General features: G+C 43.7%; 2 protein-coding genes across 4 annotated transcripts; one reads left to right on the top strand and one right to left on the bottom strand.

Annotated features, from left to right (window-relative positions):
- The first annotated feature begins 30,731 nt into the window (after positions 1 to 30,731).
- gtpbp1 (GTP binding protein 1) lies at positions 30,732 to 41,538 on the top strand. Its single transcript, XM_084145581.1, has 13 exons — positions 30,732 to 31,208; positions 33,779 to 33,890; positions 34,046 to 34,226; positions 34,601 to 34,784; positions 34,994 to 35,158; positions 35,388 to 35,511; positions 35,830 to 35,944; positions 36,061 to 36,205; positions 36,322 to 36,504; positions 36,726 to 36,861; positions 36,936 to 37,114; positions 37,386 to 37,550; positions 39,930 to 41,538. Exons 1-13 carry the CDS (start codon positions 31,011 to 31,013, stop codon positions 40,038 to 40,040), a joined length of 1,998 nt encoding a protein of 665 aa, XP_084001707.1. The 5' UTR covers positions 30,732 to 31,010; the 3' UTR covers positions 40,041 to 41,538.
- Positions 41,539 to 41,887: 349 nt separating this feature from the next.
- Positions 41,888 to 66,764, bottom strand: sgsm3 (small G protein signaling modulator 3). Of its 3 annotated transcripts, none has more exons than XM_084145577.1 (21): positions 66,604 to 66,764; positions 52,966 to 53,061; positions 52,473 to 52,558; positions 51,964 to 52,027; positions 50,583 to 50,782; positions 50,306 to 50,413; positions 50,011 to 50,154; positions 49,458 to 49,653; positions 48,891 to 49,036; positions 48,170 to 48,433; positions 47,927 to 48,109; positions 47,574 to 47,729; positions 47,194 to 47,248; positions 46,764 to 46,813; positions 46,326 to 46,478; positions 46,179 to 46,249; positions 44,863 to 44,911; positions 44,372 to 44,457; positions 44,164 to 44,286; positions 43,801 to 43,861; positions 41,888 to 43,314 (listed from the first exon to the last, which is right to left on the bottom strand). In XM_084145577.1, exons 2-21 carry the CDS (start codon positions 52,970 to 52,972, stop codon positions 43,231 to 43,233), a joined length of 2,286 nt encoding a protein of 761 aa, XP_084001703.1. In that variant the 5' UTR covers positions 52,973 to 53,061; positions 66,604 to 66,764; the 3' UTR covers positions 41,888 to 43,230. The 3 variants fall into 3 exon arrangements, with proteins under 3 accessions (XP_084001703.1, XP_084001705.1, XP_084001704.1); XM_084145579.1 differs by having other exon boundaries at positions 48,170 to 48,403; XM_084145578.1 differs by having other exon boundaries at positions 48,170 to 48,403; positions 50,291 to 50,413; positions 66,604 to 66,738.
- Between the last annotated feature and the right edge of the window lie 5,325 nt (positions 66,765 to 72,089).

The raw sequence follows: 72,089 nt of genomic DNA, 5'->3' as shown, positions 1-72,089 counted from the left end.
GTGTTAAACAAATCAAAATATATTTCAAATATCCACCCTTTGCCTTGATGACAGCTTTGCACACTCTTGGCATTCTCAACCAGCTTCACCTGGAATGCTTTTCCAACAGTCTTGAAGGAGTTCCCACATATGCTGAGCACTTGTTTGCTGTTTTTCCTTCACTCTGCGGTCCAACTCATCCCAAACCATCTCAATTTGTTTGAGGTCGGGTGATTGTGGAGGCCAGGTCATCTGATACAACTCCATCACTCTCCTTCTTGGAGGTATGTTGGGTCATTGTCCTGTTGAAAAACAAATGATAGTCCCACTAAGCCCAAACCAGATGGGATATCGCTGCAGAATGCTGTGGTAGCCATGCTGGTTAAGTGTGCCTTGAATTCTAAATACATTTGTTTAACACTTTTTGGGTTACTGTCACGTTGTATATTGATAGAAGACAGGCACAGGAATACGTAATATGGTTTTTATTTCTCTACCCAACATAAGGTAAGTAATACAAAAATTACGGGACGAAGCCCAAAACATGTATATATACACACACAGCTGTGGAAAAAAATTAAGAGACCACTGCAAATTTCTTAAAATCAGCATCTCTACATGTATGACAGCCATTCCATTCCAGTGTCTGTTGAATTCCAACACAGGCACACCTCATTCTACTGAATTAGGTACTGATTAGGTGATCACATAAACCAAATCTTATTTAACGAGGAAAAGTATAAAAACAACTGCTGTGGTCATCACTATCCTCTTGCAATAGGACTAGCTGGATGGCAAAAACAGTGCTAATAGTACCTCAAAAGTAATATTAATCAAAAAATAACTATTGACCATGCCAAAAGAATGCCATGCCAAAAGTTGAAAAGGAAAGTTGAGTGAGGAAAAGAAGGGTTCAATTCTGGCTTTACTGGCAGAGGGATACAGTGAGCATCAGGTTGCTTCCATCCTTAAAATGTCAAAGTCGGCGGTTCATAAGAACAAGGTCAAGCAGCAGACATTGGAGACAACAAAGCTACAGACCGGCAGAGGGCGAAAACGACTACTGACCGGGATGACCGCCAACTCATTCGAATGTCACGCAACAACCGTAGGATGACATCAAGTGACCTACAAAAATAATGGCAAATGGCAGCTGGGGTGAAGTGCACGGCGAGGAAGGTTCGAAACAGGCTCCTAGGGGCAGGGCTGAAGTCGTGCAAAGCTAGAAAAAAGCCCTTCATCAATGAGAAGCAAAGAAGAGCCAGGCTGAGGTTTGCAAAAGACCATAAGGATTGGACTGTAGAGGACTGGAGTAAGGTCATCTTCTCTGATGAGTCCAATTTTCAGCTTTGCCCAACACCTGGTCGTCTAATGGTTAGAGGGAGACATGGAGAGGCCTACAAGCCACTGTGAAATTTGGTGGAGGATTGGTGATTATCTGGGGGTGCTTCAGCAAGGCTGGAGTTGGGCAGATTTGTCTTTGTGAAGGACACATGAATCAAGCCACGTACAAGTTTGTCCTGGAAGAAAACTTGCTTCCTTTTGCTCTGACATTGTTCCCCAACTCGGAGGATTGTTTTTTTCAGCAGGACAATGCGCCATGCCACACAGCCAGGTCAATCAAGGTGTGGATGGAGGACCACCAGATCAAGACCCTGTCATGGCCAGCCCAATCTCCAGACCTGAACCCCATTGAAAACTTCTGGAATGTGATCAAGAGGAAGATGGATGGTCACAAGCCATCAAACAAAGCCGAGCTGCTTGAATTTTTGCGCCAGGGGTGGCATAAAGTCACCCAACATCAATGTGAAAGACTGGTGGAGAGCATGCCAAGACGCATGAAAGCTGTGATTGAAAATCAGGGTTATTCCACCAAATATTTATTTCTGAACTCTTCCTAAGTTAAAACATTAGTATTGTGTTGTTTAAAAATGAACATGAACTTATTTTCTTTCCATTATTCGAGGTCTGACAACCCTGCATCTTTTTTGTTATTTTGACCAGTTGTCATTTTCTGCAAATAAATGCTCCAAATGACAATATTCTTATTTGGAATTTGGGAGAAATGTTGTCAGTAGTTTATAGAATAAAACAAAAATGTTATTTTTACCCAAACACATACCTATAAATAGTCAAACCAGAGAAACTGATATTATTTTCCACAGCTATATATATATATACAGTGGGGAAAAAAAGTATTTAGTCAGCCACCAATTGTGCAAGTTCTCCCACTTAAAAAGATGAGAGAGGCCTGTAATTTTCATCATAGGTACACGTCAACTATGACAGACAAAATGAGAAAAAAAAATCCAGAAAATCACATTGTACGATTTTTAATGAATTGATTTGCAAATTATGGTGGAAAATAAGTATTTGGTCAATAAAAAAAGTTTCTCAATACTTTGTTATATACCCTTTGTTGGCAATGACACAGGTCAAACGTTTTCTGTAAGTCTTCACAAGGTTTTCACACACTGTTGCTGGTATTTGGCCTATTCCTCCATGCAGATCTCCTCTAGAGCAGTGATGTTTTGGGGCTGTCGCTGGGCAACACGGACTTTCAACTCCCTCCAAAGATTTTCTATGGGGTTGAGATCTGGAGACTGGCTAGGCCACTCCAGGACCTTGAAATGCTTCTTACGAAGCCACTCCTTCGTTGCCCGGGCGGTGTGTTTGGGATCATTGTCATGCTGAAAGACCCAGCCACGTTTCGTCTTCAATGCCCTTGTTGATGGAAGGAGGTTTTCACTCAAAATCTCACGATACATGGCCCCATTCATTCTTTCCTTTACACGGATCAGTCATCCTGGTCCCTTTGCAGAAAAACAGCCCCAAAGCATGATGTTTCCACCCCCATGCTTCACAGTAGTTATGGTGTTCTTTGGATGCAACTCAGCATTCTTTGTCCTCCAAACACGACGAGTTGAGTTTTTCCAAAAAGTTCTATTTTGGTTTCATCTGACCATATGACATTCTCCCAATCCTCTTCTGGATCATCCAAATGCACTCTAGCAAACTTCAGACGGGCCTGGACATGTACTGGCTTAAGCAGGGGGACACGTCTGTCACTGCAGGATTTGAGTCCCTGGCGGCGTAGTGTGTTACTGATGGTAGGCTTTGTTACTTTGGTCCCAGCTCTCTGCAGGTCATTCACTAGGTCCCCCCGTGTGGTTCTGGGATTTTTGCTCACCGTTCTTGTGATAATTTTGACCCCACAGTGTGAGATCTTGCGTGGAGCCCCAGATCGAGGGAGATTATCAGTGGTCTTGTATGTCTTCCATTTCCTAATAATTGCTCCCACAGTTGATTTCTTCAAACCAAGCTGCTTACCTATTGCAGATTCAGTCTTCCCAGCCTGGTGCAGGTCTACAATTTTGTTTCTGGTGTCCTTTGACAGCTCTTTGGTCTTGGCCATAGCGGAGTTTGGAGTGTGACTGTTTGAGGTTGTGGACAGGTGTCTTTTATACTGATAACAAGTTCAAACAGGTGCCATTAATACAGGTAACGAGTGGAGGACAGAGGAGCCTCTTAAAGAAGAAGTTACAGGTCTGTGAGAGCCAGAAATCTTGCTTGTTTGTAGGTGACCAAATACTTATTTTCCACCATAATTTGCAAATAAATTCATTAAAAATCCTACAATGTGATTTTCTGGATTTTTTTTTCTCAATTTGTCTGTCATAGTTGACGTGTACCTATGATGAAAATTACAGGTCTCTCTCATCTTTTTAAGTGGGAGAACTTGCACAATTGGTGGCTGACTAAATACTTTTCCCCCCCACTGTATATATAAATAAAACACAGGGATGTAACCTAAACAAAAGAGAGAGGTGTAAACACTAAATAATACACGGGACGAGACCTGTAATAACAAGTGCACAATGACACGGTATGTAAACCGTAATACAATGTACAGTAACACGAAAGCCGATACAACAGAGCAGAGGTACTCACGAGACCAACGGACATGGGACAATAATCGACAAGGACAATGGGGAACAGAGGGCACATATATACACATACTAATCAGGGGGAATGGGAACCAGGTGTACGTAATGAGACAAGACAGTCCGGGGTTGGTGGTAATGATCCAGGTCAGTGACGCCTAGAAGCCCGGTGATGTAGACCACCGGAGCTGGTGAACGGAATGAGCAGCATTACCGGGGGGATCCGTGACAGTTACTACAAGATTCCATATGTGTTATTTCATCGTTTTTATGTCTTCACTATTATTCTACAATGTAGAAATAGTAAACATAAAGAAAAAGCCTTGAATGAGTAGGTGTTCTAAAACTTTTGACCGGTAGTGTATATATTGTTTTGGGGGGGTTGCATGTTTTGTATGTTATTTTGGCATTAATACGTGTCACATATCAGGTTGCAAACAATGTAAAAAAATATACAGTGAGGGAAAAAAGTATTTGATCCCCTGCTGATTTTGTACGTTTGCCCACTGACAAAGAAATGATCAGTCTATAATTTTAATGGTAGGTTTATTTGAACCGTGAGAGACAGAATAACAACCAAAAAATCCAGAAAGACGCATGTCAAAAATGTTATAAATTGATTTGCATTTTAATTAGGGAAATAAGTATTTGACCCCTCCGCAAAACATGACTTAGTACTTGGTGGCAAAACCCTTGTTGGCAATCACAGAGGTCAGACGTTTCTTGTAGTTGGCCACCAGGTTTGCACACATCTCAGGAGGGATTTTGTCTCACTTCTCTTTGCAGATCTTCTCCAAGTCATTAAGATTTTGAGGCTGATGTTTGGCAACTCGAACCTTCAGCTCCCTCCACATATTTTCTATGGGATTAAGGTCTGGAGATTGGCTAGGCCACTCCAGGACCTTAATGTGCTTCTTCTTGAGCCACTCCTTTGTTGCCTTGGCCGTACGTTTTGGGTCATGCTGGAATACCCATCCACGACCCATTTCCAATGCCCTCGCTGAGGGAAGAAGGTTCTCACCCAAGATTTGACGGTACAAGGCCCCGTCCATCGTCCCTTTGATGCGGTGAAGTTGTCCTGTCCACTTAGCAGAAAAACACCCACAAAGCATAATGTTTCCACCTCCTTGTTTGACGGTGGGGATGGTGTTCTTGGGGTCATAGGCAGCAATCCTCCTCCTCCAAACACGGCGAGTTGAGTTGATGCCAAAGAGCTCGATTTTGGTCTCATCTGACCACAACACTTTCACCAAGTTCTCCTCTGAATCATTCGGATGTTCATTGGCAAACTTCAGACGGGCATGTATATGTGCTTTCTTGAGCAGGGGAACCTTGCGGGCGCTGCAGGATTTCAGTCCTTCACGGCATAGTGTGTTACCAATTGTTTTCTTGGTGACTATGGTCCCAGCTGCCTTGAGATCATTGACAAGATCCTCCCATGTAGTTCTAGGCTGATTCCTCACCGTTCTCATGATCATTGCAACTCCACGAGGTGAGATCTTGCATGGAGCCCCAGGCCGAGGGAGATTGACAGTTCTTTTGTGTTTCTTCCATTTGCGAATAATCGCACCAACTGTTGTCACCTTCTCACCAAGCTGCTTGGCGATGGTCTTGTAGCCCATTCCAGCCTTGTGTAGGTCTACAATCTTGTCCCTGACATCCTTGTAGAGCTTTTTGGTCTTGGCCATGGTGGAGAGTTCGGAATCTGATTTATTGATTGCTTCTGTGGACAGGTGTCACGTTCGTTTAAGGACGGGTCAGACCAAGGCGCAGCGTGAAATGCGTACATGTTTATTTAAATGATAAACACACGACAAAACAACAAACCAACGAAACGTGAAGTCCTAAGGCTACACACAAAACAAGCCTACTCACGGAACAAGATCCCACAACTAACGAGTGCCAATAGGCTGCCTAAGTATGATCCCCAATCAGAGACAACGAGCGACAGCTGCCTCTGATTGGGAACCACACCGGCCAACATAGATCTACACATACTAGATCATTCACATAGATATACACAACATAGAATATTCACACCCTGACTCAACATATAAGAGTCCCCTGAGTCAGGGCGTGACAACAGGTGTCTTTTATACAGGTAACAAACTGAGATTAGGAGCACTCCCTTTAAGAGTGTGCTCCTAATCTCAGCTCGTTACCTGTATAAAAGACACCTGGGAGCCAGAAATCTTTCTGAATGAGAGGGGGTCAAATACTTATTTCCCTCATTAAAATGCAAATCAATTTATAACATTTTTGAAATGCGTTTTTCTGGATTTTGTTGTTGTTATTCTGTCTCTCACTGTTCAAATAAACCTACCATTAAAATTATAGACTGATCATTTCTTTGTCAGTGGGCAAACTTACAAAATCAGCAGGGGATCAAATACTTTTTCCCCTCACTGTATATATATCATTGAGTTAATAAATCTGCATACAAACATGGTCTCTTTTTTGTTTTCTTGAGTAAGGCAGCTCCAAAATGCAGGTTTTTCAGCCTAGCTCAGTGCTTTCTGTGGTGGTGGGGCAGCCAGCTGAAAATACGGAGCATTGAGTCGTGATTGGCTCAGTGTTCTGTCACTCATGGGCACACTACTTCACCGCCAAGTCTAAGGGTAGAGCTCGAAAATTCAAGCCCCTTGGGTGCTGCCCTTGAGTTACATTAGAAGTGTAAGAAGTGTGCTGAGCTCAAATCAACTGTTAACTCAGAACTGCGGAATCTAACTTCAAGACAACTGGGAACTCCGGAAAAAACGAGCTATGACTGGGAAAAAATGTTTTGAATGGTCATCCAACTCGGAATTGTAAATCTGGAACTCGGGCCTCTTTCTAGAACTACGACCTGAAGATCACTTACGTCATCATGATTCAACCTTGTTTTTTTCCGAGTTCCCAGTTGTCTTGAAAGCACCATAAATCCAGAGGACCGCCGTGCCACCTTCCTGTTCAAGTGAGCACAGCACAACAAGGTGAGTCCAAAATGCATTGTATGCTGCTGCATAAATAATGTAATATGCCAGGGAGATATGTGTACTGTAGCTAAGAAAGTAATACTAAGTGTATGTTGTGTAGTAAGCTGTTAGTAGCCCATGTGCCTCACCCTAATAATGTGGTCTATTTTCACCTCTTAATTTCACATACTGTTCTGACTTGGGGGTGCACAAGTAGGGTAGCCTATTACCTGTTTTAGAGAAAATGTAATCATCGAATATTATAAGAGCTTTCATTGTCTGCTTATATGCCCCCTTTATTTATCCTAGGGTTCTGACTTGGTGTACAGGGAGAACACTGTAAGAATGGCCCATGTTCTGAATTCTGTCGCTGTACATTTCAGAAGTGCTGAACAAATAGTTATATTGACTATGTCCGTCCTAGCTCGCTCATTGTCTTAATCGAAATTACAGATTGCCTCTTATCCGCTTGTCGTCCCCTTATGCCATAGTTTGTACATCTCAATTGTCAGTAGAAACCACATTTGTTTAAGCAAGTCAGCCATATCAGCTATGTTTTTTTTAAAGGCAGTAAATGAGGCTGAATGAACTGTTTCGCTGCCAGACAAGGCTGCGCTGATAGCCAGGTGTTGCAGTGGTAAGGTGTTGGGACTGCTGTTGGGACTCTGCTGTTGGGACAGCTTTATGTAGGCCCTAACAGTTTGTGGGCACCATTTGTCACCGTTATAGTGCAATAAATGTATTGTTTAGTGTTGTCTAGTGGCTTTGCTGGCATGCATCCCACAATTATAATTTTTTGCCCCACCAATATTTACATGCTAAAATCGCCACTGCACACCACACCAAACCTTCAGAAACATTTCGAAACTTTATTAGGGTAATATCAAAACTAAGTCAGGCCATTGTTATAAGGAAAATACGAGCACGCTATTATATTGCCACAAACACAACATTACTGTTGGAACTTAATTTGGCCAAAGAAAATGTCTCAACAGAATGAAACAAAACACTTGCGAACTGGTTTAAACCTTCACAAATATTTTGAACAGGCTATATTGCAGCAATTACCAAAAAAAGGCTAGTGGCTACCACACCCAACAAATGACAGCAATAGCCTACTGTTATTTATTTTACAACAGTCCTACTTATATTCTATCTTAAACTAAAAAAGGATCACACAATTAAAAAGACAGATCAAACTAAATTTAGCCAATGAAAATGTCTACATTTAGCATATTAGAGAACTACTTTTGATTAATAAATAGGCTTACAATAATAACAATGATATACAATAATAATAAAACAAATTATTACAAATACTAAAATAAATAAATGTAAGTTCCAAAATTGCAATCTACCTGAATAGCGAGTTTCACAGTAGCCTGCATTTGGCCGCTCCAAAGTTCTTCTCATCTTAATCACCTACAATATAAAAACTTGTCCACAAGAAGGACATTCCTCTTGTAGGCTTTTCACTGTAGGCATAGTACAAACTGTTCCACAATGTAGCAAACATTCAAGCGAACTGAGCGTACCTCTGAAATCACTCTGCTAATCATCATTCCTCTCCCTTCCTCTGGTATATACAGTGGGGGTGATAGATTAATTATTAATGACTAATTATTACACCCTGAAACTGTGTATAATGTGTGAGTGTAGGACCAGTAAAGGCTATGGCATTGAGCCACTATTTAGCAATGTGAGTAAGAGTCAGGCCAGACAACAAAGACAACTGAGAAACTAAGATAAAGAGGCCTCCCAATTTAGGGAGGGGAGAAACTGTTATGAAAACATGGTGCAGAATATTGTGAGAACGGCAATAACTGAGTAAAGCAGGGAGTAGGATATGTGTGTGTGTGTGTGTATGTATGTGTGTATGCATGTGTGTATATGTGTGTGTGTGTGAACTGAAGGTCAGTAGAACAGTTTTAGAGTGGAAAACTACAGCCCGCCTACAGAGGGAAGGGATTTCTTTTTGTATGACGTATGAGTATAAAAGATGGACTCTGAAATTGTGATGGCAGAATTCTCAATGAATAAATATCTCTGACCATGCAGACCGGGACTCTGGCCGTTACTTAAATCCCAAAAGACTTACAACCTTTTGGGAGACGCACAGAGACACTAAAATAGTTTGTTAAATAATTCACTTAACAGCTTGGTCCTTCTGAGCCGGACTCCAATACCCTGTTTCTGTCATTCCAGGTAACTCTGAAAACCGTCGACGGGCGAATGATACATTCGTAAATAGAAAGTCCTGCCCTTTGACATTAAGGGTTAAAACAGGCCAGAGGACACCTGATTAATGACAGAGACGGTGACGGAATCCAAACCTACATTGAATCTCGGCTGCAAGGATAAGGTCAGTAGTCTTTATTCATTAACTTGGTGAAATTGATTGGAGGACTTGCTAAAATATTGAAAAGTAGCAAATTGATCAATGCGTAGCCATTTTAAGTGAAATGTGGGGTTGACTGTCAGGAATTATCAAGATTACATTGTGAGGATAGACTCCTCCGTAGAGTAGGAGATAATTCTGGGGGACTAGTCAACCTGGTGGTGGGTCCGTAATGATTCACGGTAATAGGCCATTACCAAAAGAAACTACCCGGTGTTGAAATAGAAGGAACTATTAAAAGTACACCTATGGGATGTAACCTGTAAGAGATTATTGAGCAGTCAACAAATAATCCGGGTTAAACAAATACAAAAAGTACACCAGAAGGAATTAAAATAGCATGTGTGAGAAATAGAATATTAGTAAAGTCAAAAGTCACAAACAACTGTAGATTTTGCTGTAAACTCTATCCGTTCTGGAGCCTTATAAACTCCATGTTACCGATATAACACCAATAATCATGTAAGGTTGTATACGTGTGAGACCTAATGTTTACTCAGAAGTCACATCTATGAATAATTCCAGGTGGTTGTATAGAGGAGGGAGAACCCATTCCTGTTGTATGAGACTGTCAGGAATTATCAAGATTACATTGTGGGGATCAATCCCTCTGTAAAAGTATGAGATAATTCTGGGGGACTAGTCAAGACTACATATACAGGGAGAGGTGGTTGTATAGAGGAGGGAGAACCCATTCCTGTTGTATGAGACTGTCAGGAATTATCAAGATTACATTGTGGGGATCAATCCCTCTGTAAAAGTATGAGATAATTCTGGGGGACTAGTCAAGATTACATATACAGGAAGGGGTGATTCAAGGTGTTGTTGTGTGAAGCTATTTTGAATTACTTGTTAAATTGACTTGTTATATAGAAGAGGTGGCTAAGGGATTTTTAACAGTACCAACCATGGGGGGGAAAATCCTCACAAGAGGTCCCAGAATTTACTGGGGACGAGAAATACTTGATGTAATTAAAATGGAATCCAGGGATAGAAGAAATGTCCATTATGTAACCAGGTGGAGGGAGAGGTATGGTTTTGAGGGACGTCTAGACGCAGATAAACTCGAATCCATGCTTAAACAGATACATAAGGTGTGTAAAGGAGAAATAAGCAGTGAGAGAGAGAGAGAGTAGGAGGGGGCCAGTACCCACTGATAGCCTTACCTAATCTATTGGCGGGGAATGAAAGGGGCCCCAGCAACCTTAGATGTATACAGTAATAATAATAATATGCCATTTAGCAGACAGGCCATGAACACAGAGGACGTGGCCAGAGCGGTAGAAGGAATGACCCACCCCGAAACAGGAATAGTAAGGTTTGGGCTGCCGTTAGAGGGCAGTGGGTTTCAGGGGATGCCCAGAGGACACTTTTGCCATGGGCCGATTACGGAGAGTATGTTGGGAAAATAACTGAATTGTGTAATAGCCTCAGAGAGACATGCAATCCATCATGAGCAGAATAACAGACAGGACAGAGCCAAGAAAGAAGAGGAAGATGCAGAGTAACTAATTGCCACTCTGGGAGAGATGGCGGGTAGAACTAGAAACTTAGGAGAGAGAGGAGATAAGGCAGGAAGAAAAGAGAAGTGAGTGAGAGGGAAAGAGAAGTGAAGGTTGAGGTCTCCGTGCCTCCCCCAGAGCAGAGGGCAGAAAGGTTATATCCAAACTTGGCAGACCAGGCATGGAGAGAAAATCCAGATGATGAATACGTAGGGAGGAGAAGGAGAGTGCAGGGGAATAATGTTGCCCCCCCAACCGGCCCCACCTCCCTATGAGGAAGAAGGGGCTGGAGGAGGAAGGGAAGATGAAGGTGAGGAAGAGCCAGAGGTAGAGGAGTACCAGACAAGGGCAGAGAAAGTCAGACAGGAGAGAAAATAGAGAAAAGAGAGAAGAGAGAGAGAGAGAGAAGTCCATCCCCCAGCTTTGAGCGTGAGGAAGAGGAAGATAAGGCGTGACTAGTCCTTGAGGGAGAAATAGTAGACTCTAGTGGGGGGAAGACTAAGGAACCCTTTGATCCAAATTGTGAGGTGTTTGAATTGGCTACTATTGACTTAGCACTTCAACAGGAACAGAAACCTTATTTGACATTGACAGTAATGGGTATGAAAATTAAATTCCTTTGTGATACGGGAGCCTGCAGGACAGCAACCTGTGCAACAGACAAGCCAGATGGAGTCAGGATTGATGGGGAGAAAATCATAGTGCGATCTGCATCTGGTCATCAATTTATTGAAAGGTTATCAGCCCCAATAACCCTAAAACATGACCAATCAGGATGAGAGGCAACCATACCCATCCTGATATCTAAGCTGTGTCGGGTAAATTTACTAGGACGTGATGCAATGACTAAATTGAATGTGGCTGTCATTTCCGCTGAGAGGGGAATGAAAGTACACATAGTCAGAGACAATATGGTGGTCTGTGGGGAAGGGGAGCCATGTTATTGGGATAGGCAAGATTTGTTTAGGGTGGGAATAACTGATATTCCCCGAACCTTGATGGAACTTGCTGATGATGTAGTACCAGGCCCCACTAAAATGTCCCCCGATGACCTACACTGTACTCTCTGGTATAACAAACACCCAGGTCCAGATGCAATCTATGAGAAAGCATTATTTAAAACCACAGAAAGGACTATAGCCTTGAAATGGTTTCACTATGACAACACCCACGCAGTAGTGGAGGTGGAAATAGGGCCCCAAAGTCAGAGACTGTTCAGGGAAATATGGAGCCCACATGTGTCCCTAGCAAAGGAGCCAGCAGAGGACTGGAAAGACATGGGCCAGTGGGTATCCAAGGGTAAGAGGATCACTGATTGGGTCAATATTGTGAGTGGCGATCAACACAGCCCATCCACAGATAGTATGAGAATAGCAGATGCTGAGGAGAGGAATACCTGTTGACAGAACAACAGGAGTCAGACTTAAAAGAAGTTCCAGAGCATTTGTGGTCCCGGGGTCCAGCAGACGTAGGATTAATAAAAGGGGTAATTCCAGTACAGGTGATACCCAAATCTAATCATAGGCCATATCAGAAGCAATACCCTATGTAACCAGAAGCAATACAAGGTTTGCAGTTACCAAGAGCAGATTGGGAGGGACCTTGAGGGAGGGCCAATTCCCGGGGAGATAGTGAGGCCAGAAACAAAGGTGCAGTGTCCTGGAAATCACAGTCTGTTTTGTTTTTTTCAGTTCTGCTGGGAGTACATTGGATGATGGGGTTTTGTGTTGAATTAGAGACAGTGAGACTATTAGTCAATACCTAGGAGAGAAGAGAGGTTACGGTAGCAAAGACAGACAAGAAGGAAGGAGACAGGAGTGAGTGGAAGTGTTACAATTGTGACAAAACGGGACATTTTGCTAGAGAATGTGAGGAACCGTGTAGTTAATGTGCAAGGAAAGGGCACCAGTTAAGAAACTGTAGGCAGAAGGGGAAGATAGAAATCAGGAGTCCTCATGACCTGGCTGTTTGGTTGTTGTTTTTTAATTGGGGTTTTCAAATAAAAAAACAACACACCTAGTATGATGTTTATAAAGCCTTGTTGTTTCAATTTTGGGGGGTTTTCAGCAGGTCAAGGGTGATAGGTCTTAGAGGAGCACACAGTGAATTTTATGGAGTTTTTTAGGTTTTGGCTGAGTTTGGGGTATATATGATTTCTTATGAGAATGAATGTCATGAGGATTAATGAACACTTGGGATAAGTAACATTTATTAAATATTTAGAATAATGGTAATGTTTGGTATACTATGGGATGGAATTTCAATTGCCTCTGAACTCTGTTTTAACTTTCTGGTGTTAATTAATCATCCACACTGGTAAATTCTAAAGGCATGAGAGGAGGACTTTAAGATAGTTTATTTTACCAATAAATAAAAATAAGGGATGGCAATTGGATGATAAATTACCAATATTACCTAAGTGATTGTTAGGTAGGTGATAATATTGACACATGGGCAGTGACATGTGTCAAAAGGAGGGATGGATGGTAGAACAGATTAGACAACACTTTGTGGCATATGGGATTACTCATTATAAAAAAATTAGACAACACTTTGTGGCATATGGGATTACTCATTATAAAAAAAAATATATATATAAAATAAAAAATGTTCAAGATGTGTTATCTGTGCTCAAAATAATCACCAGGGCAGACAAAGGGCACCTCAGGGTGAGTATCCTCCGGCTAAGTACCCTTTCCAGCAATTGGAAATGGATTTTATAGAGTTATCACGGAGTGAAGGGAAGAAATTTAGAGTAACCCCAGATAAAGATGGGTTATCCCCCTTTGAGAAAGTGTTTGGAAGACCTTACAGAATGCCACAGTTGGCAGGACCAGACAGGCAGACATAGAACTAGAGAGCACCCTAGCAGAACACGTGAGAAGGTCGTTTATTAACCACACCTGTATGTCAGAGGTTTTGTGCCCCCACAGGTGAATTAAAGGAGAAGGTGACCCACTCTATCTAACCAGGAGACTGAAGCAGGCCTGGCGGGAAGGGCCCTACCAAGTACTGCCTTTGCCAGCAGAATAGCTGAGAGATCCATCTGGGTGCATGTCACACACTGTAAAAAGGTAAAACCAGCTACACCTGACGAACAAACACAGAGTTAGGAGAAAGATCCGATCACCACTAGGGCTCGGGGGTTGGCTCCTTAACGAAGATTCCCTTACCCTGTCTGATCATCCCTGTGTGAGTTCGATAGAAGGTAAAGCAATGGGTTGGCCTCTGGCATCTGACATGTTCTCAGGGCGAGGGTGGGGATTCACAGGTCTCCCGACGGTAGGTAGCTGTCTGATTGTGGGGGCCATATTCCTAACACACACGGACCCTCCTGTTTCAGCCAGAAGTGGTAGTTAACCTAACACAAGTTGAAAAGGCATAGGAGACAGCTAGACGTAGGGAAAGGGGAAATACTAGGGACTTTAGGGAAGGACATCACCATATGTATGTCACCATGTACATCCTGGGACTATGTAGTTGCTTATACCAAGCGGGGGGGAATATGTCAATCTCCATACACAGTTTAGGGACAGGTGTAGTATTGTGAAAGTAGGGAATTATCAGAAATGGCAGTGCGACCCATATGAGGGTAGGTACTGTCTGAAAGTCTGAATTATGCTAAAACAGATTACAGACCTGACAAGTGAGATATCTTCTTCAACTGGGGCACCCTATAGAGTAAACCTCTCTGAGGGAGGTAGTGAGACAGTGCAAACTATAGACCTGAAGGAAGTAGTACAGATGGAGACGGAGTAAATAGATTTTAACCTGTGGTTGGAATGGATTCAGTATACGGTCTAAAAAGGACTGTTATGCCTGTAGGACAGCCAAACCAAGGTTAACAACTACTCCGTTCCCCTTGACAGGCTTTAACTCTCTGTCAGGTTCCATGCAAGCCACCTGGGAATGTGGTGAAAGAGTCTTGTAGTAACTTGCACTATCTGTATCCCCCGATAACAAAGTCATCCCGACCTGGGTTGCCTCAGTTTGAAGTCACAGGGGATTCTTATTATTGTTTTTCTAGGACTAGTAAGGATAGGATACAGGGTAGGGCATCTTAGCTCCTGCTCCCACACAGAGAATGTCACACCTAAAGAGACCATGACTAATCTCTCCTCTTTGTTGCAGCCAGAGGATTTTAGGAACCAAAACCAGGCCCGTGCTGACATCTGATGGTTGTGTGGTGATAACTGATTGTGAACTCACCTACATACGCAAACAATCAAACGTGTCAGAGACTGGTGAGTTGTCACGTAGAAAGTAGAACCTCCTCCCGGGATCCTTTGATGAAAGGATATATATTGATGGGATAGGAGTACCTCGAGGGGTTCCAGAAGAATTCAAAGCTAGGAATCAGATCGCAGCTGGGTTTGAATCAAGTCTTTTCTGGTGGTCAACAATTAATAAAAACGTAGATTGGATAAATTATATTTACTATAACCAGCAAAGATTTATAAACCACACTCGTGATGCAATAAAGGGATTAGCTGAGCAGACAGCGGCAACTAGCTTAATGACATGGCAGAATAGAATAGCTTTAGATATGCTTTTGGCTGAGCGGGACGGGGTTTGTGTTCTGTTTGGATCTATGTGCTGTACTTTCATCCCCAAACAATACAGCACCGGACGGGTCCGTGACCAAAGCGCTTCAGGGACTCACCACGCTGGCGAACGAACTGGCTGAGAACTCTGGTATTGATAGCTCCCTAAACGGTTAGTTTGATAACATATTTGGTAAATGGAAAACTATTTTTGTAACTATTCTGGGTGAAGTTATAGCTTCTATGGGTAGACTTGTTCTTTGTGGATGTTGTCTTATTCCCTGTGTCTGAGGGTTGGTGAGCAAGGCGGTTTCCCAACAGATGGTGAGATACGGCCCAATCCCGGACTCCGACTGAAGGATATGACCTACCAGGCTTGGTGGAGGACGACGACGATCCAGATAATTTGAGACTGGATGTTTTCCTAGAACTATAAATCTCTAGTTTAAAAGTTATTGTAATGATCTTTTGTGTATTAAAGTCTCGTTTTAAGTATGATGTACTAGTTACCATTGCTAAAAAGTAACGTTATGCTTTTAATCATGGGGTAACCCTGATGAACCTGTAATGTTTTAATATGCAAACCAACTTATATACTTCAATGAGTGTGATTCATTTCTATAACAACATATATTTTGTATGTGTGTAATATTTAGTCAAAGGGTGGAATTGATAGATTAATTATTAATGACTAATTATTACACCCTGAAACTGTGTATAATGTGTGAGTGTAGGACCAGTAAAGGCTATGGCATTGAGCCACTATTTAGCAATGTGAGTAAGAGTCAGGCCAGACAACAAAGACAACTGAGAAACTAAGATAAAGAGGCCTCCCAATTTAGGGAGGGGAGAAACTGTTATGAAAACATGGTGCAGAATATTGTGAGAACGGCAATAACTGAGTAAAGCAGGGAGTAGGATATGTGTGTGTGTGTGTGTATGTATGTGTGTATGCATGTGTGTATATGTGTGTGTGTGTGAACTGAAGGTCAGTAGAACAGTTTTAGAGTGGAAAACTACAGCCCGCCTACAGAGGGAAGGGATTTCTTTTTGTATGACGTATGAGTATAAAAGATGGACTCTGAAATTGTGATGGCAGAATTCTCAATGAATAAATATCTCTGACCATGCAGACCGGGACTCTGGCCGTTACTTAAATCCCAAAAGACTTACAACCTTTTGGGAGACGCACAGAGACACTAAAATAGTTTGTTAAAAAATTCACTTAACAGGGGGAAAAAAGTATTTAGTCAGCCACCAATTGTGCAAGTTCTCCCACTTAAAAAGATGAGAGAGTCCTGTAATTTTCATCATAGGTACACGTCAACTATGACAGCCAAAATGAGGAAAAGAAATCCAGAAAATCACATTGTTGGATTTTTAATGAATTTATTTGCAAATTATGGTGGAAAATAAGTATTTGGTCAATAACAAAAGTTTCTCAATACTTTGTTATATACCCTTTGTTGGCAATGACACAGGTCAAACGTTTTCTGTAAGTCTTCACAAGGTTTTCACACACTGTTGCTGGTATTTTGGCCCATTCCTCCATGCAGATCTCCTCTAGAGCAGTGATGTTTTGGGGCTGTCGCTGGGCAACACAGACTTTCAACTCCCTCCAAAGATTTTCTATGGGGTTGAGATCTGGAGACTGGCTAGGCCACTCCAGGACCTTGAAATGCTTCTTACGAAGCCACTCCTTCGTTGCCCGGGCGGTGTGTTTGGGATCATTGTCATGCTGAAAGACCCAACCACGTTTCATCTTCAATGCCCTTGCTGATGGAAGGAGGTTTTCACTCAAAATCTCACGATACATGGCCCCATTCATTCTTTCCTTTACACGGATCAGTCGTCCTGGTCCCTTGGCAGAAAAACAGCCCCAAAGCATGATGTTTCCACCCCCATGCTTCACAGTAGGTATGGTGTTCTTTGGATGCAACTCAGCATTCTTTGTCCTCCAAACACGACAAGTTGAGTTTTTACCAAAAAGTTATATTTTGGTTTCATCTGACCATATGACATTCTCCCAATCCTCTTCTGGATCATCCAAATGCACTCTAGCAAACTTCAGACGGGCCTGGACATGTACTGGCTTAAGCAGGGGGACACGTCTGGCACTGCAGGATTTGAGTCCCTGGCGGCGTAGTGTGTTACTGATGGTAGGCTTTGTTACTTTGGTCCCAGCTCTCTGCAGGTCATTCACTAGGTCCCCCCGTGTGGTTCTGGGATTTTTGCTCACCGTTCTTGTGATCATTTTGACCCCACGGGGTGAGATCTTGCATGGAGCCCCAGATCGAGGGAGATTATCAGTGGTCTTGTATGTCTTCCATTTCCTAATAATTGCTCCCACAGTTGATTTCTTCAAACCAAGCTGCTTACCTATTGCAGATTCAGTCTTCCCAGCCTGGTGCAGGTCTACAATTTTGTTTCTGGTGTCCTTTGACAGCTCTTTGGTCTTGGCCATAGTGGAGTTTGGAGTGTGACTGTTTGAGGTTGTGGACAGGTGTCTTTTATACTGATAACAAGTTCAAACAGGTGCCATTAATACAGGTAACGAGTGGAGGACAGAGAAGCCTCTTAAAGAAGAAGTTACAGGTCTGTGAGAGCCAGAAATCTTGCTTGTTTGTAGGTGACCAAATACTTATTTTCCACCATAATTTGCAAATAAATTCATTAAAAATCCTACAATGTGATTTTCTGGAGAAAAAAATTCTCAATTTGTCTGTCATAGTTGACGTGCACCTATGATGAAAATTACAGGCCTCTCTCATCTTTTTAAGTGGGAGAACTTGCACAATTGGTGGCTGACTAAATACTTTTTTCCCCCACTGTATAGTTTACATGTTGTCAACAATCGAATCCAACCTCGTCTGTTTTGTCCCATAGTTGCGCACATAGCCGCGGAAATTAGGGGAGCTGCACCCCCTGAAAAATCAAAAGAAGTATATACAGTGGGGAGAACAAGTATTTGATACACTGCCAATTTTGCAGGTTTTCCTACTTACAAAGCATGTAGAGGTCTGTAATTTTTATCATAGGTACACTTCAACTGTGAGAGACGGAATCTAAAAAAAAAATCCAGAAAATCACATTGTATGATTTTTAAGTAATTAATTTGCATTTTATTGCATGACATAAGTATTTGATCACCTACCAACCAGTAAGAATTCCGGCTCTCACAGACCTGATAGTTTTTCTTTAAGAAGCCCTCCTGTTCTCCACTCATTACCTGTATTAACTGCACCTGTTTGAACTCGTTACCTGTATAAAAGACACCTGTCCACACACTCAATCAAACAGATTCCAACCTCTCCACAATGGCCAAGATCAGAGCGCTGTGTAAGGACATCAGGGTTAAAATTGTAGACATGCACAAGGCTGGGATGGGCTACAGGACAATAGGCAAGCAGCTTGGTGAGAAGGCAACAACTGTTGGCGCAATTATTAGAAAATTGAAGAAGTTCAAGATGACGGTCAATCACCCTCGGTCTGGGGCTCCATGCAATATCTCACCTCGTGGGGCATCAATGATCATGAGGAAGGTGAGGGATCAGCCCAGAACTACACAGCAGGACCTGGTCAATGACCTGAAGAGAGCTGGGACCACAGTCTCAAAGAAAACCATTAGTAACACACTATGCCGTCATGGATTAAAATCCTGCAGCGCATGCAAGGTCCCGCTGCTCAAGCCAGCACATGTCCAGGCCCGTCTGAAGTTTGCCATTGACCATTTGGATGATCCAGAGGAGGAATGGGAGAAGGTCATGTGGTCTGATGAGACAAAAATAGAGCTTTTTGGTCTAAACTCCACTCGCCGTGAAGCATGGAGGTGGAAAAATCATTCTTTGGGGATGCTTTTCTGCAAAGGGGACAGGACGACTGCACCGTATTGAGGGGAGGATGGAAGGGGCCATGTATCGCAAGATCTTGGCCAACAACCTCCTTCCCTCAGTAAGAGCATTGAAGATGGGTCGTGGCTGGGTCTTCCAGCATGACAACGACCCGAAACACACAGCCAGGGCAACTAAGGAGTGGCTCCGTAAGAAGCATCTCAAGGTCCTGGAGTGGCCTAGCCAGTCTCCAGACCTGAACCCAATAGAACATCTTTGGAGGGAGCTGAAAGTCCGTATTGCCCAGCGACAGCCCCGAAACCTGAAGGATCTGAAGAAGGTCTGTATGGAGGAGTGGGCCAAAATCCCTGCTGCAGTGTGTGCAAACCTGGTCAAGACCTAGAGGAAACGTATGATCTCTGTAATTGCAAACAAAGGTTTCTGTACCAAATATTAAGTTCTGCTTTTCTGATGTATCAAATACTTATGTCATGCAATAAAATGCAAATTAATTACTTAAAAATCATACAATGTGATTTTCTAGAATCCATCTCTCACAGTTGAAGTGTACCTATGATACAAATTACAGACCTCTACATGCTTTGTAAGTAGGAAAACCTGCAAAATCGGCAGTGTATCAAATACTTGTTCTCCCCACTGTATATACAGTTGAAGTTGGAACGTTACATACACTTAGGTTGGAGTCATTAAAACTTGTTTTTCAACCACTCCACACATTTCTTGTTAACAAACTATAGTTTTGGCAAGTCGGTTAGGACATCTACTTTGTCCATGACACAAGTACTTTTTCCAACAATTGTTTACAGATAGATTATTTCACTTATAATTCACTGTATCACAATTCCAGTGGGTCAGAAGTTTACATACACTAAGTTGACTGTGCGTTTAAACAGCTTGGAAAATTCCAGAAAATGATGTCATGGCTTTAGAAGCTTCTGATAGGCTAATTGACATCATTTGAGTAAATTGGAGGTGTACCTGTGGATGTATTTCAAAGCCTACCTTCAAACTCAGTGCCTCTTTGCTTGACATCATGGGAAAATCAAAAGAAATCAGCCAAGACCTCAGAAAATAAATTGTAGACCTCCACAAGTCTGGTTCATCCTTGGGAGCAATTTCCAAATGCCTGAAGGTACCACGTTCATCTGTACAAACAATATTACGCAAGTATAAACACCATGGGACCACGCAGCCGTCATACCGCTCAGAAATGAGACGCGTTCTGTTTCCTAGAGATGAACGTACTTTGGTGCGAAAAGTGCAAATCAATCCTAGAACAACAGCAAAGGACCTTGGGAAGATGCTGGAGGAAACAGGTTGAAAAGTATCTATATCCACAGTAAAACGAGTCCTATATCGACATAACCTGAAAGGCCGCTCTGCAAGGAAGAAGCTACTGCTCCAAAACCGCCATAAAAAAGCCAGACTACGGTTTGCAACTGCACATGGGGACAAAGATCATACTTTTTGGAGAAATGTCTTCTGGTCTGATGAAACAAAAATATAACTGTTTGGCCATAATGACCATCATTATGTTTGGAGGAAAAAGGGGGTGCTTGCAAGCCGAAGAACACCATCCCAACCGTGAAGCACGGGGGTGGCAGCATCATGCTGTGGGGGTGCTTTGCTGTAGGAGGGACTGGTGCACTTCACAAAATAGATGGCATCATGAGGAAGGAAAATTATGTGGATATATTGAAGCAACATCTCAAGACATCAGTCAGGACGTTAAAGCTTGGTCGCAAATTGGTCTTCCAAATGGACAATGACCCCAAGCATACGTCCAAAGTTGTGGCAAAATGGCTTAAGGACAACAAAGTCAAGGTATTGGAGTGGCCATCACAAAGCCCTGACCTCAATCCTATAGAAAATGTGTGGACAGAACTGAAAAAGCGTTTGTGAGCAAGGAGGCCTACAAACCTGACTCAGTTACACCAGCTCTGTCAGGAGGAATGGGCCAAAATTCACCCAACTTATTGTGGGAAACTTGTGGAAGGCTACCGAAACGTTTGACCCAAGTTAAACAATTTAAAGGCAATGCTACCAAATACTAGTTGAGTGTATGTAAACCTCTGACCCACTGGGAATGTGATGAAAGCAATAAAAGCTTAAATAAATAATTCTCTCTACTATTATTCTGACATTTCACATTCTTAAAATAAAGTGGTGATCCTAACTGACCTAAGACAGGGAATTTTTACTAGGATTAAATGTCAGGAATTGTGAAAAACTGAGTTTAAATGTATTTGGCTAAGGTGTATGTAAACTTTCGACTTCAACTGTATATATATACAGTAAATATACACTACTGTTCAAAAGTTTGGGGTCACTTAGAAATGTCCTTGTTTTCTAAAGAAAAGCATTTTTTTTGTCCATTAAAATAACATCAAATTGATCAGAAATACAGTGTAGACATTGTTAATGTTGTAAATGGCTATTGTAGCTGGGAACGGCTGATTTTAAATGGAATATCTACATAGGCGTACAGAAGCCCATTTTCAGCAACCATCAGTCCTGTGTTCCAATGGCACGTTGTGTTTGCTAATCCAAGTTTATCATTTTAAAAGGCTAATTGAGGCCTCCTGTAGCTCAGTTGGTAGAGCATGGCACTTGCAACGCCAGGGTTGTGGGTTCAATTCCCACGGGGGGCCAGTATGAAAAATATATGCCCTCACTAACTGTAAGTCGCTCTGGATAAAAGCGTCTGCTAAATGACCCCCCCCCCAAAAAAGAGTGATCATTAGAAAACCCTTTTGCAATTACAGTGAGGGAAAAAAGTATTTGATCCCCTGCTGATTTTGTAAGTTTGCCCACTGACAAAGAAATGATCAGTCTATAATTTTAATGGTAGGTTTATTTGAACCACTCTTAAAGGGAGTGCTCCTAATCTCAGCTTGTTACCTGTATAAGACACCTGTCCACAGAAGCAATCAATCAATCAGATTCCAAACTCTCCACCATGGCCAAGACCAAAGAGCTCTCCAAAGATATCAGGGACAATATTGTAGACCTACACAAGGCTGGAATGGGCTACAAGACCATCGCCAAGCAGCTTGGTGAGAAGGTGACAACAGTTGGTGCGATTATTCGCAAATGGAAGAAACACAAAATAACTGTCAATCTCCTTCGGCCTGAGGCTCTATGCAAGTTCTCACCTCGTGGAGTTGCAATGATCATGAGAACGGTGAGGAATCAGCCCAGAACTACACAGGAGGATCTTGTTAATGATCAAGGCAGCTGGGACCATAGTCACCAAGAAAACAATTGGTAACACACTACGCCATGAAGGACTGAAATCCTGCAGCGCCCGCAAGGTCCCCCTGCTCAAGAAAGCACATATACATGCCCGTCTGAAGTTTGCCAATGAACATCTGAATGATTCAGAAGAGAACTGAATGAAAGTGTTGTGGTCAGATGAGACCAAAATGGAGCTCTTTGGCATCAACTCAACTCGCCGTGTTTGGAGGAGGAGGAATGCTGCCTATGACCCCAAGAACACCATCCCCACCATCAAACATGGAGGTGGAAACATTATGCTTTGTGGGTGTTTTTCTGCTAAGGGGACAGGCCAACTTCACCGCATCAAAGGTACGATGGACGGGGCCATGTACCGTCAAATCTTGGGTGAGAACCTCCTTCCCTCAGCCAGGGCATTGAAAATGGGTCGTGGATGGGTATTCCAGCATGACAATGACCTAAAACACACGGCCAAGGCAACAAAGGAGTGGCTCAAGAAGAAGCACATTAAGGTTCTGGAGTGGCCTAGCCAGTCTCCAGACGTTAATCCAATAGAAAATCTGTGGAGGGAGCTGAAGGTTCGAGTTGCCAAACATCAGCCTCGAAACCTTAATGACTTGGAGAAGATCTGCAAAGAGGAGTGGGACAAAATCCCTCCTGAGATGTGTGCAAACCTGGTGGCCAACTACAAGAAACGTCTGACCTCTGTGATTGCCAACAAGGGTTTTGCCACCAAGTACTAAGTCATGTTTTGCAGAGGGGTGAAATACTTATTTCCCTCATTAAAAAGCAAATCAATTCATAACATTTTTGACATGCGTTTTTCTGGATTTTTTGTTGTTGTTATTCAGTCTCTCACTGTTCAAATAAACCTACCATAAAAAATTATAGACTGATCATTTCTTTGTCAGTGGGCAAACGTACAAAATCAGCAGGGGATCAAATACTTTTTTCCCTCAATGTTAGCACAGCTGAAAACTGTTGTGCTGATTAAAGAAGCAATAAAACTGGCCTTCTTGAGACTAGTTGAGTATCTGGAGCATCAGCAATTGTGGGTTCGATTACAGGCTCAAAATGGCCAGAAACAAAGAACTTTCTTCTGAAACTCATCAGTCTATTCTTGTTCTGAGAAATGAAGGCTATTCCATTTGAGAAATTGCCAAGAAACTGAAGATCTCGTACAACACTGTGTACTACTCCCTTCACAGAACAGCGCAAACTGGCTCTAACCAGAATAGAAAGAGGAGTGGGAGGCCCCGGTGCACAACTGAGCAAGAGGACAAAGACATTAGAGTGTCTAGTTTGAGAAACAGGCACCTCACAGGTCCTCAACTGGCAGCTTCATTAAATAGTACCCGAAAAACACCAGTCTCAACATCAACAGTGAAGAGGTGACTCCGGGATGCTGACCTTCTAGGCAGAGTTGCAAAGAAAAAGCCATATCTCAGACTGGCCAATAAAAATAAAAGATTAAGATGGGCAGTCTGAGATATGGCTTTTTCTTTGCAACTCTGGCTAGCAGGTCAGCATCCCGGATGATAGTCCCACTAAGCCCAAACCAGATGGGATGGCGTATTCTTCAGAATGCTGTGGTAGCCATGCTGGTTAAGTGTGCCTTGAATTCTAAATAAATCACAAACAGTGTCACCAGCAAAGCACCCCCACACCATAACACCTCCTCCTCCGTGCTTTACGGTGGGAACTAGACATGCGTAGATCATCCGTTCACCCACAAAGACACAAAGACACGGCAGTTGGAACCAATAATTTCCAATTTGGACTCCAGACCAATGGACACATTTCCACCGGTCTAATGTCCATTGCTCGTGTTTCTTGGCCCAAGCAGGTCTCTTCTTCTTATTGGTGTCCTTTAGTAGTGGTTTCTTTGCAGCAATTCAACCATGAAGGCCTGATTCACACAGTCCCCTCTGAACAGTTGATGTTGAGATGTGTCTGTGACTTGAACTCTGTGAAGCATTTATTTGGGCTGCAATTTCTGAGGCTGGTAACTCTACTGAACTTATCCTCTGCAGCAGAGGTAACGTTTTTGCGACTGCACTTAAAGAAACTTTCAAAGTTCTTGAATTGTTCCGTATTGACTGACTTTCATGTCTTAAAGTAATGATGGACTGTCGTTTCTCTTTGCTTATTTGAGCTGTTCTTGCCATAATATGGACTTAGTCTTTTACCAAATAAGGCTATCTTCTGTACCCCCCCCCCCCCCCCCCCTCCCCTACCTTGTCACAACACAACTGATTGGCTCAAACGCATTAAGAAGGAAAGAAATTCCACAAATTAACAAGGCACACCTGTTAATTGAAATGCATTCCAGGTGACTACCTCATGAAGCTGGTTGAGAGAATGCCAAGAGTGTGCAAAGCTGTCATCAAGGTAAGGGTCGCTTTTTGAAGAATCTCAAAAATATTTTGATCTAAAAAAAATTGGCTATTACATTTTATTTTACCAGGCAAATCAGTTAAGAACAAATCCTTATTTACAATGACGGCCTACCCCGGCGGCGCCCTATGGGACTTCCAATCACGGCCAGATTGTGATACAGCCTGGAATCAAACCAGGGTCTGTAGTGACGCATCTAGAACTGAGATGCAGTGCCTTAGACTGCTATGCCACTCGGGAGCACTACATGAGTTCATATGTGTTATTTCATAGTTTTAATGCCTTCACTATTATTCTACGATGTAAACAATAGTAAAAAATAAGAAAAACCCTTGAATGAGTAGGTGTGTCCAAACTTTTGACTGGTAGTGTATATATATATATTATAATTTTTACAAAAGTTGTGCACTGGGCCTTTGCTAGTGTTAGCGGACCAATATAGTGTAGTGGGGGCACAAAATTGTTTTGCAGCATCTCTGCTTTGGCAAGAAAGGTAGTTGTATAATTAAGAACAGTATCTTGCAGGTTTCAATAGTTGGAATTGTAAGAGTTGTTGCCCTCTCCTTTTCTCTTCTCTGTAATTGTCATTCTAATGGAACCCAGAAAGAGCAAAACCCTGTTCTCAAACATTTACATCAAAAGGTGCAAAGTTATGGACAAAGATACAAAACATCAAATTAAATATTTTTCGTGATCAAATTTGTGCAGTATTAATTTACTGTTGTCATGGATTCAGCCGAGGCTGCTCCTCCTTGCTCGGGCAGGCTTCGGCGTTCGTCGTCCCCGGAGTACTAGCTGCTACCGATCTATGTTTCGGTGTTTGTCTTGTTTGGTCTTTATTGTTTACACCTGTTTCCAATTATGTTGTATTGTATTCCCTTTATAGCCCTCTGTCTCTCATTGTGTTTTGTGCGTGATTGTTTTTCATTAGGTCGGCAGTTGCTATTGTGTGCGGGTTATTGTTCCTCCCTGTTAGGAGGTTTGTGTTGTACTTTGATTACTGTGTACAGTAAAGTACGTTGCCAGTAGCTCGGTGTCCTGCTTTTGACTTTGCTTACCGCATACACGTCGCTCTGACAACTGTATTGTACATAGGCTGGTCATCTAGGTTTGTACCTGTAGACTTTCCATCACCATGAAGAAAAAAAATGCACAATACAGTAATTGAATACATTGAGACATCAAGTGGTTTGTGATGAAGTGATGTGATGATGTAGCTCAATTGGTAGAGCATGGCACTTGCGATGCTAGGGTTATGGGTTTGATTCCCACGGGGGACCATTATGAAAATGTATGTGCTCGCTACTTTCAGTTGCTCTGAATAAGAGTGTCTACTAAAAAGGAATGAATACACCATTTCAGTTTAAGTTGATAAGTTGATTTTGCTAAGTATTTCAATAAACTGGTAAACATATATCAAGCAAGTATTTTTATATTCCACAAGTATTATCAGATTAACTGTTTTGTACAGATAATTATCAGACTCAAGTTATAAATGCTGGTAAACACTTAAATACATGTAGTTTTTTCACAAACGTAGTGCACTGGACCTACTTCACAGCACCCCCACCCCCAAACTACTTCCCACGGCTATGGATGCGCACACGTTGGTATTGATGCTATAAACAACCAACCCGTCAATGGGGCTGGCCAATTACACTGCTCAAAAAAATAAAGGGAACACTAAAATAACACATCCTAGATCTGAATGAATGAAAATCTTATTAAATACTTTTTTCTTTACATAGTTGAATGTGCTGACAACAAAATCACACAAAAATGATCAATGGAAATCAAATGTATCAACCCATGGAGGTCTGGATTTGGAGTCACCCTCAAAATGAAAGTGGAAAACCACACTACAGGCTGATCCAACTTTGATGTCAAAATGAGGCTCAGTAGTGTGTGTGGCCTCCACGTTCCTGTATGACCTCCCTACAACGCCTGGGCATGCTCCTGATGAGGTGGCGGAAGGTCTCCTGAGGGATCTCCTCCCAGACCTGGACTAAAGCATCCGCCAACTCCTGGACAGTCTGTGGTGCAACGTGGCGTTGGTGGATGGAGCGAGACATGATGTCCCAGATGTGCTCAATTGGATTCAGGTCTGGGGAACGGGCGGGCCAGTCCATAGCATCAATGCCTTCCTCTTGCAGGAACTGCTGACACACTCCAGCCACATGAGGTCTAGCATTGTCTTGCATTAGGAGGAACCCAGGGCCAACCGCACCAGCATATGGTCTCACAAGGGGTCTGAGGATCTCATCTCGGTACCTAATGGCAGTCAGGCTACCTCTGGCGAGCACATGGAGGGCTGTGCGGCCCCCCAAAGAAATGCCACCCCACACCATGACTGACCCACTGCCAAACCGGTCATGCTGGAGGATGTTGCAGGCAGCAGAACATTCTCCACGGCGTCTCCAGACTCTGTCACGTCTGTCACATGTGCTCAGTGTGAACCTGCTTTCATCTGTGAAGAGCACAGGGCGCCAGTGGCGAATTTGCCAATCTTGGTGTTCTCTGGCAAATGCCAAACGTCCTGCACGGTGTTGGGCTGTAAGCACAACCCCCACCTGTGGACGTCGGGCCCTCATACCACCCTCATGGAGTCTGTTTTTGACCGTTTGAGCAGACACATGCACATTTGTGGCCTGCTGGAGGTCATTTTGCAGGGCTCTGGCAGTGCTCCTCCTGCTCCTCCTTGCACAAAGGCGGAGGTAGCAGTCCTGCTGCTAGGTTGTTGCCCTCCTACGGCCTCCTCCACATCTCCTGATGTACTGGCTTGTCTCCTGGTAGCGCCTCCATGCTCTGGACACTACGCTGACAGACACAGCAAACCTTCTTGCCACAGCTCGCGTTGATGTGCCATCCTGGATGAGCTGCACTACCTGAGCCACTTGTGTGGGTTGTAGACTCCGTCTCATGCTACCACTAGAGTGAAAGCACCGCCAGCATTCAAAAGTGACCAAAACATCAGCCAGGAAGCATAGGAAGTGGTCTGTGGTCACCACCTGCAAAACCAGTCCTTTATTGGGGGTGTCTTGCTAATTGCCTATAATTTCCACCTGTTGTCTATTCCATTTGCACAACAGCATGTGAAATGTATTGTCAATCAGTGTTGCTTCCTAAGTGGACAGTTTGATTTCACAGAAGTGTGATTGACTTAGAGTTACATTGTGTTGTTTAAGTGTTCCCTTTATTTTTTTGAGCAGTGTATTTTACCTTTCCTTTTGTTGTGCGTGGCCTGACTAAAAACCACAACTTGTATCACACAACCTTACCTACCGGCCTTACATGCCATTCCATATCTCCATCCTATCCCCAATATGCTCCTGTGTCCTTGTGCTATGCCATTTTAGTTAGTTAATAAATACTCTGAACTGGAAACCTTGTCTTCAACTCCTCCTCATTGCAATATCACTCCTCAACCTAGCCTAAGATACAGTTGACTGTAGTCCTTTTCTTTGACATCACCGACACATTTTACTGCACCTTTGTTTTGCAAATTCTTTCACAGCCATGTGGGAGATAAGGACTGACTTTGCAATTGTCGACTCAAAGGCACTCCAAGATAAGCAGTGACAAACGACAGTAGGCTGTGGCACAGAATGTGGCTTTTCTGTGAATTTGGATACGGAGGCCGATAGATCAGCATCTTATCATCTGTAATAGAGGAGCTGTTCTTGAAGTGTTCTTCTGCCAAGGCCTAGCTGTCCCTGTTCTCTAGGAACATGGGGGAAGCCTACATGAGCCATGATGATTATGTAATAGAACAGAATTAGTGGGGGATAATGAGGCGATGCACAGCTGTGGGAAGTGAGGATAGCCCACATTTAATATCCTTTGGACTGCATTGCTACTGTTTACAAAAATATATCCTCCATTCAGTAGCACACACACACACCATCCAGAAAATTAGACGTTTTCCATGATCATTCTATGGTTCTGTGGTTTCATGCACACATAGCCACACACATACCAGCACAGTATCAGGCCAAATTCAGATTACATTGTGTGTTGCTAAATGTGGTGTAAGAGTTCAATGTGTAGCACAGACTCAGTTCCCCTGGGCTGGTCTTGAGACAGTCATAAGACTCAATTACAACACAGACACCAGAGCTGGATGGACAGGGGAAACAGCTGCATAACTGATACTTCTTCTACAGCAAACTGTACACTGGGTTAGATATAGAGGACAATGTTCCAGTCACGTAAAATAGTCCATCAGATCTTTACACATCATCATTTTATTATAATAATTTGGTGGCTGCTTATACTTGTCATGTACAAGTGTGTATTATACACATGTGGTTATTGTAAATGTGTTTTTTTGCATATCCTTCCCTCCCTGAGAAACCCTCGGAGAGTGGGGTCACGGCCAGGGTCTGCCATTATCAACGGTGACCCTGGAGCAATTACGGTTAAGTGCCTTGCTCAACGGCACATCGACAAATGTTTCACCTTGACAGCTGTGGGATTCAGCCTAGCGAGCTTTCGGTTACTGGTCCAACGCTCTAACCACTAGGCTACCTTCCACTTTTGAGTGCGGACACACCACACTTTTTTACTTATCTGGATTCACAGGTTTTATGCACCAATTGAACTTCTGGGAGAGGGCCATGGTCCATTTTAGATGTTTGAATTACAGGGGTGCCAGTGTACAGTATGTGCCAATGGGTGTTGGAACACTAATAACACATCAGGACATATTCTTATTTGCATCAGTATTATTAGTACTATCACTATCATTAGTAATATCTATGTTGGTCACCAGCCCACTATTACTCAGGCTTGGGCACACCCAGTTACTGTAAACTGTGCACATGGCATCTGAATGACGTTATCCACATAAACCATTCCTCCCTAACCTATACTGCCCTCGTGTGTTGTCACTGGGTAGTACACTTGCAATAGAAACTATAATATAGGCTTACAGTATATGCCAAGTTCAAATCACATTTTATTTGCCACATGCGCCGAATACAACAGGTGTAGACTTAACAGGTGCAGAATTAAAAAGGAAATAGTTGCCAACACACCCATGGGCCATTATCCAGCCTACATATCAGTCAGTCAGAGACTGAGGGGTGAGTGGAGAAAATGTTCTTTGATTTCCATGGAAAAAATCCCTGTCTTGGGTATGAAACCTCCCTGTACTGTATGTAGCCCCTCTACCTTCCTGTATGAAACTCGCTCTCTATATGTATCATAGTCTACTACGGCCTCTCCCAAGAGGTCTAGGCCTTTATGTCACAGTTGGTAGGGTGCTCGCCCCATGATTGCACAGTTGCTGACTCGCTGGCAGGCTACATCATAGCTTGTGGTCTGTTTATACCAATGTCCCGTCAGAATCCTTAGTTGCGGTTGAAGCTAGCTACATCACAGCACTTGCTGTTTCCCCTTTATCATCATTACACTGGTGGCAATTTGTAAGTCGCTCTGGATAAGAGCGTCTGCTAAATTACGTAAATGTAAATGTAAAAATTACACTGGTGGAAGAAGTGGGATCCCTGTGGCATCTCAAGAGGAAGTGGCCCCTGTTTGCAGATTTCCCCTCAATGACTGGTTATTACTTGGTTACAATTGACCTATGGCATGTTTGGGAATAATGTTAGGCATGTCAGCAACACTTGTCTTTTTGCACATCTTTTTGCACCTCTTCGCATCATTCGGTTCAAGCGACTTTATTCATGAGTGAGCAGGAACCAATCCTGATACAATGAGTTGACGCATTGGTGATTTCAACCACGCCTATTTTTTTTAACCACGCTGGACGTTTTTTCTAATTATATAGGAAGGCCCACTTGCTCTGATTGGTTTATTCTGAAACGTTATTTGGTTTTTCGGCGCGCAATTGGTTAGATTCTTGATAAGAAGGTGTGTCAGCAAAAATAAATAAATAAATAAACTCATGTTTTTTAATTTACTTCACCGCTATTTTATGTTGCCACTTGGAGGATTGTAAACATGTTGTATTGCTAGCTAAACAGAAAGCAGATAGCCAAAACGTACGAGAGAGTTTCTGTATTCTGGCTATATCATACAATTGCTTTGTTAACTGCATATTATATCAGCTGTTTATGTGGTCTGAATTTTTGCCAACGCAACTGAAGCTAGTTAGCCAGCTACTGTTAGCTGTCATAATCGTCAACACAGCAAGAGACAGCAAGAAGACAATATAGCAATCGTTACTGCAAAGCTGGCATAATGGCATCTTTGGCGGCGCACGAGCCAAGTTTAAGCCCAAATTCGATACCAGTCCTCACCGACGCTCTGATGCCCGCGAGCATTTTCGCTCCGGACCGAGGAGGTTGTGGAGATCATGACGCCGGGGTAGAGTGCTTCGAGGACTGCGACCTCTTCAACGGCGAGGCCGTGGATCTCGGCATTGACTTCACTAGCAAGGTAGCTAACTAGGCTGCGCCAGCCGGGGCTGTGTTTATCATCAAATTGGCATTTATTATGCCTAAAGCTTGCAGTCATTCTGGCTGCTGTATTGCAAGCTAACTAAGTTAGCTAGTTAGACTACCGATTGTGGCATATACTAATCAATCTAGCTGAGTGCCCAGCTTGCTTAAAATGTTATGCAGAATTGCATATCTAAAAGTGCAGATCTATATATTGTGGCAAAAGTTTGTGGTTTTAAATGTCATATACTGATAGACTCTGTCACCTTAAAGAGCTAGCTAGCATAGTAGATCAGATGTAGTTTGAATGGGTCTTGAATGTGTTATGGCTGATGTAACTGCTGGCTAGAGAGAGGACACTCCAGCAGCAGTGTGACTCACAAACCACAGCCATGGGCATGATTTTCTCTGGTTGATGAGTCCCCATACATACTGTGCCACCACTTGGCCTGATGAAACACAGGGCAATAGGGAAATAGTGTGTTGTTGACTGATTGGACAGTGTTACAGGAAACCCATCTCCCTTCACCTTTGGCACCCATCCATATCACGATCAGTATCAGCAGAGAGGAATAAACTAGAATAACTCTGGTGTCAGACCTGAGCTGCTCCACCTGTACAGAAATATGCATTACATCTAGGACTTTTTGATGTCAATACATAACAAATAGGCTAGATTAACTAGTGTGTGTGAGAGAGAGACTGTTTCAACCCTCTGATTCAATAACTCCTATAACTTGTATTGATCAGTCACTCTGAGTCCTGTGGTGATTGGTTCAGTGGTCTCTCCATACTTGTCCTTGAGGGGCGTGGGAAAGGAGACAGCTGTGTGTGTGGGATCTACAGCTGTTGAGTCACTATTATTATCACCCGACTAGAATCACTACTCACGGCAGGTCTGACCGAGAGTATGTGGACAACTACAAATACCTAGGTGTCTGGTTAGACTGTAAACTCTCCTTCCAGACTCACATTAAGCATCTCCAATCAAAAGTTAGATCTAGAATCAGCTTCCTATTTCGCATCATAGCCTCCTTCACTCATGCTGCCAAACATGCCCTCGTAAAACTGACTATCCTACCGATACTTGACTTCGGCGATGTCATTTACAAAATAGCCTCCAACACTCTACTCAGCAAATTGGATGTAGTCTACCACAGTGCCATCCGTTTTGTCACCAAAGCCCCATATACTACCCACCATTGTGACCTGTACGCTCTTGTTGGCTGGCCCTCACTACATATTCGTTGCCAAACCCACTGGCTCCAGGTCATCTATAAATCACTGCTAGGCAAATCCCCGTCTTATCTTAGCTCACTGGTCACCATAGCAACACCCACCCGTAGTCTGCGCTCCTGCAGGTATATCTCACTGGTCATCCCTAAAGCCAACACCTCCTTTGGCCGCCATTCCTTCCAGTTCTCTGCTGCCAATGACTGGAACGAACTGCAAAAATCTCTGAAGCTGGAGACTCTTATCTCCCTCACTAACTTTAAGCGTCAGTTGTCAGAGCAGCTTACCGATCACTGCACCTGTACACAGCCATTCTGAAATTAGCCCACCAAACTACCTCATCCCCATATTGTTATTTATTTTGCTAATTTGCACCCCAGTATCTCTATTTGCACATCATCTTTTGCACATCTATCATTCCAGTGTTAATACGAAATTGTAACTATTTTGCACTATGGCGTATTTATTGCCTTACCTCCATAACTTACTACATTCGCACACACTGTATATATATTTTCTGTAGTATTTTTGACTTTATGTTTTGTTTACCCCATATGTAACTCTGTGTTGTTGTTTTTATCGCACTGCTTTGCTTTATCTTGGCCAGGTCGCAGTTGTAAATGAGAACTTGTTCTCAACTGGCTTACCTGGTTAAATAAAGGTGAAATAAAAAAATAAAAATAATGAAATCACTGTGATGATTTCCAAATCTGCCATCAATGTATGTCACGAAAAAGCCAAAGAAGTCAACTTCTGATGCAACACTCGGCAACAGAACGCTGTCAAGCAAGTTCACCTGCTTTTGATTGGGCGATTTTCTTTTCCATGGCCGGGTGTTCTGGGTTGGTAGAGATTTCAGTTTAGGACCAATGGAATGGTCTTAAATGTGCAAACCCCGCCCACCCGGGGCCCTGAGTGATTCAAAACGAACTCGCCCACTGTTCGGCTTAATCTATTTTCACAAAAATAGTGGAGCATTCACAACTCTAAATTGTCTTTATCACGGTTCCCTAAGCTGAGAACATTGTGTAGAGATCGATTTGGACTGAAAGCTTGCATTGTAAATCTACAGCCAAATCTGAGTACCCAGATAGAGTAAAATGCATGTTTTTAGACAAGATTAATAATCTATTTTCACAAAAATGGTGTAGCATTCACAACTCTACCCAGATAGAGGAAAATACAAGATGAATAGGCCTATAGCTTTTGATAAGGTACAATTAAGCCTATATCAATGGAAATATGGCCATGTTATAGGATACCCAGGCCTACATCAACCAAGCAGGAATCTAGATTGTATACATTTTCTGTCTCTCTCCTTCCCACCCTCATCAGTTGGCCCTGGTCAGCCCTAATGGAGAGCAGTATGACTTGTTACTACGACAACTCCGGGAGAGGATGGACGAGGGTTGTGGGGAGACCATCTACGTTGTTGGGATGGGCTCAGGTAAGTATCTCAGCCTCCCTCCCTCCCTCTCACTCACTCACTTAATGAGGCTATATGCACTGATTTGCTCCTACATTCACTAACTCACAGAATCAGTCACTCACTGTAGCGAGCGACAGTTTACACCGATAACCCCCCCACCCTCTCTCTATCAGACGGAGGTGACTATGGTCTGGATGAGGGAGATATGGAGGCTTCTGTAGCCACGATTCAGTCCCTGTGTGAGCAGACAGAGTCAGACCTGATCCTGCTGAGGGAACGAATCGAAGCGGGGGGGCAGGTACGCGACTACCTCATCCGCCGACGCGTAGGTGATCAAGACTTCCTGGAGGTCAGGTGAGTTGGGGAAGGGTGAGGGGTCAAAGACTGACTGGACCAACAATTAGACGTGTTTTAACATTACACCTGAGCAGACTGGGAAAGGAGAAGCACGTCTCTCAAATGGAATTTAAATTCAAAAGAGCTTAAGGGGATGTTGACATAAAGGGGGAAAATCCAGTGTTGTCAAAGCAACACACGAGCAATACTCTCTCTCTGTCTTCATCCCTCTTCTCTTTATCTTGATCTGTTGATGTGTCCCAAATGTCAAGTCTCTCTCTCTCTCTCTCTGTCTCTCTCTCTCTCTCTGTCTCTCTCTGTCTCTCTCTCTCCGTCTCTCTCTCTCTCTGTCTCTCTCTCTCCGTCTCTCTCTCTCTCTCTCTCTCTCTCAGGGTAGCGGTGGTGGGTAACGTGGATGCAGGTAAGAGCACCCTGCTGGGGGTGTTGACCCACGGGGAACTGGACAACGGCAGGGGGTTCGCCCGCCAGAAACTCTTCAGACACAAACACGAGATGGAGAGTGGCAGGACCAGCAGTGTGGGCAACGACATCCTGGGCTTCGACCAGAAGGGACAGGTGAGGGAGATGATTTAGGAGGGGCATATAGGTGACTTAGTAGTGACTTAAGGGTGACAGAGATTACGCTGGGATAACATTGACATGAGACTTGAGAGATGACAATGTAAGCCTGCTTCATTGATCATTTTATTGATGAGTTAGTTTTATAGATGGAGAGATGAAGTTGTTGTTGTTGTGTGTAACCCCTCTCTACCTCTGTATCCTAGGTGGTGAATAAGCCAGACAGCCATGGGGGCAGTCTAGACTGGACTAAGATCTGTGAGAGGTCCTCTAAGGTCATCACCTTCATAGACCTGGCTGGACACGAGAAGTATCTCAAGACCACCGTGTTTGGAATGACTGGACACCTGCCTGACTTCTGCATGCTCATGGTGAGTGAGGGGGTAGTGTGAGTGCTTTGGTGCGTTTGAGTTTACTATCCATCAACAGCACCACTGATGAATCTTTCGCCATTTTCTTTTGCTCGCTCTCTCTCTCTCTCTCTCTCTCTCTCCCTCCTTCCACCCTCCCTCACTCTCCCTATCCCCCTCACTCTCTCTACCCCCATTACTCTCTACCCCCTCTCGCTGTTTCTATCTCTCCTTCCTCTCCTCTCTCTAGGTGGGCAGTAATGCAGGTATCGTAGGGATGACCAAGGAGCATCTAGGTCTGGCCCTGGCCCTCAATGTGCCTGTGTTCGTAGTGGTTACCAAGATAGACATGTGTCCTGCCAACATCCTACAAGGTCAGGGTCTTTCTTTCTTTCTTTCTTTCTTTCTTTCTTTTCTTTCTTTCTTTCTTTCTTTCTTTCTTTCTTTCTTTCTTTCTTTCTTTCTGGGTGCATCTCAAAAGTCTAAATCTGCTTCCTTTTCTGGACTCCTTCCCCACATCTGCACTGATATGAAAGAATTATACAGGTGAAACCATATTCCATCTACCCCACCATACAGCTTTCTCTCAGATTTAGTGTTCAGATGAGATGAGGAACCCCCCCCTTTCTTTGCCACAATATTGACAGTCATCATCACAAAACCTGACTTTACTGGTTGTGTAATTGTAACAGAGACGTTAAAGCTGCTCCAGAGGTTACTAAAGTCCCCAGGCTGCAGAAAGATCCCTGTTCTGGTCCAAAACAAAGATGATGTCATCGTCACAGCCTCCAACTTCAGCTCCGAGAGGTAACATTAAGGCACACACTTTGTAGTCAGAATCACACATATGCTCTTTATAAACAGTATTTTGCTTCAATTATAGGGGACCATAATTCTGTGTGTGTGTGCGTCTCTCTCTGTAGGATGTGTCCAATCTTCCAGATCTCCAATGTGACAGGAGAGAACATGGACCTGCTGAAGATGTTCCTCAACTTGCTGTCTTCTAAAACCTCCTTCAGAGAAGACGAACCTGCAGAGTTCCAGATAGATGATACCTACTCAGTACCGGTTAATCTCACTCTCTCATTCTCTCACTCACTCTCTCACATGCACAGAGAGCAGCTACTACACATACATATTGACGCCACACACACCTCTCTAACCATGTTTATCATCTCCGTCAGGGTGTAGGCACAGTCGTATCAGGGACTACTTTACGTGGATTGATACGTCTGAATGACACGATGCTGTTAGGCCCAGACCCACTGGGCAGTTTCCTCTCCATTGCGGTCAAATCTATCCACAGGAAGAGGATGCCAGTCAAGGAGGTGAGAGGTGGACAGACTGCCTCCTTCGCCCTCAAAAAGGTATGTTTTCTCTTTAGTGTCCCCTGCTGGAGTTGTTTGGTATTACAACACTTTCTTAGTTGAACTGAACGTGTTTTGCAGTGAATACGAGTCAACGCCTCAAGTCTCTCTGTTTCTCATCTCATTGTTTCTCTCTCTCTCCCTCCTTCCCTCTCTCTCTCCCCACGTCCTCTCTCTACCTCCCCCTCTCCTCCCTCTCCCCCTCTCTCCTCCCTCCTCAGATCAAGCGTTCGTCCATAAGGAAAGGCATGGTAATGGTGTCCCCCAGGTTAAACCCACAGGCATCATGGGAGTTTATGGCTGAGATCCTGGTTCTGCACCACCCAACAACGATATCACCCCGCTACCAGGCCATGGGTGAGACTCACTCACACACACACACAGCTGTCTCATGTCTGACTATACGTCTCTCCTTCTCTCCCCCTCCGCAGTGCACTGTGGCAGCATCAGGCAGACAGCCACCATCCTGACCATGAACAGAGACTGTCTACGAACAGGGGACAAGGCATCGGTCCACTTCCGCTTCATCAAGACCCCCGAGTACCTCCACACAGACCAGAGACTGGTGTTCAGAGAGGGACGCACCAAGGCTGTGGGCACCATCACCAAGGTCAGGGGTTAGAAAGGCTTATGAAGGGTTTATGAATGGTTGTAAAGGGTTTATGAAGGATCATGCGCATGAAGACCCCAGAGTTCCTCCACATAGACCAGAGAGTAGACTGGTGTTCAGAGGGACGCACCAAGGCTGTAGGTATCATCACCAAGATCAGGGCTTATGAATGGTTCTGAATGGTTTACGAAAGGTCATAAAGACACCAGAGTACCTGCATGCAGAGTACTTCCCTCATGCCTTACTCTTATTGGTGGGTGGGTGTTTACAGCTGCTGCAGTCGACCAATAACCTGCCGTCGAACTTCAAACCCCCGCAAATCAAAATGCAGTCTACGAAAAAGGCCCCGTACCGCAGAGAGGATGGAGCCACGCCAGCCAACGAGGATGAAGCGAGCACAGCCCGACCAGACAGTCCGCACCAATCACAACAACCGGTGAGAGTGCGAGGAGGAAGTGAAGGAAGGATATAAACGGATGAAGGGAGTGGAGAAGATGGTTAGATGGCGGGTCGAGTCATGAAAGTAATAGTTTCAGGGCAGTTGAATACCACTCTTCACTTGCCTTACTGCTTCTAGAACGTTATCTTCTGTAGCTGTCTCTGTCTGATCTGCCTAACACCTCTCCTTTCCTCTTCATCATGTTTTCACACCCTACTGTTTCCTTCCTTTTCATTGCTATTCTCATTTACGGATTACGCCACCTGCCACCCTGTCTCTTTTCCTCTCACCCTCTTTCATTCACTCCATTCTTTTCAATTTCCACTTTTTCATTTGCTCTTCATCCTCTTCTTTGTGCACAAATAACATTACATCATTACTACGTCCTTGATTTGCCCTCCATTCCTCCCTCTTCTCTCTCTCCTCCACTCTCTCTCTCTCTGTGTTGTTGCTTTGCTTGCTTCCTCAGACAGAGGGGGAGGAGGACCCTCAGAGTAATGAGGGGAACAAAGAGAACAAGGTAAATAGATAAACAAACAGAGCAAGATAAACAAAGGGAACCAGACAGGTAAACAGATAAACAAAAGAGAATTAGGTCAAATTAGTTGTATGTAACAATTGAGGCGTGGGAAATGAGTCTTGCCCGTTAACTTCTGTAAATATCCTGAAACAATGCATGCCTCAACTGCTGTGAACCAAACATAGGAATCTTCTAGAGATGTGTACAGTCGTGGTCAAAAGTTTTGAGAATGACACAAATACTAATCTTCACAAAGTCTGCTGCCTCAGTTTTGATGATGGCAATTTGCATATACTCCAGAATGTCATGAAGAGTGATCAGTTGAATTTCAATTAATTTGCAAAGTCCCTCTTTGCCATGAAAATGAACTTAATCCCCAAAAAACATTTCCACTGCATTTCAGCCCTGCCACAAAAGGACCAGCTGCCATCATGTCAGTGATTATCTCGTTAACACAGGTGAGAGTGTTGACGAGGACAAGGCTAGAGATCACTCTGTCATGCTGATTGAGTTAGAATAACAGACTGGAAGCTTTAAAAGGAGGGTGGTGCTTGAAATCATTGTTCTTCCTCTGTTAACCATGGTTACCTGCAAGGAAACACGTGCCGTCATCATTGCTTTGCACATAAAGGGCTTCACGGGCAAGGATATTGCTGCTAGTAAGATTGCACCTAAATCAACCATTTATTGGATCATCAAGAACTTCAAGGAGAGAGGTTCAATTGTTGTGAAGAAGGCTTCAGGGCGCCCAAGAAAGTCCAGCAAGCGCCAGGACCGTCTCCTAAAGTTGATTCAGCTGCGGGATCGGGGCACCACCAGTGCAGAGCTTGCTCAGGAATGGCAGCAGGCAGGTGTGAGTGCATCTACACGCACAGTGAGGCGAAGACTTTTGGAGGATGGCCTGGTGTCAAGAAGGGCAGCGAGGAAGCCACTTCTCTCCAGGAAAAACATCAGGGACAGACTGATATTCTGCAAAAGGTACATGGATTGGACTGCTGAGGACTGGGGTAAAGTCATTTTGTCTGATGAATCCCCTTTCCGATTGTTTGGGGCATCCGGAAAACACCTTGTCCAGAGAAGACAAGGTGAGTGCTACCATCAGTCCTGTGGCATGCCAACAGTAAAGCATCCTGAGACCATTCATGTGTGGGGTTGCTTCTCAGCCAAGGGAGTGGGCTCACTCACAATTTTGCCTAAGAACACAGCCATGAATAAAGAATGGTACCAACACATCCTCCAAGAGCAACTTCTCCCAACCATCCAAGGACTGGGTTGACGACGAATGCCTTTTCCAGCATGATGGAGCACCTTGCCATAAGGCAAAAGTGATAACTAAGTGGCTTGGGGAACAAAACATCGACATTTTGGGTCCATGGCCAGGAAACTCCCCAGACCTTAATCCCATTGAGAACTTGTGGTCGATCCTCAAGAGGCGGGTGGACAAACAAAACCCACAAACTCCAAGCATTGATTATGCAAGAATGGGCTGCCATCAGTCAGGATGTGGCCCAGAAGTTAATTGACAGCATGCCAGGGCGGATTGCAGAGGTCTTGAAAAAGAAGGGTCAACACTGCAAATATTGACTCTTTGCATAAACTTAATGTAATTGTCAATAAAAGCCTTTCACACTTATGGAATGCTTGTAATTATACTTCAGTATACCATAGTAACATCTGACAAAAATATCTCATAACACTGAAGCAGCGAACTTTGTGAAGACCAACATCTGTACACAGCATGTAGTTCAGTTTGATAACATCAGTCTCTGCTGGAAGTGATTTTGAATGCTAACCTCATTTTGAATCCAGTTGTTTTTATGTTCTCCATCTGTCTGATTGTGATCTGTTCTCTCCAGCCAAAGTCAGGAGGGAGCAGGAGACGAGGAGGACAGAGACATAAAGGCAAATCAAACCAGAGCAACTCCACCACAGCAGCCCCATCATCAACAGGCACAGGAGGTTCTTAAACTACACCCCTCTCAGACCCCAAACTACAGTACTTCCTCCATCCACCTGTTTCAGCAGAACCCCCCCTCCCCTTTCCAAAACTACCCTTCCCCTCTCCCTCTTCAACAACTACCCCCCGTCGTAACCCCTCAGCAGAATAATGTGGTCCTAAATGGTCCCTTCCCCTCCATCCCTACCTCTCTCCCTCTATACCACCCTGCTATCTATCGCCTTAACAAGTGTCTTTATCACTCACACCAGAGAAAAGTCTTAAGAGGGACTAGGTGAAAAGCAGCTCCCGAAGTAAACACACAGCTCTGTGCTTGTAGATGGTTAACTCTGCCTCCTCTCATCTTAACTCAATCACTCCGATTAGTTTAGAAAGCATCCTTATTATATTTACAGTGTATGAACCTGATATGCCTTCCTTTTATTGGGTCTATGGTGAGAATGACTGTAATACTGTGTATACTTCATCATGAGCCCAAAGCCACAACATGAGCAGCTATTCCCTTACAGTAGAGTAACCCAGCTCCATGCAATATAGCTCATCATTGTTTCGCTGTTTAGCAGGCATACTAGTAAGTGTTTTTCTCATTTACTACTATTTATGACTTAATGAAGCATGTTTTCGATAATTTTTTCATATTTAATTTTATACAAAAATGGAAGGAAGTAAGGTCACAACTGACATAGTGAATGGTACATTTTAGCGGGCCTTCATTAGTGAAATATTGTAGATAATAAAATATCCCTCAAACATCTTATTGGCCATTTATGGCCATCAGTGAAACCAAAAGGAAACCCAGGGTTTGTCTGAATATCCATCACACACTGGCCCTTTCTCATTTGGGAAAAAGTCAGTCCTCTCTCCTCCATGGCCCGGAAACCGATAAGTGGTTGAATGTCAATTCGTTAGTAGGCGAAATGGAAAAGTGTCCTCCCCTACTCGATAGCCACCTTTCATCGAGGACAGTCATGTGTATCCTACTCTTATCGGAAGAGTTTAGAACTCTGCCACACCCCCTGTGAATCAGCTAGTTTTGAAGGAGAAAAACATGCACTTTTTAAAACAATGCTACTTATAGGTAAAACGATAATGTCTTGCACAACTAACTTAATTTATTTGATCACTTTACACTTATTTTGGGATCCACTCCGTAAACGTAATTTGCCTGAGTGGAGGAGTCATTTCATACAAGCGCATTTTCGTCCACGTTCCCTCTCCTCGATTACCTTTGATCTTTTTCAGAAGGAGGCGAGAGGAGTTGAGCAAATCCAATTGAGAAAAGGCCACTTGTCTGCTCTAAAACAAAATCTTCCATTTACACTGAATATCTAGGGTTTATTTAAGAATATAATTTACACTTGATCCTCTCACTTAAACAGTTGCTATTGATTGTAATAATAATAGCTGTAGCCTAGCCTAAGGAGCTGTTTGGACCATCACTGTTTACGTAGTTGTGGAATTCAACAGTTTGCCTCTGACATTCACCAATAAAAGACAGGCATTATTGATCTTCTCTATTGTGGTCAACTGTTGTGTACGTGAAATATGAAGTGTATATTTCACCAACAGAGTGAAAACTATAGGCATAGGGGTCAAAGTTGTGTATAGTTTCAGTGAGGCTAAAGGGATACTGTGAGATTCTGGCATTTAAGCCATTCTACTGATTGAGTCAGATGCACTTGTGGATACCATTTGTCTCTGTGTGCAGTATGAAGGAAGTTAGCGCAACAAAGTCTATAGGTACGGTAGCAGTGCTAAGGGTTAAGGTGAGGGGAAGGCATACAGGTTATTGGGTTAGTGTACCACCATTTTCTGATGGTTAAATATACACTGCCATTTATCATCGTAGAGAGCACAAAAGGGAGATTCTGATGTTTATTTTCTTATGTATATAGTGTAACATTACTGTACAAGGTGGATGTGTGTTAGTCTAGTGGCTTTTCTTCAGTCATTACACACCAAGATGGAAGCCAATTGTTTTTGATGTTGGGTGGACACACCCATCGTAACACATCTCAATATGAAGACTGTTTTACAAAGAAATTAACTGAAATGAAAAGGAAATGTTGACATTATTATAGTTATAAATCATAGATCTCATTTTTCATACAATTTCATTTTCTGACACATAGTACAGTAGTTCCTCCCAGTGACTACTACAGATTCAATGGGTGCACAGACAGTGGTTTCAGACTACCACAAGGGACAAACTTGGTTTGAGAGTCATTTTCATGGGTGCCACGTTGGCACCAAACGTTTCAAGACAATAGTGGCCGGAAGGCAGAGTAGAATGGGATTGTTCTATAACGTTGGGTGCCAACACGGATCGACAGGGTGGGTGCAGAGTACGTTAAACTTCTCAATCAGCACATCCTACTACAGTACTGGTAGCAGGACACTTGTGAACACAGGTGCTACTAGGACATCAGATCAGTGCATAAGTAGTGCACACCGTAGCAAAATGTTTGGCAACGGAAAACATTGTGCAACAAAAACACGTTTCTATGGGACAAATTCAGGTATACATTCCTCCCGGTTTTGTTCCGTTTGGTTCCTAGTGATACACCCCAGTCCTTGAGTCTGAGGAAATACTTCATATGGCACAGTAGAGGTGCCTACTCTGTACCTAAGGAATGCTACATCAGAGCACTTTCTGTATGTTTCTAGTCTTCCACACGTAGTCTAAAGTAGCAGAAACACTGGTGTGGACACAACATACACAGTAGCTTCACCCAAGAACTTAGTCCTGGCTGTCACCATGGCTCTATCAACTTCCTGGTTTCAACCTTGCAGATAGAAATGCCATGAATAGAGCTGATGTTATTCCTTACTCTACATGTCAGAGAGGCATGTTTGTTCTACAATGCCTTTTCTATCTGAACGTTCTAAAACATTGTGTTGAACGCGCCCCCTATTCCCCATAGTGTACTATACAGGGATACAATCCTCAGTAGCAAGGCTTCGGATACAGTTTAGTTGAGACGAGGAGGGGAAACCATACCAACGTGTTTGTAGAATGATGATCAAGTGTCTGAACAATACAATACTTCCTAGTGAGAGGTAGTGATGGAAACACTAGTAGTGGGTTCTGACATAGCAGTCAATATGAAAGAGACAAAGATCACTCTGGTATACACACAGCATGTGTGGGGAGGGGAGTTTTTTTGCAGGCTTTGGGTGTGTGGAATATGTGTGTGTGTCTAGCCGTCGATGTCCCAGCTGAAGAGATGATGCTTCACCAACATGTCTTGGACTCCTTCCTTCAGTGGCCTCTGATCTTTCTCCTGGAGGGAGGCAAAAGAGAAAGATACTGTTTGTTTAAAGGGAGTGTATAAGGAACAGCAGTTGTTGGGTGCAGTTTAAATGTCCACAATGGAGGTGAAAGGGGCATGGGTGAGGTGTGCGCGTTTATGCATGCAGCGTGCGTAAGGGTGTGGGTTTGAGGGAGGTTTCGGGGGACAGTTTTCACCAATGTTCACTATTCTACCATCACTAGCCACCACCAGCTACGTTCTCCAACAACTGAACCAGGAATAGCTTCTGTTTGGATAATTATGGGTTTAGGGACTAGAATAGGAAACTAGAGTTGAGTAACTAGACCAAATACATTGACCAGAGATCAGAGTTTACCTAGAGATCCCAACTAAAGAAGTAATGCTCAACCAACACATCTGCAACCTCTTCTCTGAGAACGGGTGAATTCTGCAAGACCACACACAGGCATGAGTTCCCAGGGTGTGTGTGTTTGTGTCTGTTTCACACACGCATACCTCTTTCTTGGCAGGCAGCTCGCAGTCCTGAGAGAGACTGAAGGCAAACTTTGAGAGAACCCTGAGGAAACATCAAAACAACCTTTTAAAAATCAAAATGACCATTTTCACATACCATATTATATCCATTTCACTTCATCCTGGCCTCTCAGTCTTTCAAAATAATCTAGCTGTTAATACATGTTTTAATCTCTTGATTTAATCTCGTAATATTCTGCTGGCACTCGTGTGCATCACTCTCATTCATTCTCACTTATGATCTCACAGTTTCACTCAAATCTGTTTTATTCCTCATTCTCCCCAATCTCTCTTAATCTTTCCCACTGTCTCTCTTTCATGTGCATCTCTGTGTCCATTTCTTACCTGAGCTCACACTTGATCTGGACCCATCCTGGGCTGCGTAGGAAGGACCAGGGCTGGTACCACTTCTCTACTGCAGGCATACTGGAACACAACACCTCCAACCACAGGTGTAACACCTGCTCACTGTGGGGGAGAGAGAAGTGGGGTTAGGGTGAGTGTTCACTGATACGACGGACAGCCGGGTTCTCTGAGTGAGTGTATGACTCACTTGAGGCCCACGCAGAGGAGGGAGCGGAACTTGACGTCCATCTGAGCGTGTGCAGAGTCGTGGCTCATATTGACAGACTGCACCGCCTGAAAGAGACAGAGGGCGCTGAAGCATCACTGAAACAAATGCTTATGAACCAAACATTCACTGCAAAACTATCTGTAGCCTAAGGCACAGTTTCTAACAGCCGACCTGTACAGCCTATCTGTCCCTACCACTAGGCACTTCCTCATTCCCCCTTTGAAAGCACCTGAAATACAGATTGTATTTTATTTCACTTCACCTTTATTTAACCAGTTAAGCCAGTTGAGAACAAGTTCTCATTTACAACTGCGACTTGGCCAACATACTGTAAGTTTAATAGAGAACTCGGTTCCATATTACACAGTTCTTTCAGATCTTGGAGATGGAATGAGGAAGTCTTTAGTGGTAGGATGTATTTATGTATGTAACCAGGCTTGTTATTGGATAACATTTACAAGAGGACTCACTCTGTAGAGCAGCTCCTCTGGTGTGAGAACCTTGCCATCCTCGTCTAATCTGGGGGGGTGAGAGAGGGGGGAGGGAGGAGAGAGAGAGGGGGGAGGGAGGAGAGAGTGGGGGGGGGGGGGGGAGAGGAGGGGGAAAGAGCGGGGGAGGGGAGGGGGAAAGAGAGGGGGGAGGGGGAGAGGAGAGAGGGGGAGAGGGGGAGAGAGGGGGAGGGGGAGAGAGGGGGAGGGGGAGAGAGAGAGAGATGGGGGGGAGTGAGAGAGGGGGGGAGTGAGAGAGAGGGGGGGTGAGAGAGAGGGGGGGTGAGAGTGGGGGGGGGTGAGAGTGGGGGAGGGGGAGAGAGAGGGGGGGAGGGGGGAGAGAGAGGGGAGAGGGGAGAGAGAGGGGGGGAGGGGAGAGGGGGAGAGAGAGGGGGGGAGGGGAGGGGGAGAGAGGGGGAGGGGGAGGGGGGAAAGAGAGGAGGGGGAGTGAGAGAGAGGGGGGGAGTGAGAGAGAGAGGGGGGGAGTGAGAGAGAGGGGGGGGGAGTGAGAGAGAGGGGGGGAGTGAGAGAGAGGGGGGGAGTGAGAGAGAGAGGGGGGGAGTGAGAGAGAGATGGGGGGGGAGTGAGAGAGGGGGGGGAGTGAGAGAGAGGGGGGGTGAGAGAGGGGGGGGTGAGAGAGGGGGGGAGTGAGAGAGGGGGGGTGAGAGAGAGAGAGAGGGGGGGAGTGAGAGAGAGAGGGGGGGAGTGAGAGAGATGGGGGTGAGTGAGAGAGAAGAGGGGGGGAGTGAGAGAGAAGAGGGGGGAGAAGAGGGGTGGAGTGAGAGAGAAAGAGGGGGGTGTGAGAGAGAGGGGGGGTGAGAGAGAGGGGGGGTGAGAGAGACGGGGGGGTGAGAGAGAGGGGGGGGTGAGAGAGGGGGGGGTGAGAGAGGGGGGGGTGAGAGAGGGGGGGAGTGAGAGAGGGGGGGGGTGAGAGAGGGGGGGAGTGAGAGAGAGAGGGGGGGGGTGAGAGAGAGGGGGGGGGTGAGAGAGAGGGGGGGGTGAGAGAGAGGGGGGGAGTGAGAGAGAGAGGGGGGGAGTGAGAGAGAGAGGGGGGGGAGTGAGAGAGAGAGGGGGGGGAGTGAGAGAGAGAGGGGGGGGAGTGAGAGAGAGAGGGGGGAAGTGAGAGAGAGAGGGGGGGAGTGAGAGAGAGAGGGGGGGGAGTGAGAGAGAGAGGGGGGGAGTGAGAGAGAGAGAGAGGGGGAGAACTGATGGACTGCACCACACAACTAAGACAACTGTGTAGGAATCATAGCTGTTTCATATGTACAGAGGTGTGTGTGTCTCTCTTTTTAAGTTACCTGTATGTCTTACACAGCACCAGTCTGGAGTAGACTGAGTTAAAGTCCCTCTCCACCTCTCTACTGGCTGCCTGAGGAGAGAAAACAGACCAAAGAACAGTCAGGTATAGCACAGACTGACAGACACCCACACCCTCTCTCTCCTACCTCCTCTAAGAAGAGCCAGGGGTGGCAGGGTCCTCCCAGTATGGAGGGTTTCTTCAGGCCGTGTTGGAAGATGGCCTTCAGGGCAGGACACAACGTCCCTCTGACCAGGTCTGTCACCGCCTCCGTCACCGAGTCATCACCCGCCAGAGAGTACTGGGGACAACAGACCAGTTAATACTGGCAGTACTGGGGACAACAGACCAGTTAATACTGGCAGTACTGGGGACAACAGACCAGTTAATACTGGCAGTACTGGGGACAACAGACCAGTTAATTCTGTGAGTACTGGAGACAACAGACAACCATAGATTAATTATGTGAGTACTGGAGTTAGACAAACTGACAACACCATAGACTGTATATATCCACTAAAAGAGCACTGACAAATTTAAATCCGTTTTTACTAGACTTTGACTATACAATAATTCACTGACAAACCTCTTTGCTCCGCTCATCGAGGATCTCCACGAACTTGGCTGGAAACCAACCTGGAGCAAGAGAACAACAGATCATGAGATAGAAGGTTCCCTAGTGTTAGAAAATCATGGACTAGAACATGCTACAGGATGTGTGGAGGGGAGATTGGGATAGAGATGGACATGCTACAGGATGTGTGGAGGGGAGATTGGGATAGAGATGGACATTCTACAGAATGTGTGGAGGGGAGATTGGGATAGAGATGGACATTCTACAGGATGTGTGGAGGGGAGATTGGGATAGAGATGGACATGCTACAGGATGTGTGGAGGGGAGATTGGGATAGAGATGGACATTCTACAGGATGTGTGGAGGGGAGATTGGGATAGAGATGGACATTCTACAGGATGTGTGGAGGGGAGATTGGGATAGAGATGGACATTCCACTCACCTCTCAGCCCATTGAGCTCTCCCACCCAACAGTGCTCATCCTTCTGGGAAAAGATCTGAGAGAGTAAAACAGAGGGATGAGATGGAGGAGTGAGAGTTAGTCCCTTTGTTGTTGTTTTTTACATGTATGTTTTCACATACATTTTTCGCACTGTGTTTGTGAAACTGACGTCAGCGTGCTGCTAACAGTCTAGCTTCCTCCACTGTCCCATACCGGCTACAACTAGTAATCCTCTGCTCACAAACACACGTGACCACCCTCCTTGACAATTTACCAACAGATTGAGCTGTACAAATACATGTCAACATTTAAAGCTAGCTGTGGATTGAGCTCACAGCACGTTCTTAACTCCGTTACATGTATGTGTTCTGTCCACTCACCGTGATGATGTCGTTCTTCCTGAAGCCCAGTTCGTCGTCGTCATGGCGCTCAAAGTCCAGCAGGGCTTTGGCCCGTCTCCGTCGGTTACGAGACACAACCAGGAAGTTCTCATGGTCTCTCTGGTGGCTCTCCATGGAGTAGTCTGGAGTCAGGTCCTGAGAGGAGGAGGGACAGAGAGAGATGAAGAGAAGGCGAGAGAGGGAGGGACATAGATTCATCTAATCAAATTAGCTCATAATTGTTAGGTAACATGACTCACGGTGCTGCTGTGTCAGGGGTCCAGACAGGGGAAGTATTCAATTATATGATTCAGTGAATTGATTCAGTAATCTGATTTATTAATGAGACTCACAGTGCTGGTGTGTTGGGGGTCCAGACAGTGGAAGTGTTCAGCGGTGCGGGTGATGGCCTCTCGGAGCGCTGCTACCAGCTCTGTCTGCTTGATGTTCTTAGACTTGAGCACCTCCGCCTCGTCCTCACCCCACAACAGAGAGCTCAGAGTGGACTTCCTACGTAACGACTGTCTCCTCACAACCTATAGACACACTCTGGTTAGACATGCTATCACACACACTTCTACTATCAGACCACTCACCTTATTGAGGTTGGTGTTGAGTGTGTGGGAGTTGTTGGTGTTGAGCTGGGCCTGCTCGTTGAGGATGTAGGCCAGGTGTTTGTTCCTCTGGGCCTCCAGCGTGTCCTGGGACAGCGCCCCTGCCAGCCTCATGGCCTCCCCCAGTACTGCAGCCCCGTCACCCAGTTGGCTGGGCAGGTCGGACAGCGTGTTGAAGATGGACGCCGAGTTCTCAGAGGACACCAGCTCCTCCTCCTGTAGGGGAGAGAGGAGAAGGTCAACCTCCTGTAGGGGGGAAAGGAGAGGGTTAAATAGGGGAATGACCAATCCCAAATCCCCAAGACACTTGTAGGCCTGTAGATCTGAAAGTGTTGGATAGATGTAGTAAGAAAAATACATTTCAAGCTCATCAGAGAGAGGTGGAGTTATTACCATATTATTTTATTTTTTTATTTTTTAGTCATTTAGCAGACGCTCTTATCCAGAGCGACTTACAGGAGCAATTAGGGTTAAGTGCCTTGCTCAAGGGCACAGACAGATTTTTCACCTAGTCGGCTCGGGGATTAGAACCAGCAACCTTTCGGTTACTGGCACAACGCTCTTAACCACTAAGCTACCTGCTGCCCCGATTTCATACCTATCCAATCCTTTCTGATCTACACAGGTCTATGGGATAGGGGTTGGTTTAAAATCAAACCAGCAACCAGCCAGCCAATCAGTCAGAGAGTAACAACTATCCCACCTTGATCTTGAGCATGCCCAGTGTGACCTGGAAGAGGACCACAGAGCCCTGGTAGAACAGCAGGTCCCAGATCCTCAGCAGGATGCGGATGTCCACCACACTGGCAAACGACGTCAGGAACCAGTGCAGCGTGATCAGAGACAACTCTGGGGGAGGAGGGGAGGGTAAAGGTTAGGACATACAGGCAGGTTGGTCTCCTACACTCCACCTGGCATTCTTAGCAATGTTTGTGGCCTTTAACCACTAGACTTTAAATACTTCGTTATTGCAGTTTCCCCTCCTCATCCCTCTCCAACACACCTCTCTAACCCCAGTCTCCTCTATCCCCCCCTCTCCCAACTATAGCTCCCCTTGGGTAGTAGATCCCTATGCACATTTTTAGATTTACATTTTAGTCATTTAGCGGACGCTCTTATCCAGAGCGACTTACAGTAAGTGCATTAATCTTAAGATAGCTAGGTGAGACAACCACATAGTCACAGTACCTTTTCCCTCAATAAAGTAGCTACCAGCAAAGTAGGAAAAGATAAGTGTGAGTGTTGGTGTAAAGAACCCCCTATCTCTCACCGATGTCGTGCTCCTGCAGAAGCCTGTCCAGGCTTGGTAGGTACTGGACTATGAGCTGTCTGAGGACCCTCTGGTCCGTCTGGACCCCCAGCAGGGTGGAGGAGAAGTAGGAGGGGGGCAGCAGGTCCTCGATCAGGGCACACATCATCCACAGCACGTCCTCCTCCTCCAGGAACAGCAGCAGGCATGACACCACCTGGGGATGGGGAGAGGGTGAAGAAAAGGAACAGAATAGATTAGATCTTTGTTGTCCCCATAGGGCAATTCGGTTGCAGTGAAAATACATACTGGACACATACAAAAGTATACAAATCCAAATGACAGTAGAGGTATTACAAACTCCCTAGATTAAAGAGTTCATCAAGAACACATGATCAAATTACTATTTAAAAAGTGCAGAAGAGGAAGGAGGCGGGAGAGAGTGAGAGGTTCTTAAAAAATGCAGGAAAACCTTTTCTGAAAGGGACCTGTATGGTAATATGCCAGGTCTTTGCCAGCCAGAGAAAAGTGTATAGACCGTAACAACACAGAGTACAGTGAAGGTCCTCCTCACCATGCCTGTGCCCTGGCAGTAGCCGATGTCTGGGTAGAGCCATGCCAGGCCCCGCAGTACCCGCCTCAGCCTGGGAACACCCACACTCTGCAGGCTGCAGAAACACGCGTTGGAGGGCATGGTCCGCAACAGGTCCTTCTCTATCTGAGAGAGGGGGAAGAGATGGAGGGTTAACAACGTTTGATCCTCCATCACAGATTTTCATCAAGGGAGAGACAAACATCTTACGACATAAGTACCATTCCAACCCTCCACCTGGAGTCATCTGGATGTACAGTACCTCAGCATCCAGTACCTGTTTGGCAGCAGTGGTCTCGTCGTTGGTGCTGTTCTTAACGATCTCTTTGTAGGAGATCTCTGTAGTCCTCTTCTTCTGCAGAGCTCCAGACAGACGCATCCACAACTAGCACGACCAGAGGGGGGGGGGGGGGGGGAGTGAGAGACAACAGACATCTCTGAATCAGGTTATATACCGTAGTAGGAGTTGGCCCTCTGACCACTTTACCTCCCCTTACCAGTCTGTGGTCTCATTCTGCCTTTTCCCTTTGTTTTACCCCTCTAGGCCCCCTTACCTGTGGTCTCATGCTGTGTGGTATGCCACCCAGCACCAGGGAGCGGAGGCGTTCAGAGCGGGGCAGGACAGGGGAGATGAGGTCCCAGGTCAGGTCTCCTACGGTGTGGTTGTGGGTGAACTCCAGGTGGGCCTGCCAGCGCAGCCTCTGCTGGGGGTCCTCTCTCTGGGGCTCTGGCCTCGGCTCTGGCTCTACACCATCTGGAGGAGGGGGGAGGGCGAGAGGGAGAAGGAGGGAGATGGGGAGAAGGGGAAGGAGAGAGAGATGGTGTTCAACTTCAGTTATTGTAGTTCAGTGTTATACCCCTACCTTCCTGTTACTTTGGCACTCAGTCTGCTTCCCCTGTCCTCCCCTGTTTCAATAGTTTCTCCCCCTCCAAACGTCTGCTTCCCCTATCCTCCCGTTTCAATGGTTTCTCCCCCTCCACCAAAGATCTGCTTCCACTGTCCTCCCCTTTCAATGAATTCTACCACTTCACCAAAAGGTCAACAAACATCTGTGTGTACACCTTCAACGAGATTAGAGCAAAACGTTGGTTAACCCATTAGACATGGGCCCAACAACAGCCCCAGTGAGCCCCAGTGTTCAGCGGTGTCTCAGTTCCTTTACAGTGGACTACATCTACAATATCAGCAACAGGTCAATAGGATTTGGGCAATCAGTGCAGGTCACCGGCATTGAATTGATCACACATTGCATACTGTAACTGTACAGCCATTGCTGTGCCTAAAGGTTAAACACCCCAGCTATCTTTCAATAGTTATCCATATTACCGGAGCTTCATCTTATTTTTTCTAACAATTTCAATGGCGGATTTGCGAACGCAATTTATGGAAGATGCCACAACTATGGAGATAACAATAGATGGTGAAGTCAAAGATAGGCCAGTGGTTTCCATCTGTGGAGAAGTTTTCCCTAAATCAATGCTTATGACAAATCCAGCTGCAGAACCAGCCATAGAGCCAGCAGGCTAATCTTTTGAATACGGTGTAGTTAAAAAAGAAAACCAGCAACAACAGATAACATTAACTAGCTAGATAAGGTTAGCAAGATAGCCAGCTAGCTAGATAAGGTTAGCATGCTAGCTAGGTACACTGACAGCTGTCAATGCCATATTTGTTGATGTTAAATCATGGAAATTCCCACACCCAATTTGTGAATATGTATAAGTAGCCTTCATCATTTTTCGGAGGTGGAACCTAAATGTGCATGTCCTCTCTAGGACAGGAAGTTAGGTCAAAATAGTGGCCGCAACTTCCTCTGGGGGGGTCCATTAATAGATATTCTCTGATATTTTCTCCTCAGGTCTAATATTAGCTTTGTGAGAAATGCCTTTGCCTGAAATACAGAATAAATAAAAGCAACTAATGCGTGTTCCTACCTTCACTGTCCAGCCTGAAGCCAAACTCATCATACTGCGGTTCAGCCTCCTCTGTTGGGTCCTTCTGTAAACAGAGACAACAAGAGCAGTCAACAAAGAGTTCCATGGCATATTATGTTAAAGCACAAGATAAATCACGACAAACTAAGGGCTTACTACAGTAAATAGCAGAACAGATGCTTTTAGATTGATTATCCACAGCAGAGGGGGACAAGATCAGTAAGATGGCAACCCTTTGATACAGTGCCTGACCTGAGATATGAAAACGATGTGTAATTTGATACAAATCAGACCTTGAGACCAACGGAGTTCAGCAGTAATTTTATAGGTCAATGTGTGCAAACAAGAATGAATGGCAAAAAATATGAATATGTGCTGAGTGGTAAAAACTTTCACATTCAATGAATCCAGAAATAGCCTAGACAACCACAGTACTAAGCTAGAGGCTCCCTCTCCTCAGTGTTAACCCAGCAGTACCAAGATCTCGGTTCTGTCAGGTCAGTCCATACCTGATAGTACTTGGCCAGGATGTCCTGGGGCCACATACTGGAGGTCAGGGCTGAGAAGGGGCCCCCAGGGGCCGGAGTGTAACCACCTGGAACACAGAGAGGGGGAAGGAATATGAGAGAAGAGGGCGATCGAAGAGATGAATGAGAGTACTGTGAGAGGAGGAACTGACAGGGAGATAGAAGAGGTGGATGAGGTACTGTGAGAGGAGGAACTGATGGAGAGAATCAAATAATGTGAGGGACAGAAAGAGAATAGAAGGTCAAGAGAAAAAACATGAATGGAAAGGGGTGAGGTGGGATGAGAGAGGACTGAATGAGAATAGACTGACAGAGTTTGAGAGAAAGACGGAACAGAAAATGAGAGTGGGATGAGAGGAGAAACTGGCAGAAGGATAATCAAAAGCACTACAAGAAGGGGGAAGCATAAGGGAAAGAAAAGGGAGAGGACAGAGAGATTGAGGGAGGAGGGGAAGAGAGGGATGGGAGCCCTTACCTGACATGCTGGAGGAGAGCAGAATGAATGAGGAGTGTGTTGGTGTAGACAGCCACTCTGGGAAAGGAGGGAGATCAACAGATACTAGCACCGACTCTGGAAGGAGAAAACACAACACAGACAAATTACCTATCTGAGCCAGTAACTTAAATGGGTCTCCGTCTCTCACACTGTAAGGTCCCAAAGATTAGACCCCTTTAGTGAACTCCTTTTTGAATCCAAGAGTGGCAGAAAAGCTCTTGCATGTTCAGTTTGGTCTTCAATTGCATGTAGCAAGGTATCCATCATCAGTACATCCTTTCATAATCAAATCTTCCCTCCCCTAGTAAGGAGGGGTCAGTTCAAACACATTACCAGTAGACAGAGCACACAATAAGAGCTTTACCCTTCTCCATGTGAAGCAACAGTACTACTGGAGCAACAGCCTCTCTCACACACACAGGGTACACACACACCTCTTCCTTATTGAAAACAAACAAAACAGAAGAGACTCACATTACTTATTCCTGCACCATGTAGCCAGGATCAAAACTGATAGAACAAGAGGGAGGTCAGGATGGAGAGAGAGACCAGATGAGGAAAGAGATTGAATTGAGAGAGAAGGAGGAAGAACCGATAATCAGAGCAAGAGTGGGAGAATGAAAGAAAGAAAGAAAGCGGGGGGTATGTGAAGGAGGGAGAAAGAGGGATAAAACTCCCTGAAGCACCAACTGTTCTCATGCAATAATCATGGCAACGTGACCATGGCTGCTGCTCTACATACTGTAAATATTGCCCTCCCTTGACTTCTCCCACACACACTATGAGTGTTATTGTCTTAAAAGTAAACTCATGACATGCCTAGCTCCTCAGGGAGTGGGGTGGGGGGGTAATACAATGGCCTACATAAACTAATTACAAAGCAAGCCCCATCTTCACCAATACCTTCCACTAGTAGAATAGTTCTGGGCATTCCATTTATAGGCTATTTCTTGTCAGAAATAGGTCAAATGTAACTAATCTACTAAAAAGACTAGCTGGCAGTAGCACTTGAACTCAGTGCATTTGGATGAACAGCAGTTAAGGTAAGTGTACCCATTAAGCCCACTTCCATTATGGATTCAAAGAAAAAAATAATCATTTTCTGCTATTTAATGTTTCAATCAGTTAATGTGGTTGTTGTATCCATACCAGTTTTTACTCAGATGTTTTATTATTAAGTTATGGACAGTTGTGTATGTTCCTACTAGTGGCCTATTTCAAAGCTGCAAAAAAATTAGGTGACTCTCAGATAAACACATTTTTCAGATATTTGTAGTACCTCCTCAGATAAGTGATCATACTTAATGTAAAATTAAGAGATGAATGTGTTGATATGCGCATGATAGCAAAATACATGGGTATTAATTACTATTGCTTACCAATTGAAAATATGGCTTTTTCATGCTAGCAGTTGTACCACGTCACAGTCAATACAGTAGCAACAGAACTCTGTAAACCACAACAATATAATAGAACTCACAGCTAATTGTTTTTATGCATTTTGTCTTATTTTACTGTTAAATGAACCTTGCATTGTTATACATAGATGCAATTTTTGTAAAATTTGACATTTATCTCAGGTGGGCTTAAAGGGTACAGTATCACAAAAATCACCCTCTGTATACAGAATGTAAATGGATATAAATAAATATTGTTCAATATCATCAATACTAACTTTGCATAATATTGTAATATATAGTGTATATTTATATCCCAGACAATTGGTTTCCAAATATTCTATGAGTAATGTGAACCAGCTTTCAGATAATTCATTAAAAGTCATTTGTGTTATGGTCTTTTGTGCATGGCGTCTTATCCACAGAGGGCCGGTGACGGTGCAGGGTTTTGTTCTAACCAAGCAGTAACACACCTGATTCAACTAATCAAGTCTTGATTGAAGTCTATGATTAGTTGAATCAGGTGTGTACTGGTTGGCAAGAACAAAAGCTTGGTCCCAAATTGATCTCTGTGGATACGATTGGACACCTACCTCCCTGTTATGGAATGCTACTTTCATGACGAATAGTAATGATCAATTGATTTTAATGAGTTTAGGGGAGATGATTATAATTTAATCTTACATAAAGAAATGTCAGTTTGTAAATTAACATTTGGAAATTAATTCAAATGGATTATTTAAGAGGTGGGCTTATTTGGAACACCCATGGGCCTAAAGGGTACATTTGGTACCCATTACACCCACTCCAGACTTTTCATATTATCAAATATTTCTTGTAGCATCTTGTTTTCACACATTGACCTATAGTCCTAAAACTTCGAGAGATTAATATTATCTTCACTTTTTTAAATGAAAATTAGGGCTGTATACGTTAGAAATGTCTAAACTTATATTTTGGTGGGCTTAATATGTACACCACCCTACCTGAGGTAGGTACAAGGGATTCAAGTAGGCCTAATTCTGGGAAACTACCTCTATAAGAACAGGAGGGAAATAACCTCTTTACTTCCCTGATTAGGTATTTTTCAGCATAAGACAACTTCCTTGTCTTTAGTTTAGCATTTAGCTCATGCCAGGTATTGCATAAAGTGCTTTAGGCTTTTCAGCCAATTTCTAAATATGTTTTGTTTGTTTTTGAGCAAAAACTTCAAAAAACCTGTTTTCGCTTTGTCATTATGGGGTATTGTGTGTAGATTGAGGAAAAAAATCAATCTGTCTTAGAATAAGGCTGTAACATAAAATGGGGGGGGTCTGAATACTTTCCGAATGCACTGTACTTGTATATTTGCCTGAATTTTGTACATTTTCACCCTAAATTCTCAGTACCAAAATGCGTCCGGACTAAATCCGGGTCATTTTATACAATTTTACTTTAGTAAAAATGTTTTTACATATTTGAATAAAAACAACATACAGTGGGGGAAAAAAGTATTTAGTCAGCCACCAATTGTGCAAGTTCTCCCACTTAAAAAGATGAGAGAGGCCTGTAATTTTCATCATAGGTACACGTCAACTATGACAGACAAATTGAGGGAAAAAAATCCAGAAAATCACATTGTAGGATTTTTAATGAATTTATTTGCAAATTATGGTGGAAAATAAGTATTTGGTCAATAACAAAAGTTTCTCAATACTTTGTTATATACCCTTTGTTGGCAATGACACAGGTCAAACGTTTTCTGTAAGTCTTCACAAGGTTTTCACACACTGTTGCTGGTATTTTGGCCCATTCCTCCATGCAGATCTCCTCTAGAGCAGTGATGTTTTGGGGCTGTCGCTGGGCAACACGGACTTTCAACTCCCTCCAAAGATTTTCTATGGGGTTGAGATCTGGAGACTGGCTAGGCCACTCCAGGACCTTGAAATGCTTCTTACGAAGCCACTCCTTCGTTGCCCGGGCGGTGTGTTTGGGATCATTGTCATGCTGAAAGACCCAGCCACGTTTCATCTTCAATGCCCTTGCTGATGGAAGGAGGTTTTCACTCAAAATCTCACGATACATGGCCCCATTCATTCTTTCCTTTACACGGATCAGTCGTCCTGGTCCCTTTGCAGAAAAACAGCCCCAAAGCATGATGTTTCCACCCCCATGCTTCACAGTAGGTATGGTGTTCTTTGGATGCAACTCAGCATTCTTTGTCCTCCAAACACGACAAGTTGAGTTTTTACCAAAAAGTTCTATTTGGTTTCATCTGACCATATGACATTCTCCCAATCCTCTTCTGGATCATCCAAATGCACTCTAGCAAACTTCAGACGGGCCTGGACATGTACTGGCTTAAGCAGGGGGACACGTCTGGCACTGCAGGATTTGAGTCCCTGGCGGCGTAGTGTGTTACTGATGGTAGGCTTTGTTACTTTGGTCCCAGCTCTCTGCAGGTCATTCACTAGGTCCCCCCGTGTGGTTCTGGGATTTTTGCTCACCGTTCTTGTGATCATTTTGACCCCACGGGGTGAGATCTTGCGTGGAGCCCCAGATCGAGGGAGATTATCAGTGGTCTTGTATGTCTTCCATTTCCTAATAATTGCTCCCACAGTTGATTTCTTCAAACCAAGCTGCTTATCTATTGCAGATTCAGTCTTCCCAGCCTGGTGCAGGTCTACAATTTTGTTTCTGGTGTCCTTTGACAGCTCTTTGGTCTTGGCCATAGTGGAGTTTGGAGTGTGACTGTTTGAGGTTGTGGACAGGTGTCTTTTATACTGATAACAAGTTCAAACAGGTGCCATTAATACAGGTAACGAGTGGAGGACAGAGGAGCCTCTTAAAGAAGAAGTTACAGGTCTGTGAGAGACAGAAATCTTGCTTGTTTGTAGGTGACCAAATACTTATTTTCCACCATAATTTGCAAATAAATTCATAAGAAATCCTACAATGTGATTTTCTGGAGAAAAAAAATCTCAATTTGTCTGTCATAGTTGATGTGTACCTATGATGAAAATTACAGGCCTCTCATCTTTTTAAGTGGGAGAACTTGCACAATTGGTGGCTGACTAAATACTTTTTTTCCCCACTTTACCTATGTGTGGCTGGGGGTGGTTATAGCATTTATTTCACATGACCCATCAATTTAGACAATTGTGTCTGTGTAAGCACTATCTAAAAATTATAAAATATTTTTTGGGACACTTTCTGTTTTTGATATTGTTACTATGCAAATATGCAAGTAACCATTTCACTGTACCGTTTACACCTTCTGTATCCTGTGCATGTGACAAATAAACTTCGATTTTATTTTATAGAGTGTGTGTGTGTTTACCAGACACGGTAATGTGAAGTACATGACCTGCACCAAAGTCAGATTAGGATATAGGCCAAGGACAAGAAAGTGTATTTTTACCTGGAGTTTTTCCTTATTGTAGGCTACTACTTTTATTCTTGAAATCATTGGTTGTTTACTACACTACTCACTCTGTTTAGCACATGGCCTCACATGTGAATCCTTAAAGAGATGGGTGGGGCTAAGGCTTAAGAGGGTGCAAATGATGCTGAATGGGTGTAGACAAAGAAGAGCTCTCCAGTAAGTGTACCAAAACATTAAAAAAGGGCCATTTTCTCAAAAGTGGTGTTACAAGTTTATTAACTTTCAACGCAGAATTACTTACCATTGTTCCTCAACTGCAGTGTCTCATATACCATTTTCTAGCCCTGAGTCTCTACTTTTATCCAATGTAAAAAAACAAAAAAACATTTCAAATGTTGCTACATAGGACCGAATCCAGATGGTGGGTCACAAATATCCACGTCCTAATACAGCAATATTACCTGTAAAGACCTTGGATAAATTCTTATTTTTTAAGTCACTTCGTTACTTTTAAGTCCACTTTTGAAAATACATGCCTGCAATTACAGTACTTACAGTGAGGGAAAAAAGTATTTGATCCCCTGCTGATTTTGTAAGTTTGCCCACTGACAAAGAAATGATCAGTCTATAATTTTAATGGTAGGTTTATTTGAACAGTGAGAGACAGAATAACAACAAAAAAATCCAGACAAACGCATGTCAAAAATGTTATAAATTGATTTGCATTTTAATGAGGGAAATAAGTATTTGACCCCCTCTCAATCAGAAAGATTTCTGGCTCCCAGGTGTCTTTTATACAGGTAACGAGCTGAGATTAGGAGCACACTCTTAAAGGGAGTGCTCCTAATCTCCGCTTGTTACCTGTATAAAAGACACCTGTCCACAGAAGCAATCAATCAATCAGATTCCAAACTCTCCACCATGGCCAAGACCAAAGAGCTCTCCAAGGATGTCAGGGACAAGATTGTAGACCTACACAAGGCTGGAATGGGCTACAAGACCATCGCCAAGCAGCTTGGTGAGAAGGTGACAACAGTTGGTGCGATTATTCGCAAATGGAAGAAACACAAAATAACTGTCAGTCTCCCTCGGCCTGGGGCTCCATGCAAGATCTCACCTCGTGGAGTTGCAATGATCATGAGAACGGTGAGGAATCAGCCCAGAACTACACGGGAGGATCTTGTCAATGATCAAGGCAGCTGGGACCATAGTCACCAAGAAAACAATTGGTAACACACTACGCCGTGAAAGACTGAAATCCTGCAGCGCCCGCAAGGTCCCCCTGCTCAAGAAAGCACATATACAGGCCTGTCTGAAGTTTGCCAATGAACATCTGAATGATTCAGAGGAGAACTGGGTGAAAGTGTTGTGGTCAGATGAGACCAAAATCGAGCTCTTTGGCATCAACTCAACTCGCCGTGTTTGGAGGAGGAGGAATGCTGCCTATGACCCCAAGAACACCATCCCCACCGTCAAACATGGAGGTGGAAACATTATGCTTTGGAGGTGTTTTTCTGCTAAGGGGACAGGACAACTTCACCGCATCAAAGGGACGATGGACCGGGCCATGTACCGTCAAATATTGGGTGAGAACCTCCTTCCCTCAGCCAGGGCATTGAAAATGGGTTGTGGATGGGTATTCCAGCATGACAATGACCCAAAACACACGGCCAAGGCAACAAAGGAGTGGCTCAAGAAGAAGCACATTAAGGACCTGGAGTGGCCTAGCCAGTCTCCAGACCTTAATCCCATAGAAAATCTGTGGAGGGAGCTGAAGGTTCGAGTTGCCAAACGTCAGGCTCGAAACCTTAATAACTTGGAGAAGATCTGCAAAGAGGAGTGGGACAAAATCCCTCCTGAGATGTGTGCAAACCTGGTGGCCAACTACAAGAAACGTCTGACCTCTGATTGCCAACAAGGGTTTTGCCACCAAGTACTAAGTCATGTTTTGCAGAGGGGTCAAATACTTATTTCCCTCATTAAAATGCTAATCAATTCATAACATTTTTGACATGCGTTTTTCTGGATTTTTTTGTTGTTATTCTGTCTCTCACTGTTCAAATAAACCTACCATTAAAATTATAGACTGATCATGTCTTTGTCAGTGGGCAAACGTACAAAATCAGCAGGGGATCAAATACTTTTTTCCCTCACTGTATCACAGCGAGTTGAGATTGCGTTTACAGACAGCAAACGCAGTTACCCCATCACAGGCCAAAATAACACCTGGTTGGTTACCCATGGAGACCGTTTCCCCCGGAGACAGAGTGTCGTCTTTTAATCTTGGGTTGGGAGGAAAACTCACTCAACTCATCAGTCTTATGAGCTGTGTAGCCTAGAATATGTTTGTTTGCCATTCCTCTGAGCCAACAAGTCATGTTCTCTAATCCCTATGACAAAAACATATAACATCCCCCATGGGCCCTAGTAACAGTGTCCATGGTAACTAACAGTACTTAGCCTATTGAAGTTGTAATCAGCGACAGCCAGAGACTTGTTGACTGGAAGTGATGTAGGGACACATGTCACACAGAAAAAGGAAAATGGACACACACTAGGAGTGGGCGATATACCGGTTTGATAGTAAAAACCGGTATTGTGCCGCGCCATGATATGGATTTAGCAATATCATGGATACCGCGATTTATTCAGAATTCATAAATTCGAATTTTGCATCAATATTTTTTTGTTCCAAATTTCAACTGAGTGATAGTACTAAGTAGCTACATCTTTTTTTTTTTTTTTTTTATCCAACCTTTCTTGGTTCTTACGAATAAAAGAATGTATGTTAATATGTTGACCTATTTTTATGAGCGCACGTCGCATGCACTTGTTGCACGCATGTAGTGCTAGCAACAAAGAAGTGTGCAGGCAGCTGCAGTTAGGAGGCAGGTTAACTATTGGGGGAAAACTTTACAATCCAGGATGAGCGAAAACACAGAAATTGATGTTGCTCAAGAGCAGGAGGATAAATTGGTTAAGAAGAAAGGGGGCACCTCTGTTGTTTGGAACTGGTTTGGCTTTAAAATCTCCGACCCCGACCAAAACACTACCCTATGCAAGTTGTGTCGTCGTGTTGTCTTAGCAAAAGGTGGAAACACGACCAACCTGTTCAATCACTTAAAAAACATACATGTCTGTGAGTATGAACAATGCACCAGAATGCGTGAGACAGTAAGCCCAGGAGCTCGCCCGAAGACAAGCCAGACTCGCACTCAACAATCAATTATATCATCATTTGCTGCCGGTACTTGCTATGAGAAGACGAGCAAAAAATGGATAGACATCACAGCTGCGATTACAAATCACATAGCGAAGGACATGGTACCGATTCAAACTGTGGAGAAAGAGGGGTTCAGAAAGTTGATTCAAACTCTGGACCCAAGATATGAGATCCCGAGCCGCAAATATTTTAGCCAAAAATGCCTGCCACAGCTTTACACAGAATGCTGGGACAGAGTTTACAGTGAGATAAATAACATTCCATTCTTCTCCACTACTGCCGATCTATGGTCAAGTCGTACCACAGAACCTTATATAAGCCTCACAATCCATTACATAGACGGTGACTGGAAACTGAAAAGTAAGTGCCTACAGACGTCTTATTTCCCAGACGACCACACCGGGGAAATAATTGCAGGTGGGCTGAGGGACATACTGTCGTCCTGGGGATTAAAAGAGTCGCGTCAAGTTTGTATGACGACCGACAGCGGATCGAACATGATCAAGGCATTGCAGCTGAACAAGTGGGCAAACCTTGGATGTTTCGGACACAGGCTGCACAATGCTATTGGTAAGTTTCAGGACTGTAGCCTAGGCCTACCCTGTATGATGCTTATTATTAAGAAAAAATACAGCTCACATCAGCCATGTACCGTAGGCTAAATCTAAGCACATCAGATTTGTAAAATGTGTAACAGTTGAATGTAAATGCCGTAAATCCTCAAACAAAGATTAAAAGTTATATTGTATTGTGATTTCTATATAAAAATGCATTATTATTAATTATTATTGTATTGTGATTCGATTATTTTTCACCCTATTATTTTGATTTCTTATTCCCAATTTCCAGAGAGGAGTGTCCAAAACGCTCCCGGGCCACAGGGGTGTGCGATTTCCCGGGCCACAGGGGTTTGCAAAAAGGTGGTTAGCACGTTCTCATACAGCTGGAAAAAGCAGAAGGCCCTGATGACAGCACAGAATGAACTAAGCCTGCCCCTGCACAAGCTCATCACAGAATCTCCGACAAGGTGGGGATCTCGTCTGAAAATGATGGAAAGAGTCCTGGAGCAGGAAAAGGCCATTACACAGGTCCTGGCAGGGGACAAAAAGACACGGCACCTTGTACCTACCTGGCAAGACATCCAGGTCTTGGAATCAGTCACAGCAGCACTGAAGCCACTCCAGGACTTTACAGATGCCCTGTCAGGAGAAGCGTATGTGAGCGTGTCCTATTTGAAGCCTGTCATCAATCTGTTAAATGCAGAGGTTCTAAATCTGAGCAAGGACGATACAGAACTGACCAAAGAGATCAAGATCAAGGTTCTTGATTACTTGAATAACAAGTACACTGACCCTGCAACAGATGAGCTGCTCTCCATGGCTACCTTTCTAGATCCAAGGTTCAAGACCAGGTACATGTCCGCTGAGAAACTGGAGGACATTAAGGTATTTATTCATTTGTTCTTGTTTTATTGCTTCAAATGTAAAGCACTTTGGGCTGCATTTTATGTATGAAAGGTGCTATACAAATAAAGTTTAATTATTTTCATTTTTTAAGGTGAGAGCTGCCTCAGAGACCGAAGCCCTCCTGGTGGAGAACACAGCCCTGGGAAAATCGTCTCTTGCAGAGGATCACACTGACAGGGAGAAAGAAGCTTCCACTGCTCATCAATCAGGCAAGAAGCCCAAGAAGAGCCTTGGGAGCTTCTTTAAGCAGACCAGCAGTGCACCTGCCTCATGTTCAGAGAGGCAGATCATTGAGCAAGAGCTGAATAGCTACATTCTGGCAACGGCAGCAGACAGCGAGTCTGATCCTTTGGAGTGGTGGCGATTTCACGGATCTAATTTTCCACGTGTGAGTTGTCTGGCAAAGAAATACTTATGCATCCCTGCCACAAGTGCCCCCTCTGAGAGGGCATTCAGCACTGGGGGCAATGTGGTGACATGTCACAGGGCAGCACTAAAGCCAGAAACAGTCAACATGCTGGTATTCCTGGCACGGAACTTGTGAAGAAAGTTCTAGTGAAGATTTGTTGATATTGTTGATAATTGATGGTTGAGGCTTGAAAGGTTTAGTTTCAAACGGTTAGTTTTTTACATATCTACGGACCGTAGCCAAAACAAACACACGTATTTGAATTTGTAATTACCTTATTTTCTTTATCTCCTGTTATTTTTTATTTAATTTTACTTAATATCTAATTTATATATATATATATATATATATATATATATATATATATATATATAGGCCTACCTACCTCATGTTTACGGAATGCATGTTTGCACAATACAAATAAAAACTTTTCAGGTCCATACGGTCCAATGCCTCACTCTTTCTGGTTATATAAGGTTCAAATACATATTTTTCCTTAACTAATATAATTTAACCAAGAAGGGATATTAAAATGTGATTCATATTTTTTTACGTCATATATCGTGATATCATATCGATATCGTCTGGACAGTGGAAAATATCGTGATATGAATTTTAGCTCATATCGCCCACCCCTAACACACACACTTTTAAGCTTTCCGGATGCATTTTACAACACCAGGAGACCTTTTACAATCCTGTTTACCTCGTTGAACTGTGACAATCACTCCCGGCAACAATATCATGGTAACCGACGACAGCTTCATGGAAATAGACGCCGGAAAACCAACATTGCGGCAACAACACGACCCCCTTGAAAACATTAAGCAACAGCAGGAGGCTCGCTCTTCTGAGACAACTTCCTAGAGACCATTCATTCACAGTCAACAGCCCCACTACCACCTCCTCATAAACATAGACTACATTAGCAAAATAGCTACAGCCAGCCAGCAAAACAGCTAAGCGTTTCAGGCCAACCGCCATGGCAACAAAGCAGTCATTCATCCAGACAGGGAGTATCAGCATATGAAGAGGATATTTGAGAAATCAAATTGGTGGTTTGTAGGCTGGCCAGAGCAGTCCTAGACTAGTCCCAGTGGTTGTCCTGCTTTGGGGGTATAGGGCAACAAGTAGGCGACACAGGCATTGATTGTTGGTTGGATTGGTATTACAGTCACATTTATAGCGCAAATGTATCTCTTTTCCACATTCTTAAAGAGGATTATGGAAGAAAGCAAGATAAAGAGAGATGCCTGGACAGATTTTAAGGTGAGGCTATCCTGTGTTTACCCACACCTTACACAATGAAGATCCTGCTGTGTAGGCTGGGAGAGCCCTGTGTGTGTGTGTGTGTGTGTGTGTGAGCCCTCTGAGTCACCAGAGCAGATCTGGCTTGCAGATTCTGTGCCTCTTTAAATCCCTGCTGAAGACGCTTTTATAACAATGTGTTTAATGTATGATTCTAATTACCTACCTTGTTTATTTTTCCTTCCTCCTGTCTGTTTCTTTGTTAGTACTTTTATTTTATGTTGTTTTATGATGTGAAGCACTTTGTTGCTTGTATTGAAAGGTGCTATACAAAGTTTATTTATTTATTATTAAATGGCAGCTACATTTTACATTTTAGTCATTTAGCAGATGCTCTTATCCAGAGCAACTTACAGGAGCAATTAGGGTTAAGTGCCTTGCTCAAGGGTACAGACAGATTTTTCACCTAGTTGTCTCTGGGATTCAAACCATCTGCCTTTCAGTTACTGGCCCAATGCTCTTAAAGGAAGTGCTGTGATGGGCCCTCTCCCTCTCTCCTGCTGCAGAGTCTGGTATGTGTGACCTGTTCTCTGCTCAAAATCCTTAAATCAATCCCCTTACTCCCTGGCTCTCCTTTCAGCAGGTCCCCTCAGAGCCAGCCAGTCATGTCAGCAAATGGTGAGTCACAGCAGGCTATATCATTGGAAACACACACGTGCAAGAGAATAACTGCCACGAGCTCAACAGCTAAATGATGATCAGCAGGCCCCATTCTCTTTGGCATGCTGGCGCCGCAAACGCACACAAACAGTAGCATACACGCCCCATCACAGGTTCCCACAGCTATTCATTAGCAGTTCCCACAACTTTTCCCATATACAGACACGTGTGACGCGGTAATGAGAAATGGCACTTTCTCTGAAATCCCAAATACTATTCTGGGGAAAGATCCATAAATCCACAGCTTTCCAAGGAGCTTAGAGGGAAATTAAATGTCAACACATCACTCCCTATTGAGGAAACAACAGGCTCTGCCTCTGATCCAAATGAGCACAGTATGCAACAACATCAGTCACACTGTGGTCTCAGGTGTCAAAGGCAGTGTGTGTGGTGGAGCCAGTAACATGGTACCAGTCTTCCCCATTCATTTCAGTATTGAGACGTGCAGATGTTTCCAACACACTGGACCAACGTACAGACGTCAGACTTATTTTTTTATCTCCTCTGATAAACGTGATGTTGCTGCATTGCATAGGCTAAATACAACCATCCTGGGCGCTCAGACCAGACACCAATAACAAACAGAGCCATGTATGACAACCTCAAATCAATACTTAACCATGTCAGTAAAGTACTTCACACCTCTTTAAACATCTAATAGATACAGTAAGCTAATAAGGATGCAAATTACACACACAACCTGCAAGCACCTGACCAAGGGATGGGTAACTCTGTTCATGGTTCCCATATCCATATCTGCACATGCGGTCAGAGCCAACCCTAGCCTTTTGGGGCCAAATGTGAAATTGTCTTGGGCCCCTCCCCATCCACAGCTTGAGCAAAACATTTTAGCAGCCCCCCTCGACAAAAAAATGAAATAATAATTGCAATTTTATAACTAATTTCATGCAATTCTACTCATTTTGCCATGGGGCGGAGAGAATGTTTATTTAATTTTTTACATTAAATGCACTATGCTTTATGCGGGTTGAATGCTGTAACACAGAATAAAACAATTAATACAATTCTGAATAAGGACCCCCGGTCGTTCATTTGACCACGATTACTACAAGTTTAGATAGCTGGCTAGACTAATTTACCAATCAAAAAATGTTTTGCTGACATGGGCTAATTGAGTGACTATCAGGTGACTGACAAGAGAAAACTGTTGATGCACAACCAAATTGCACCTCATGTATTCTATATTGTAACTCAGTAAGTTGAGATCCCAACTGAGTTCCAAAAAAGAAAAAAATGTACCGCGAGCCTACAACAGGTGTAGAAGTGTACACTACGCATGTGTGAAGGCGCACGTAGTAAGCGCCATCATTCATGCCACCGTTCACAAATTCTCGTTAATAAACTCGCCATACTAGCTAACTTTTACTTTTTCGGCTATTAATAACATATTTTAGCACATTATATTGATGTCTACAGTCCAACCATATGTCACGACTTGGATGGATGGAAACCTTTATCGTTCGTCATCACTTGACATAAACGTATTCTTTGATTCGTGATTGTATTGGCTAGCTAACGTAACTTTAGTTTGCTAATATGCTGTTCAGAACATGCTAGCTAGCTACATTGCCAATCTTGAGAGATAGATTCAATGGACGTGCATGAAGCCTGGAGGCTGGCTAGTACAGTTCTAGCTTGCTTGATAACAGAACCACTAGCTAGCTACCGTTACCTAACTGGCGAGCTAGGTAGCTAACCATATGTTAAATATGGCTCTGGCTACAACAAGTGCAGTGTCAGTGACTAAATTACAATAGCGAGTGGCTTACCTTATTATCAGTCTGTACCATTACAAACTCTGTCCAGTGTTTTCCGACGGCGTTGCTTAGGTTGTAAAAATCGCCAAAGCTGGTACTACTAGGGTTCTCCGTTTTGCGTCATGCACCTGTTAGCAGTGCGTTTCTATTTGGTATTCCTACGCTTCTCCAGTGTTTTCCAATGTGGAAAGTAGTCCCAAATCCCGGAACTACAGTACGTAAAGTAATATGTCTCCATATCCTTCCGCCTTGGACGAAATTAATGACGTGGGTGCGTGGATTGAGATGAATGAATATGGATCAATTTCTTTATTTAAATTATATAATATATACTTTGAAAGTGATTCAGTCCAAGAACGTGTCTGAATAAATGATATTTGAGAGAAATAAAGTGAGTATGGAAAGAATAGGCATTTACATTCGATGAATTTCCTGTTCAGACATTCTCTGACATTTATTCAATGTAAACAGACGCATTAACAATGTGCTGTTCCCCCTCTCCAGGGTCATTTTTACTAGTAATGAACGTGAAGGGACTACCTGAACTTGTCCAATAAGAAATACTTGTTTTTGTTTTCTGTTGCGTAAGGTTTTGCTAATGTGTGCATGAATTAATACTACCCAGCTTTCCTTTAATGGAACACTAGTCACTTTAATAATGTTTACATACTGTTTTACCCACTTCATATGTATATACTGTATTCTAATCAAGGCCTATCATATTTAACTATTGCTGTACATATACTATACATATACTATTCTATCCTATGTATTCTTCAGATATACTACATATTCTATCCATATACTGTCAATAATGTCTATACATCCCATCATATATATACAGTACCAGTCAAAAGTTTGGAAACACCTACTCATTCAAGGGTTTTTCTTTATTTGTACTATTTTCTACATTTTAAAATAGTAGTGAATACATTAACATTATAAAATAACACATATGGAATTATGTAGTAAAAAAACAAGTGTTAAACAAATCAAAATATATTTTATATTTGAGATTCTTCAAATAGCCACCCTTTGCCTTGATGACAGCTTTGCACACTCTTGGCAATGCTTTTCCAACAGTCTTGAAGCAGTTCCCACATATGCTGAGCACTTGTTGGCTGCTTTTCATTCAATCTGCGGTCTGACTCATCCCAAACCATCTCAATTGGGTTGAGGTCGGGGGATTGGGGAGGCCAGGTCATTTGATGCAGCACTCTCCTTCTTCGTAAAATAGCCCTTACACAGCCTGGAGGTGTGTTGAGTCATTGTCCTGTTCAAAAACAAATGATAGTCCCACTAAGCCCAAACCAGATGGGATGGCGTATCACTGCAGAATGCTTTGGTAGCCATGCTGGTTAAGCATGCCTTGAGTTCTAAATTAATCACAGACAGTGTCACCAGCAAAGCACCCCCACACCATAACACCTCCTCCTCCATGCTTTCAAAGTTCTTGACATTTTCTGTATTGACTGACCTTCATGTCCTAAAGTAATGATGGACTGTTGTTTCTGTTTGCTTATTTGAGATGTTCTTGCCATAATATAGACTTGGTCTTTTAGCAAATAGGGCTATCCTCTGTATACCCCACCTACCTTGTCACAACACAACTGATTGGCTCAAACGCATTAAGAAGGGAGTAAATTCCACAAATTAACTTTTAAGAAGGCACACCTGTTAATTGAAATGCATTCCTGGTGACTATCTCATGAAGCTGAGAATGTCAAGAGTGTGCAAAGCTGTCATCAAGGCAAAGGGTGGCTATTTGAAGAATCTCAAATATAAAATATATTTTGATTTGTTTAACACCTTTTTGGTTACTATATGATTCCATATGTGTTATTTCATAGTTTTGATGTCTTCACTATTATTCTACAATGTAGAAAATAGTAAAAATAAAGAAAAACCCTTGAATGAGTAGGTGTGTCCAAATTTTTGACTGGTAGTATACATACATACTCTGGACTCCGACATTGCTCGTCCTAATATTTCTATATTTCTTAATTCCATTCTTTTACTTTTTTAGATTTGTGTGTATTGTTGTGTATTGTTAGATATTACTGCACTGTTGGAACTAAGAACACTAGCATTTCGCTACACCCGCAATACAATCGGCTAAATATGTGTATTAGACCAATACAATTAGATTAGATATGATTTGCTTGAGATTTAGGAGAAGCGTAAACTGCTTCTGTGGAAACCTGTGGCTAGAGCTGTATTTATAATTTATTTCAATGATGCACTTATCATCATCACCACAAGGTGACGCACTTCCCTATATTTTCCTCTCTGCGTCTCAATGCCAGCTCTGGCAGTCTGCCATCAAAGACGGAACTCTCTATGGTTCATTATAGGTCTAAGCCTGGAGGCTTTTCCCCATTTTATAAGGTAGAAACAGTAAGGGACAGCCTCAGAATGGAACTTCATAATGTGGAGGCAGGTATTAGAGCTGAGCAAGGGCAGCCTGGAGGCGAACAAGCCCTTCTTCAGATATAAATATATTGTGTAGAATAGACCTTGGGAACCGGGGACGTCAGCCTGGTCTCATAGACTAGACGTAACACACTAAATATAAATCAGGGATACTCAAATTAGTATAATATGTTATGTTTGGTATGGTTACTTAAGACAAAAACAAATGTCTCAAATGTCTAGCAACCCAATGGTTGTGCGTTTGAATCTCATCATGGACAACTTTAGCATTTTAGCTAATTAGTAGCTTTTTAACTACTTACTACTTTTTTTGCTACTTTGCAACTACTTAGCATGTTAGCTAACCCTTCCCCTAATCCTAACCTTAACCCTGTTAGATAACCCTTCCCCTAACCTTTACCCTTTAACCTAACTCCTAAACTTAACACTTACCTTAACCCTAACCCCTAATCCTAACCCCTAGACTAGCTAACGTTAGCCAGCTAGCTAACGTTAGCACCTAGCTAGAATTCGTAACATACTGTATCATCAGTGGCGATTTTAGCATGTAAATCTTGGTGGGGCAAACTAAAAAATATTTTTTAGTCCGGGTAGCCATGATTAGCTGTCAGGAGTCTTATGGCTTGGGTGTAGAACTGTTAAGAAGCCTTTTGGACCTAGACTTGGCGCTCCGAGAGAACAGTCTATGACTAGGGTGGCTGGAGTCTTTGATAATTTCTAGGGCCTCTGACACCGCCTGGTATAGAGGTCCTGGATTGCAGGAAGCTTGGCCCCGGTGATGTACTGGGCGGTACGCACTACCCTCTGTAGTGCCTTGCGGTCGGAGGCCGAGCAGTTGCCATACCAGGCGGTGATGCAACCAGTCAGGATGCTCTCGATGGTGCAGCTGTATAACTTTTTGAGGATCTGAGGACCCATGCCAAATATTTTCAGTCTCCTGAGGGGGAATAGGCTTTGTCGTGCCCTCTTCACGACTATCCTGGTGTGTTTGGACCATGATAGTTTGTTGGTGATGTGGACACCTAGGAACTTGAAGCTCTTGTGGTGGTGAACAACGATGCTGCGATGATGTGTTGATAAGAAATCCGTTGACACTGTACTTTGATTATAAAGGTTTATTATATCAAAGATTTCAGCATCAATTTACAGACTCTGCAGAATCTGGAGAGCAACGAAACCAATCCCAAATATGCTCACTCTCCCTGTCCTTTTGTTAAAACATGTAACATAAGATGGCGTGATTTCAATAGACCAATCCCTGGCCTCCACATAGCCCAATGTCCTCTGTTTTAGGGGGCCCCTATAGTAACACTTTCCAGATGTTTCAGCAAAGCAGAGTAAAGTTCATCTAACCAACAATATGATAGAAGTTCAGATACTACATATTTCCCCTCTTCGAGACTAATTAAGTCTCGAAAACAAAAATAATAGGATTATGACAAATAACAATTTTTGTTACATTAGGCTTCTTGTGTAACTTTAGCAATAAAACAAAGTTTATGGAGTGTGAACAAATTGTTATGGAGTGTAAACAAATTGTTATGGAGTGTAAACAAATTGTTATGGAGTGTAAGAGCGAAAAACCTGTCTGGCAGCTTTCTTTCCAAATATCCATCAATCAATCAAGACAGGAAAATTCTCTCACGGCTCCTCTGCCTCAGGCGACCACCTAAGTACTCCAGATAAATTTATAAATCTTTATCAATGCATTTTAAGCTATGATGCAATCGAATACACGTGAAAGCCCATTTCTTCCGCAGTCAACCATGTGGTGTGCATTTTTGTGTTTGAAAAGGTACGGCGTTAAGTGAGTGAGAGGGGAAATGGTTGCATATCCCAGAGCCGACCAGGGGTCTATGAACAGGGGTAGTGAGGGCTTGAAAACTATTACAGACTACAAAGCGAAGCACAGCCGCGACCTGCCCAGTGACACAAGCCTACCAGACGAGCTAAACCACTTCTATGCTCGCTTCGAGGCAAGCAACACTGAAGCATGCATGAGAGCACCAGCTGTTCCGGACGACTATGTGATCACGCTCTCCGTAGCCGATGTGAGTAAGACTTTTAAGCAGGTCAACATTCACAAGGCCGCAGGGCCAGACGGATTACCAGGACGTGTACTCCGAGCATGTGCTGACCAACTGGCAAGTGTCTTCACTGACATTTTCAACATGTCCCTGACTGAGTCTGTAATACCAACATGTTTCAAGCAGACCACCATAGTCCCCGTGCCCAAGAACTCTAAGATAACCTGCCTAAATGACTACCGACCCGTAGCACTGACGTCTGTAGCCATGAAGTGCTTTGAAAGACTGGTCATGGCTCACATCAACAGCATAATCCCAGAAACCCTAGACCCACTCCAATTTGCATACCGCCCCAACAGATCCACAGATGATGCAATCTCTATCGCACTCCACACTGCCCTTTCCCACCTGGACAAGAGGAACACCTACGTGAGAATGCTATTCATTGACTACAGCTCAGCATTCAACACCATAGTGCCCTCTAAGCTCATCACTAAGCTAAGGATCCTGGGACTAAACACCTCCCTCTGCAACTGGATCCTGGACTTCCTGACGGGCCGCCCCCAGGTGGTAAGGGTAGGTAACAACACATCTGCCACACTGATCCTCAACACGGGGGCCCCTCAGGGGTGCGTGCTCAGTCCCCTCCTGTACTCTCTGTTCACCCATGACTGCATGGCCAGGCACGACTCCAACACCATCATTAAGTTTGCCGACGACACAACAGTGGTAGGCCTGATCACCGACAACGATGAGACAGCCTATAGGGAGGAGGTCAGAGATCTGGCCGTGTGGTGCCAGGACAACAACCTCTCCCTCAACGTGACCAAGACAAAGGAGATGATTGTGGATTACAGGAAAAAAAAGAGGACTGAGCACGCCCCCATTCTCATCAACGGGGCTGTAGTGGAACAGGTTGAGAGCTTCAAGTTCCTTGGTGTCCACATCACCAACGATCTATCATGGTCCAAACACACCAAGACAGTCGTGAAGAGGGCACGACAAAGCCTATTCCCCCTCAGGAGACTAAAAAGATTT

This window comes from Coregonus lavaretus, assembly GCF_964263955.1.
Source record: "Coregonus lavaretus genome assembly, chromosome: 28".
NCBI lineage: Eukaryota > Metazoa > Chordata > Actinopteri > Salmoniformes > Salmonidae > Coregonus > Coregonus lavaretus.
Note: the sequence above shows the minus strand (reverse complement) of the source record. Positions and strands in the feature narration are given on the sequence as shown.

What these genes read in the sequence shown, in the direction of transcription:
- sgsm3 (XM_084145577.1), bottom strand. An exon ending in ACCCCCAACACACCAGCACT is followed by an intron (nt 47,730 to 47,926) that starts GTGAGTCTCATT and finishes TCCTCCTCTCAG; the next exon opens with GACCTGACTCCAGACTACTC. An exon ending in GGAAGAACGACATCATCACG is followed by an intron (nt 47,249 to 47,573) that starts GTGAGTGGACAG and finishes TTACTCTCTCAG; the next exon opens with ATCTTTTCCCAGAAGGATGA.
- gtpbp1 (XM_084145581.1), top strand. Translation starts at nt 31,011, where the DNA reads ATGGCATCTTTGGCGGCGCACGAGCCAAGTTTAAGCCCAAATTCGATA. An exon ending in CTGACTTCTGCATGCTCATG is followed by an intron (nt 35,159 to 35,387) that starts GTGAGTGAGGGG and finishes TCCTCTCTCTAG; the next exon opens with GTGGGCAGTAATGCAGGTAT. An exon ending in ACCCCGCTACCAGGCCATGG is followed by an intron (nt 36,862 to 36,935) that starts GTGAGACTCACT and finishes CCCCCTCCGCAG; the next exon opens with TGCACTGTGGCAGCATCAGG.